This window comes from Numenius arquata, chromosome W (assembly GCF_964106895.1).
Source record: "Numenius arquata chromosome W, bNumArq3.hap1.1, whole genome shotgun sequence".
In the NCBI taxonomy this organism is placed as follows: domain Eukaryota; kingdom Metazoa; phylum Chordata; class Aves; order Charadriiformes; family Scolopacidae; genus Numenius; species Numenius arquata.
This window is the reverse complement of record NC_133615.1, coordinates 5611560-5680925: the sequence shown is the minus strand read 5'-3', so window position 1 is coordinate 5680925 and position 69366 is coordinate 5611560. Positions and strand designations below refer to the sequence as shown.

Below are 69366 nucleotides of genomic sequence, written 5' to 3'. Positions count from 1 at the left end.
TCTTCCATGAACTCATACAGTGACTTTTTAAAACCAAAGCCCACTTTTAGCAGCTTATGGCATCCTGTGGCAAATAAACTTCACAGCTTAAATACAGGTTGTGAGGGGAAAAAATAAAACAGCTTCTGATGTTTGGAGCTACCACCTTTTAGCCTCATTTTATGCCCTGGGCTTGTACTGGGTGAGACCAGTTGCCAGTTGGCTACTGGCAACCCCTGTCCAGCATCTCCATGCCAGTTGTGATTTCATAGATGTCTATCGAGCCTTTTTGGTTGTCTTTTTTTCCAGGTTGAAAAGTTGTAGTCATCCCTCCAGCAGAAGCAGTCCCATAGCTTTGTAGGCTTCGTGTACCTTGCCCTGATCAGCTCTATCCTTTCTGAGCTGGAGAATGAGCTGCGTAGAGTGTTCAGGAGACTATAGTATAGAGTGACATCATATTTTCTGTGATGAATGAACTCAGCTGCTGTGTGGTGGGAAAATGTCTCACCACTGTGGATCAAAAATTTTGCCCAGACATAAAGCAATCCTGTTGCTTGATAAGAAATTACTGCTCTAATGGCTTCTGAGTGTCAGGGCTTCTGGATGTGGTCAGTCATGCGGAGGAACCTGCTGTCCCTTACCATTTGAGAACCAGGCTCAGGAGAAGACGTGAAGGATCTACAGCAGGTTTATTTGTTTTTTACTCCCTGCTCAGCAGCATTTGGACCATTGTGTTCCCCAGTGACTTCCCACAGTAAGTACGTTGTTGAAGTTGTGAAACTGTGTATTAAATGTATAGTTCAGACGAATGGAAATGCAACTAAAATCTTTCAAATTGAACATTCAAACTTGAAATGTCCAATTAGCCCTTGGTTGATTATGCTAAAATTCCCAGTCATGGAAACACCACTCATCTGGTTTGTAACTGTAGACCACAACTGCAAATGTTAAGATGGAACATATGTCTCAGAATTAAGCATGAATGAAGTGTTGTGAATTAAAAAATCATGCTGATAAACCTCAAGAACATGATCCTGGAAAACAAACACAGAGCAGCCACCGCCTGAACAAATCCACTTCAGTAAAACATCCAAGGAAGCTTCTTATCACCGGTGGCTTTTTGTTTGTTTTCCTCTTGTTCCAGAGTTTGCACACGTTAAAGTGATGAGGATCCCATTAAACCCTTGCATTTCACAGGCTCAACCCTCAAATTTTCCACCAGTTGGCATCAAAAAGAAAAGGGGGAAAAAAAAAAGGATACTGGTAGATTTACGCAGTAGTTGATATGGTTATATATGTGATATACATACGCTAAGGCAGTGTCTATACTAACGTTTTCCTATACTTGAACTCACCTATAATAGTTAAATCATTGCAGTGGCCCTGGCAGGTTGTGTTTGAGGCCACCGATGTCCCCAGGAGCAGTTCCCAGCATGGATGGCACGTCAACCCCAACCCACAGCCTTTCCCCATGGCCACCCTGAGCTGAAAGGTAAGGGGGCTTCTGGTGTGGGCGCAGCTCTTTGGTGCCACAGGGGAATGGTCCCAGCCACAGTTAATTTACTGGTAGAGGGCAGCCCATATTGTTGCTGTCCTTAATAGAAAATTAATGTTGTGTTAATGTGGAAAATAAATATTTGGCTTTTCTTATGCGTGACGTGCAGCTTGTCAACACCTTTAATAAACCTGCGTAGTTGCGTAGTTGACCAGATATCACTTCTACAGCTGTTATCACAAAATGGGTAAAAGGTAATAGTGGTATTACAAATCTTCTTTTCAGTCTTTCTTTCATCAAAATCCCCTGAGAATGGCAACACCCCCCCCCCCCCCCGCCCAGAATAGGCTATACACAACTGTGGTGTTTTTGTGGTGCTTGAATGAACAATAAATAGATTATTAAAGTTCATTAGCAATTGACAGTCCTTTTTTTTTCCCCCACAGAGTTGAGTTTCCATGAACGGCCCGCAACATCTCCAAACTGAGCTCTGTCCTTCAGACATGGTGGTGCTTCTCCAGGATTTAGGACCTATATTTTCTTCTGAGATGCTTCAGCACAGTTAGTTATGTTGGCAAAGAAATGCACCAAGCAAAAGCATGGAGGTATATGCTTTCCCTTACTCGAGAGGGTGGGAAGAGACCTTCTCTTGGGACTGTACTTTTAGGTGCCTTCAAACCATCTCCCTCAAAGACCCTTTTTTACCCTTTGTTGACCTTGTTCTGAAATGGCAGGGGAAATCCAGTGAATCGTGAACAAATTATTTGCAGCGAACAGCATGTCTGAGCATTTGCTGCTCTTGAGATCGACCATACTGATGAATAAACACCTTAATTATTATAAAAGTTATCTCCACATGAATAGGGCTAATTAACAAAGATGTTACAGTGAAGATTTGGAAGTTTTGACTGAACTGGGTGTGGCAAACAGGATAAGGCCCTGCTAATGAATAGCAAATAAAATCTCTGCACGTGTTTTGTACTGTTGATCAACTCTCAACTGTTCCTTTGACTTTTGTCTTCTGTGAGGGATTGCAGTTCAGGTTTCCTTAAAATTTATTCTTCCTTTTTCATAAGTTTTATGTAAAACTTCAAGGCAGTTGTACCAAAAGTTTTGTGTAAGTTTTGCAGTATACAAAAAAATAGCACCTTCTCAGCAAACCTGTATTTTTTAGGCTATAACAAGGAATTAACAAAAACAAAGCCTAGTGTTTGCTCTGACCCTCTTGGAGAACCACTTTTACCCCACTGGCTTTCAAAGCAGAATCACTTTGCAAAGCAGAACTGTTGGGAGAGCTCCTGCAGGACATCTCACTATTTTCCTATCATCTCCTGTAGCTTTTCTTTCCTCTAAGGGGTTTGTCCATGGAGTTTATGCCCAGATGATCATGGCAGGGGGGTTGGAACTAGATGATCTTTAAGTTCTCTTCCAACCCAAACCATTCTATGTTTCTATGAATAACATACAGCCTTACTAAGAAGCTCAGGCCCTGCATATCGCTCAGATCCTTGTGCCCTGTGGCATGATGTATCTCTGCGGCCACGTCCACACTTGCCTGGTTGCCCTGGTCTCACTGAGTTTGTTTTAATCTGTGCTGGAAGTTTGCAGTGGTGGACTGCTCCCAATCCGTGGGAGATAAGGTATTCCTGCAGGAAAGAGCTGCCTCCCCCACCGCAGCTCCCCACTCAAGCTTCTCCACAAAACTGAGTTTGGAGTCAAATGGATACTGGGATAAAAAAGAAAAAAATATTAAGACATTCTAGATCCCCTGCAGGAATATTCAAAGCATCCCATTGTTTTTTCCTTAATGTCTATGAAAGTTCAGTGAAAGGGAATAACATAAGAAGGGCATGGACCTGATGGAGCAAGTCCAGAGGAGGCCACAACAATGATCCAAGGGCTGGAGCCCCTCTGCTGGGAGGACAGGCTGAGAGAGTTGGGGGTGTTCAGCCTGGAGAAGAGAAGGCTCCGGGGAGACCTTAGAGCCCCTTCCAGTCCCTAAAGGGGCTCCAGGAAAGCTGGGGAGGGATTCTTTATTAGGGAGTGGAGCCATAGGACAAGGGGAAATGGTTTTAAACTGAAAGAGGGGAGATTTAGATGAGATATTAGGAAGAAATTATTTCCTGTGAGGGTGGTGAGACCCTGGAACAGGTTGCCCAGAGAAGCTGTGGCTGCCCCATCCCTGGAGGTGTTCAAGGCCAGGCTGGATGGGGCTTTGAGCAACCTATTCTAGTGGGAGGTATCCCTGCCCATGGCAGGGGGGTTGAAACTGGATGGTCTTTAAGGTCTCTTCCAACCCAAACCGTTCTATGATTCTATGAATTTCCATTCACAAGAGATGTTTGTGTAGAAGAACGTGTCCCAGACACTTCCATCATGTCTTCATACTGGGCATGATGGAGGGCTTTAAGTACCACTCAGGAGATGTTTAGTGCCTTGCAAGAGTGAGGCCTGTGCTGTATTTAGCATCTTTTCCCCACAAGGCACAGTCTGAGTTCCAGAGAAGTCAGCAAAGAAGCTCCCATTGACTTTGGTCAGCTTTGGATCAGATTCAGAATCACAAATGGGTTAGGTTTTGGTTTGAGCTTTCTGTTTGAAAACACTGGCATCTGCCTGAATATAAAGTCCTCCCTTCTCAGGAAGTCTTTTGTGGCACATACAACATGGAAACGGTTCTTAACACCATGCTTGCTCTGGCTCAGAGCCAAATAAAAGGCCAATGATGCCCTGGAGAAGGGAGAGAAGGTACTTACATACCAAGTGTCCTCCTCCGTGGATGGTACAGAATGGATAATTGGTGTGTGGCTTAACGAAAAACACATCTGCATATATCTGTGGGCTTGCTCTCCACTGTTCACTTCTCCATAAAATCTATTTAATGTAGTTCATTCACTGTTTTCTTACGCCACAGAGGAAAATTTCATAGCCGTGGTCATTATCTAAATGTGCTGGGTGATTTGGACTGTGGACATCTGAAACCCCGCCAGCCAATCTCCAGGGGATTTGGAGAGGTGCTTTGTTCCTGTTTGATAGGAGCAGCGAGGCGAGAGGAGCTGAAACTGTTTTGTGGTTATTTATCTAGGCAAAGCAGAAAACTGCGTCAATCCCTATTGTTGGTTTTGAAATACCAGCCAGTCCGGAGTGTGTTTATGTATTTGGTGTGACCGTGTTAACAGAAAAGGAGTCTCCACCCTAGAGCACCACTCCTTCTCTGACCACAAAGCACAGGTAATCACATTTTTTCCCAAGATAACTCGGTGCAGTTACCAGTTCAGCTCCAGTAGGGACTGGGGGCTCTTGCAGATCAAAACAAGGTCCAGATCTGCGGAGATGAGACTTCCCTAACAGAGACGTGGGAAGAGGTGGGTGCTGCAGAGCAAGATCAATGATACACTCCTGCCCATGGTGCAGTGAAGAACATCTAAGCCAGGCTGCAAGAAGCAGCAAAATGAAACATATCTGAAACCCAATTCTGAACTGCCCATCACCAATTAACTGCTCTTGGGACACGGCGTGTTTCTGCAGTGACTCTTGAAGGCAAACTACAGAGGCAGCTTTGCTGGAGGACTTCATGCCATTGTAGCACGCCAGAAGGGGTCCAGTGCCCAACTGGAAGCCCTGGCAGGCTTCTAGGTGGAGTCCAGCTGTGTCTCCTGCTCCACCAGAAAGCTCGTGAAAGGAATTGCTTAACAAAAGGATGATGAGTAAAGCCTCTCCTTGATCCACCTCCACACTTTATTGATTGGCTATAAACGGAAGAGATTATTCTGCTGTAATAAAAACCACAAAGAGAAGAAAGCAATCAACAGAGGCAAATGAAGTGAGCAATTAGGCTGAAGCCCTTCAGACCAGCTTTATTTTCATGCAAAGTCTTAGCAGCATGATGCTGATGGAAGGATCTCCAGCAGTCACAAGGTAATGCAGAAATTTGTCATCTTATTCTGCTCTAGATTTAAATTACTGTGTCTTATTTTCATAACCTTTTTTTGAAGCTGAAGGGCGAGAGTGAGGTGCTCCTTAGGGCATGTCACTGTATCATGAGGGGCTGGAAGGCTCTCTGATCTTCCATTTTCAGTAACACTCAGCCCAGCTCTCCTTCCACTGGGGAAAATTTCACATGAGATCCTGAAACAGCTTCTGGGCCAACACTTCAGGTTATTCACAGACACGTGCACTAATGGAGAAGAGGCAAAGCCTGGACAGTCGACTTTGCTACGAAATGATGCTGCCTGGTTTTACTGTAGAGGTTGTTGCAGATCACTCTGATTCATGTCGCTAGAAGGGGTGATGGTTGTAGCGATAGGACAAGGGGTAATGGTTTTAAACTAAAAGAGGGGAGATTTAGGCTTGATATAAAGAAGAAATTCTTTCCTGTGAGGGTGGTGAGACCCTGGAACAGGTTGCCCAGAGAAGCTGTGGCTGCCCCATCCCTGGAGGTGTTCAAGGCCAGGCTGGATGGGGCTTTGAGCAACCTGGTCTAGTGAGAGGTGTCCCTGCCCATGGCAGGGGGTTGGACCAGATGGTCTTTAAAAGTCCCTTCCAACCCAAACCATTCTGTGATTCTATGTCATAGCCAGTATTTCAGTTGGAGCAGCATTTTAGAGTTGGTATCATTCCTCATGTAAATGTGAGTATGGGCTTGGCTTTTTTCCTGTAGGGTTTTATTTTCTTCAGTCACTTGCTTTTTTCTTATGCAACCTGTGGCTACACAGATTTTTCACAATAATTCCATTTTAAATTAAGCTTATTGATGCAAAGAGAGTAGAATTTAAAGTGCAACATCTAAGGCTTTGACACCTGAGAACATACTGGCAGACAATTTATTCTTGTGTTTATTAACTGCATGTCATCAGGCTGCATCCTGTGACTTCACATTTCATTTTTGTTCTGGAAAAGGAGCGAGGTTAGAATAAAATAATGATTGGAATTTTTCTGCTAAAGTCTCCATCTGTGTCCTGGGTGAAATTGGCTGGGATTAGATAAAAGCATGTGCTAGATGTTCTAGAGTGTGATGCCAACATGCTTATCCATGCCAAGATTAGATGCTGGAGACAACCATGAAGTCAGACTCAAGGCACCTGGGGAAGCTCATTGCCTTGAGAGAAACATTCAGGTTTTTGATCTCAGATTAAATTCTGCTTTTTGGATCTGTCCCATCTTGCTTTGATTCCCAGTCTGCAAAACGCCGAGAGCAGAATCTATCTCACAAGGAAGTTGTAAAGATAATTCACCTTAGAGATGGTGAAATATTCAGACATCATAAATGGATCTAAAAAAAACCCGTGCTGGTTATGAACACTAAACTGTGATCTGAATGTCTGTTGATTTTCTTTTTCAGGATGCTCCGTGCCAGTGAAGAAGGTTTCCAAAACACAATGGCTTCTAAGGAAGAAGGTGTTTTGCTCTCCTGTTCCTTTTCATTAGCATTTTAAGTCAGTTTTACAGTGTTTATTTGTGTGGTGACACTGCTGAGAGGTGCCAGGCAACAGCAGTGTTATCAAGTATGTCAGATTAGCAGATACAGTGTTGAATGGGCTCAAAAGGAAAGAATGAATCAGCCAGGTTGTTTCTGTTGGGGTTTTAGGGCGGGAAGAATGGTAGAAATAAAAGAAGCTGCTGCAGCAGAAGAGAGGGGTGGGAGACTTGGAGGCAGAGGTAGAGAGGGGATGTAAGCCAGATTTCACTCCTTTAAGTTTGGAATTGAATCCAAGAGCAAAAAAGGATGGAAGCAGATTGAAAAGGGTGGAAGTAGATGGAAAGCACTGGCTAGAGAGGCAGTAAGATTCAGGATCCTGCCATGGCTTTACTGGAATAGGTGGATAACAGGTGCTTGGGTTGGGGCAATCTCCAGCACAAATCCAGGCTGGACAGAGAATGGATGGAAAGCAGCCCTGAGGAGAAGGACTTGGGGGTGTTGGTGGACGAGAAGCTCAACATGGGCTGGCAACATGCACTGTCAGCCCAGAAAGCCCCCTGCATCCTGGGCTGCATCCCCAGCAGCGTGGCCAGCAGGGAGAGGGAGGAGATTCTGCCCCTCTGCTCCGCTCTGGGGACACCCCCCTGCAGTGCCTCCTCCAGCTCTGGGACTACCAACATCAGAAGGACATGGACCTGCTGGAGTGGAGCCAGAGGAGGGCCATGAAGATGATCAGAGGGCTGGAGCCCCTCTCCTATGAAGACAGGCTGAGAGAGTTGGGGGTGTTCAGCCTGGAGAAGAGAAGGCTCCGGGGAGACCTTAGAGACCCTTCCAGTCCCTAAAGGGGCTCCAGGAAAGCTGGGGAGGGAGTCTTGATCAGGGAGTGGAGCCATAGGATGAGGGGGAACAGTTTTAAACTGAAAGAGGGGAGATTTAGATGAGATATTAGGAAGAAATTCTTTCCTGTGAGGGTGGTGAGACCCTGGAACAGGTTGCCCAGAGAAGCTGTGGCTGCCCCATCCCTGGAGGCGTTCAAGGCCAGGCTGGATGGGGCTTTGAGCAACCTGGTCTAGTGGGAGGTGTCCCTGCCCATGGCAGGGGGGGTTGAAACTGGATGGTCTTTAAGGTCCCTTCCAACCCAAACCATTCTATGATTCTATGTGGAATAACTCTGTGGTCTAACAGTGCAGGGCAGACTATTCCACCCGAGATCCATAGGGCTGGGTTTTAGCACTGCAAAGCAGTTTTGCTTTGTACTTTGGTAGATACAGACCCACGAGTTAATTAACTGAGCTGTGAGATTTTTGAAGAAAAAGTAGTTCCCAAGAATCCCCTTCCAACACAGAGCTGGTCACCCCCCTCCATCCATGGTCTGCAGCAGAAGGACCATCAGTATTTGCAGCCTGTGACAACCTGGGGTCATTTCACAAAACATTTCATTTCTTAAAGCCATTTTTTGGCAAAACTCACCTGTGATTTCCATACTCTCTTGAAGGTTCATCACTGTCTACTTATGACATTGTCATGGTGTCTCTCAGTGGAAGCCTCTTACTCTTGGTCGCCATCAGCATAGTGATAAGCATTCTCCAGAGGTGAGTGTTGGGGCAGTAGGAGAGGACACAGGGTTGCCAAGGAAATGTGGGCAGTGATGAATTCCTGCAGGAGCTGAGGGTGATCAGGGAGCCCGTGGGAAGAGCCGGCCAAACCCTAGTGCTTCTTGGGGTCCTCCCAGGCGCCTTCTCCATCAGCCCGCAGCAGGGTGCAATAACGGTGGCTGGAGAATTGCTAGGGCGAGTGCTTGGGTAATATCAATTTAGGGCAATAACATTTGGTTTTGGTTTATATCTGGTCCAAATTCTTCTCCTCATCCCCAGATTTTATATATATATATGTATTGAAATTTTGTTGAGGATTATTGAGACCCAAGCCCCTAATTTCTCACTACTGCCAACATTTTGCTTTTTTTCAAGAACAACCTGAAGTCACCAGAAGAGGGACTTTCCTTGAGATGTTTATTAACAAAAAAGTAAATGATATGTTTTGAGAAATCTCTTCAAAGAAAAATTTTGTTCAGCTTCAATTTGAATGCATCTAGCCAAATGGAGGAGGGCAACAGGGTCATAAGACATGTTTTATGCTAAAGGGCAGAAGATTAGAGAGGGAGAGGAAAAGGTCACCTCCGTAATTAATTAAATCAGCTCTATCCCAGCTCTCAGTTCTGTTCTGCCATTAGTGATATCCTGTTATTAACTGGATTGGGTTCAAAATACAAACAGCTCTTCACGCATATCTGACACCTAACGATTTATTTCACTCCGTTTCTGTTGTGCCAGGCGCTGCGCATCGAATTATTCCTCCAAAGATCTCACTACGCCTGTGGTGGTGGAAAATATTACGGTGACAAACAGTAGCTCTGGTAAGATTTCGATGGTGGATTTGCCTGACATGGCATATATCAGTTACATTTCTGACAAGCTAAATGTATCCCCGGAGTTCGCCGTCGCCCAAGAGACAATTTCCATTTTCGAGTTCCCGTTCTTCTCCTTTGCTGTCTCGATAACACCCCCCGATTCAGCATCAGAGCAGTGATAGCCCAGAGCTTCTTCCACCAGCAGCTTTTTTCTGGAGAGAAGAGCCAGTGAAGGACTTGGGGGTGTAGGCTGGCAAGATGATGGACTTCATTTTCTCCACCATAGCTTTGGACTGTGAACTCCTACCATGCCAGTATTAGAAAATGCAGGAAAATGGCACATTTTTTGTTGTGGAAGTGGAGAAAAAGCGTAGCCGTATGTACCTTATCTCTGTGATGTGTTAAAAATTTACCATAGAGACCTACATCTTTCCATATTATCTCTTTCTGTGGGATGATTCATGGGAAAAAAAAATGCAGGGTGGAAGGATTCTCGTAATTTTTACAAAGATTTCCCAGTCCCTCTGACTCACATCCGAATCCCACACGTTCTGCTTAGACCTAACTGTTTGCACATGGTTTCCTATGAGCTGTATGACTGTGGCTGTGTGAATGTTATCGAACAGATCACAATCTCTGAAGTCACCAGGTTTGTGATTTTTTTCTTAATCTGCCCACTTTTACATCCCAAAAGAAGATACAGTCTATTAATCTTTAAACTGAGCGCTGCAACCGATGACCTCTGCCTCTGGCATGACACCAGCTTGCTAAGGAACAAGCCTGGCTCTTCTCCCTGTTCAGGTGGCAGTTCCAGGGGACAAATTAGTCTGAGATCTGGCACAGAGAAGGATAGGTGGGAGCCTAGTCCAACTTCATGCCCTTTGCCAGCTGCTGCCTGGAACCCTGCAAGAGCTGCACGGTATATAATTTTCCATTTATCTTAGCAACTTTCTTGGCCTACCTCTAGTATGATGGGGTTGTTCAGCCTGGAGAAGAGAAGACTCCAGGGAGAACTTACAGCCCCTTCCAGTCCCTAAAGGGGCTCCAGGAAAGCTGGGGAGGGACTCTTGATCAGGGAGTGGAACTAATAGGATGAGGTGTAATGTTTTTAAACTAAAAGAGGGGAGATTTAGACTTGATGTAAAGAAGAAATTATTTCCTGTGAGGGTGGTGAGACACTGGCCCAGGTTACCCAGAGAAGCTGTGGATGCCCCATCTCTGGAGGTGTTCCTGGAGGTCCCTTCCAACCCAAACCATTCTATGATTTCCATAGAAGTAGATGGAAAATCAAAAGCAGCAGGAGGAAAGCCCTTTGACCAGTGGTTATTCCTCCAAAAGGGATCTGGCATGGTCCGTTCCTCCTTTGTGCTCACACGTCGCAGAGCACTGTAAAGGATCTGCAGGATCATTACAGTCATCGACAGGTTGGAAGGGCAGTTGGTATCAATGACTGTGCCTTAGCTAATGGCTTTAGCTGACCTCGGTGGAAGTAATGCTCTCAGGACTCCTGTTTTCAAACAGGAGACCTAATGTCCACCAAATGTATGAGCAAAAAAGGCTACACCCTATGTATTTCCTCCTCTTCCAGGCTTAGATGGGGCCACCCGTTCACTGGGGAAGCTGTTGATGGAGATTCTGGCCCCAGCGGGACGCACTGTGACACTGACAGGCTCGTGTATGTGATGCTTAGCAAAACAGAGACATAGGGCAGGCACGGAAAGATCCACACAGGCATTAGGTGTTTCAGAAACCTGAGTGAAGATCTGTGTGCTGAGTTGCAGAAGACTTTGGTCACCATTACACCACTTCCATATTTGTCTCAAAAGGGCAGTTTGAGTAATTTTTCTATTAGCAGAGATGGAAACCAGACCTGATTCTGAAGCTGAGGGGACATGTCAGCCACCCCGGCTTGGCCACAGCAGAATCCTTTGACATTAGCCTTATTCCCATTCAAAATATTCCTCCTGACACCATTTTCCATGGTCTGATGGGAACACGTTTGCACATCCATGGTGGCAAACACCAGCTCCTCGCCTGTAAGAGTCTGTGTCACTTTGGTCTCCATCTTTCCTTACTTCAATTTAGTGAGCTGCTCCTGCCTGTCCACTGCCCGTCACACCAGCCTCAGGCACCCATTCTCTTTGCTCTCCTTAATACCCTAGCTCTTTCTTCATGCCACTTGCTCCACAGACATGAAATTCCCCCTCCCTCGAAATTCATGGAACTGTTTCCTCATCCTCCTCTAAATCCCTTAAGACCCGCTGCTGCCTCAGCACCTGTATTTCCTGACTTGTCAGCCGTAAGGCCGGGCTAAGCAAAGACTTCCAATTCTCTGACAAAATATATTTGTTTTTTTGCTGCCCCGTTCCCCGTCTTGGCCTGCTTTGATATCTACTGTCTTCCAGCTGAGACATGGACTGGAAAATCCCCCAAAAATGTCTGAAAAATATCTATATGGTACCAAGCGTAACGGGCTTTGGTTCTAGACTGGTATATTCCAGCAGGAACACAGCACAAGCTGTGACTGGGGTGAAGATGCCAATAATCACAGTACAATATAATGTAGCATAATGTAATCCTGTAACTATTGATAATAACAAGATGAATAGTTATAACAATAGTACGTGTGTGCACACACACTAGACAACAAATGACATTTAAAGGCTGATACGGTGACACAGCCAAGCACAATAAACTTAGGATATGGCATTGATAAATTTAGGTGTAAATTCAGAATTTTGTATTTGTTTTTTTCCTTTGTTCTTCAATCTACTTTTGTGTATGGAGCCGTATTAACATCCTCTCAAGGTACAAATCTTAGGAAAGCTGGGAGGCTGTGGTTTTGGAGGGGACAGTCATTCACTTTCCAAATAAGCAAGGGCAGAGATGCTGCTGTGGAGCACATTTAGAGTCATGGACAAGACAAAGATCTTTTCTGTACGTAGCCGCTAAAGGGTAAAAACCAGATATATGTTCTCTCAGATGTACGAAATCTTATTGCATTCCCAGCTTTGGTGGTTAAGACAAACAACTTTATCACTGTCTACAGCTCCCTGAAAGGAGGGTGTAGCAAGGGGGGGTTGGCCTCTTCTCCCAAGTAACAGATGATAGGACAAGAGGAAATGGCCTCAAGTTGCACCAGGGGAGGTTTAGGATGGATATTAGGAAAAAATTGTACACTGAAAGGGTTGTCAAGCATTGGAACAGGCTACCCAGGGAAGTGCTGGAGTCGCCATCCCTGGAGGTATTTAAAAGACGGGCAGACGTGGTGGTTAGAGATATAGTTTAATGATGGCTTTTGTCAGTGTTAGGTTGACGGTTGGACTCGATCTGAAAGGTCCCTTCCAACCAAGGCAATTCTATGACTCTATGAACTGGACATAAATTCAGCTAAATATTCAATTTGTGCTTACAAGAGATGCGTTACATCTGTAGGATGTGTTGTTAACCTTTGCAGCAGTTTGACAGTGCAATAGGTGTGATGAGTGAAGGATGATAAAGGCTTTAGTTTACCTGCAAATTGTAGCTATGGGATTTATTTACAGCACATAACTGAGCCACAAAACCTACGTTTCACATACACAGAATTTTTCAGTTAATGGAGTGACTCACTGCAGAGGTTGGTAAATGGTAGATGGGTGTAAGGACTCAGCTCCTTGATTCAATACCCAGTTCCACGTAGCACAAAGGTTTGTGTCCGTTCAGAGCCCCGTGAAGGTAGAACCACAAGATAGCAAGCTTTATTCTGGACTCTGACAGCAAATATTTAAAGTTTGCTCATCTTCAGCTCATAAGGTGTTACCAGGCCCATGGGAAAATACCAAAAGGAGGAAATTCTCAAAGGTAGTTCAGAAAATAAACTCAGGAGCTGGTGGGAAGTGAGGACATAGGGACATAGGGACTGAAGTAATGAGAAGACTTCCTTTGACCTGGTGTTTGCTCACCAGGAATAAACTGGTGAGGGCTGGAGCACCTCTCCTATGAAGACAGGCTGAGAGAGTTGGGGGTGTTCAGCCTGGAGAAGAGAAGGCTCCGGGGAGACCTTAGAGACCCTTCCAGTCCCTAAAGGGGCTCCAGGAAAGCTGGGGAGGGACTCTTTATTAGGGAGTGGAGCCATAGGACGAGGGGGAGTGGTTTTAAACTGAAAGAGGGGAGATTTAGATGAGATATTAGGAAGAAATTCTTTGCTGTGAGGGTGGTGAGACCCTGGAACAGGTTGCCCAGAGAAGCTGTGGCTGCCCCATCCCTGGAGGTGTTCAAGGCCAGGCTGGATGGGGCTTTGAGCAACCTATTCTAGTGGGAGGTGTCCCTGCCCATGGCAGGGGTGTTGGAACTGGATGATCTTTAAGGTCCCTTCCAACCCAAGCCATTCTATGATTCTATGAACTAACGGCATCCTGAAAACTTGCATGCAACAAGCTCAAGTCTCGTTAACGGCAGAGGATAGTCAGACCCGCGGAGCTGTGCTCTGTCTGACGATATTGAACAATAAACTGAGACAAAAAAACATTACCAAGGTCTTCACAATACTTCACCGGCCAGAAATTTAATCCTTTGACATCTGTATGGTGGTTTAAAACTCTCCTTTATGGTGATTGCACTCTGCAGATGACACTGCAGAAATTTACTGCTACAAAACGTAACACCTTAATGAAGAAAAAAAAATAATTGCTATCCTTCTAATGCAGGTGACTTTGTCTGGTTTTCCCTTTGACCACATAACATGATGATTCAGAGCTAAGACTTGTGTGGTTGTTCAGTTGCCATGATGGATTTTACAAAGGGGAAAATCACGTCAAGTTTATGTAAGCTCGATAGCAGCTGCTCTTTGGAAATACATCTTAATTATGGGTAAAAATACTAAGCCATAACTTGTATACTTATTTTAAAAACCTCTTTTTTTTTTCAGTGCCATAATTCAAAACATTAGCTCTTCACTGAGGTTAGTATTTATTTATAGGTTGGATACTGTAAGGAGGTAGCCCAGGAAATGCTACTTGATGATGGTGGTTATTAGATGTGCCTGTTAGTGACCCCTCATATTTATCTGTATTTAATTATAGAATTATTGCCATAAGGTGCAGCGATGATTGATCAGGATGCATTTCTATGCAATAAGCAGACGCAGAAGCAGAAGCACCACACAAGCACTAGCACCACACTTTATTCACATACACAAAGCTATATATAGAGAGCTAGTTTCTGAGCTGTTTTGCCAAACAGGGTGAGCACTCTCATTCTCACGGTATGCAACTGTCTTCAGCCACATCTTTCTACACATACTCCTCCAGGCAGTTTTCCAGCCTGACCTTCACAGACACACACAATGTTTTTCTCTCCTGTCTGGCCAGCTTGAAACAATCTTGTTCTTAAAGCAATATAGTCTTATTTCTGATCAAGTTTTGCTTGTTCTGCAACATGCCCAGAAGGGTTCCAAAATCAGTCTTGATCGATCTTCCAGATGTTCTGCATGGCCCCAACAATGCATGGAGTCCCAGGGGCACCAGTGGGTCCCTGCCCGGGTGGGGACAGGCTGGGCTGGCTCTGGGACTGGTTTCTCACTCTCCTCCTGGCCAGGTCGTGTGGCCCCAACAATAAGGCCCTAAGTTATGTCTGAGAACAAAAGGCAATTCCATTTGTGAGACCATTATCTGCCAGCACTAACAACTTCTTAAAAAATAGTAACAACCTTTGGGATGAAGTCTTTTCAGCCCAATATTGACTTTCTCTGTGTGCGTGTGGAGTTTCGTAAAAATCAAGATAGGCCTTTTTTATTATTTATAGACACACGGAAAAAGATGGTTTAAATGATTAAAAAAAGTTTTTGCAAACTATGAAGGCCTCTTGGCAACTAAAAATGGCTCCATTTTAAAATGTTAAACTGATAGTTTTGAGGAGGTTTGTAGTTATACCAGATTTAAAAATCTAGATGAGAAACAAAGAATTATTGTTGGAATTCCTGAGCTTGCAAGTATGTGTTCACATGTGCCAATACCTGCGTAGTGCCACGAACTGCTGACATACATGAAGCCAAGCGTACACGTAAGTGTTTGCAGAATCAAAGCCAACATTTGGAAAAATTTTGAGCTTTCTTACAAAAAAACCCCAAAACTTCAGTGTGTGCTTAAATACTGATTTCACTGGAAGTACAATAGATGTTTTACTTGCTTCCCTGAATTGAGACTATACTCCTTTTTCAAGACTGAAATAAGAAATATTTTTGACCAGATGACAAAACGGATGAATCCTTTTGATTTTTGTTCTCTATTCTATCTCCCTTAATTAATACTAACAATTTGGGGAGGTAAGGTAGTAACAAAATACACTATGGATCTGATGACGACGTGCTTTTCTTCATCATATGGTCTCAGTGCTTGATTTGGCACTGAAGTATCAGATCATCTCGTGCTTGCTGGTGAGTGGATCTTAACCCAGTGCTGAAGCATGGAGATATATATAGAATAATAATAATAATAAATTAAAAAAAATAATAATAGAATCATAGAATTGTCCAGGTTGGAAGGGACCAACTATCTAGTCCAACAATCAATCTAACACTGACAAAAACCATCACTAAACCATGTCCCTCAGCATCACATCTGCCCATCTTTTAAATACCTCCAGGGATGGCGACTTCAGCACTTCCCTGGGCAGCCTGTTCCAATGCTTGACAACCTTTTCAGTGTAAAAATCTTTCCTAATATCCACCCTAAACCTCCCCTGGTGCAACTTGAGGCCATTTCCTCTTGTTCTATCACTTGTTACTTGGGAGAAGAGACTGACAATAGTAATGATAATATAATGATAATATAATATTGATAAACTGTGAGTAATTTACCCAGCTCGTATCAGAAGGCTGTGGCAGGGCAAAGAATCGAGCTCGGGTCCCTCCAGTCCACGTTAAGCCCGAACTTATCATTTCTATCGCGGCGAATGAGTCTAAAAACCACCGAAGCACAGTGATTTCGGGATACGAGCCGGGGGGCGGGGTTTGGGAAGGGGCGGGGCGGAGCCCATTGCCCCGTCCCCTTCTCAAATCCCGCCCCCTTGCCGGTCCCGCCCTGCCCCGCCACGTCCCGCTCGGTCGCTGGTTCCCGCCCTGGCAGCGCATGGCGGCGGGGCCATGGCGTTCACCCTCTATTCCCTGCTGCAGGCTGCGCTCCTCGTCGTTAATGCCGTCGCCGTGCTGCATGAGGAACGATTCCTCCGACACGGTGAGTCGCGACCCACTGACCGACCGGCAGGGGAGGCGGGGAAAACCGGGTCTAGGCCCGGCCGCGGCGCCGCGTCCTCCCCCCGCTTCCCCATACACGGCCCGGCGCGACCTCCTGAGAGGAGAACCGCACCGGGAGGTACTGGCCGGCTCTCGGTGGGCACAGGGGGGGCTGGCAGATGCCTCAGAGGCCGCTCCCGGCCCACCGGGCTCGGCGGTTCTCTCCCGCCGCCTTCCCTTACCGGGTGTTGCCCTGCTAGGAGTCGCTCTGGGGATTCGGGCTTGAGGTTGGACCTTCTGTCGGTGTGGTTCATGTTACTCTTGCCATTGTTTTGTCTCTTTTTTTTTTTTTTTTCCATAATTTCCTTTATTTATTTTTTTTACTGTTTCGTCTCCATTTGTGCATGTTCCTCCCCACCCAAACTATTCCATGATTTATGGTGTAATAGTGTGAGGTGGGTTCTTTCATCTCCTCATGCCTTTTTTTTTTTTTGGGTGGGATGATGGTGCTTCTGGGTCTTTGCACCTTCACACTCGCAATTCCACCGTACCGAAGATCCCCAAAGTTGGACATTCTCATCCTTCAAAAGATGACAAAACCCTGCAAAACACAGAAAAGCCACTGACGCAAAGATCTGCAAAACACAGAAAAAAACCTCGATGATTCAAGGTTTCCCAGTTTACCCATCTGGAGAATCCTGACTTCTCCAAGTCAGGCTGAGCTGGGATTTTTGGCCGGAGCGCAGATAGTGATCACGTTTTCTTGTTCTGCTGTAGGATTCAGCGAGAGGGATCTGCTCAGGGTGGGTTTGGGGTATTTTCTTGCTTTCCTGAGCAGCAGCTTGAGGAGAAGGCGGAGGTGGGGACAGATGGGTCGAGCCACTTGTTGGTCCCAGATGACTTGGGAATAACTCCGAGCTCATCCGAGTGGGAAGAGCAGCCGGTGAGGGAGAGGACTCCCCTACTGCTGGTTTATCTTCTGGGAAAGGACTAAGAACAGATTGTAGCTTGTTTGGTTTTATGTTGGTGCATGTTTTTTTGAAGCCCAAATGAACTCATTTATTTCTCTGGCATGCTGGGAACAGTAGCGTATTTAAAAGTAAAGGGTTTGCTTTACGGAAACATGGATCTATTATTATTGTTGTGTTTGTTAATAAGGTTTAAAAGTCTTCAGTATATTGTTTTAAAACCAGATCTTGAAATAAAGCAAATTGTAGTTTGTTTTTCTAATGTTAGCAATAAACATATTCAAGGTAGATCACTCATTAATATTGCTGAGAGCATTTATGGTATAGTTTTGGGGGTTTTTTTCTCACACATTTGGTTGGTTTTCTGTGACACAGTGGGCTGGGGAAGCGATCAAGGGATTGGAGGATTTGGAGAGGAACCAGGAATTAAAGCACAGCTAACAAACCTCATTCGATCCGTACGAACTGTAATGAGAGGTAAGGTGACCATCTTTTCTTTAAACAATTTGTCTGTAAAGTTTTGTTTCTGTGCTTTAATGAAGTTACATTGGTATTTTGCCTCATTTATTTTACCAAAGAGCTGCTATTTCATAGAACCACAGAATGGTTTGGGTTGGAAGGGACCTTAAAGACCATCCAGTTTCAACCCCCTGCCCTGGGCAGGGACACCTCCCACTAGACCAGGCTGCTCAAAGCCCCATCCAGCCTGGCCTTGAACCCCTCCAGGGATGGGGCAGCCACAGCTTCTCTGGGCAACCTGTTCCAGTGCCTCACCACCCTCACAGGAAATAATTTCTTCCTAATATCTCATCTAAATCTCCCCTCTTTCAGTTTAAAACCATTCCCCCTCGTCTTATGGCTCCACTCCCTGATCAAGAGTCCCTCCCCAGCTTTCCCAGAGACCCTTTAGGGGCATGAAAGGGTCTCTAAGGTCTCCCCGGAGCCTTCTCTTCTCCAGGCTGAACACCCCCAACTCTCTCAGCCTGTCCTCACAGCAGAAGGGCTCCACCCATTGGAGCATCTCCATGGCCTCCTCTAGACCTGCTCCAACAGGTCCGTGTCCTTCTGCTGTTGGTGGCCCCAGAGCTGGAGGCAGCACTGCAGGGGGGTGTCCCCAGAGTGGAGCAGAGGGGCAGAATCCCCCCCCCTTCGCCCTTCTGGCCACGCTGCTGGGGATGCAGCCCAGGATGCAGGGGGCTTTCTGGGCTGCCAGTGCATATTGCCAGCTCATGCTGAGCTTCTCATTCAACAACACCCCCAAGTCCTCCTCAGGGCTGCTCTCCATCCATTCTCTGCCCAGCCTGGATTTGTGCTTGGGATTGCCTTGATCCAGGTGCAGGACCTTGCACTTGGCCTGGTTGAACTTCACGAGGTTCGCACAGGCAAAATTTCTGCTCGTCGTTTCCAATCTCTCCTTCCTTTGGGTTCTTTCCTCCATGTGTGGGCTCTGCAGAGGAGGCCACAGGTCCCAGCTAAGGTGCCCTCAGTTTGATGAGGTGTAAAACATTCTTTGACTCTGGCTTGCGGTGCCGCTGCTGCGTCTTGTCTTTCCTTGGAGCTTGGAGGGAAGTTTGGTGATCAATCAGAGCCTGCAATTATCTAATTGCAATTTTATGTGAAATACCTGGAGAGGGAAATGTAATTCCTGGGATTCCTAAAAGTAAGCCAGGCTTATGTGGCTTAAAGGATGGTGGGGAAAAAAAAAAATAGACTCTTAATTTGTAAGCTATTTACAGGTTGGTTTTTTTTTTTTTTTTACTATAAAGCACACCAAAAATTTCTTTCATAGATGATGACAAACAGGAATTAACAGATCTTACCTGTCTTGCTCACCACAGAGTAAAAACTGATACATTTCTTCTAAATTGCAGCAAAGCCAAGGATAGAAACTGACTCTGAGATGGTTTGGTTTCATTTGGAGGAAGGATTGTTTGGCTCAAAGTTGTAACACAATGAGCCATATACAAATATTTATGCTGTTGCTTCCTAATTTTTAGTATCCTAGACTTTGATCCTGGCTCCTTCCACTAATCCTGATTCATGCGTAAAAAAATTCAGTGTATTTTTAAAATTTTGACTGATTTTACTCCTTAAAAGGTAGTTTCCCAAGATAACAAGTTCTGTCACGTTGTGATGTGCAGAAGAAAACGTTCACAATTGCTCGCTCTTTATTTTTTTTCTTTCTACAGTGCCATTAATAGCGGTGAACTCCATTACAATCGTTCTCCTCCTGTTATTTGGTTGAAGATACCTGGTGAAAATCATTTTGGACACCCAAAGAAGCAAGTTGCTAATCACCACCGCTCTGAGTTTTCTGGGATCCAGCACGATTTAGCTGTCAGTTTGACGTTCGACTTAAAATAATAAAGACACTCTTTCTATTTATCCTATTTCCAGTTTCATTAAACAAGATACGGGGATCAATGTGACGAAGCTGCAAATATATCGGACTCTGACAAGTTCTGTTGCCACCTGTGATTTGTGTTGACTGTTCCGAGCATGCATCGGAACATGTTGCGATGATGGTCGATAGGACGCGGTTTTTAAATGTCTCATTATTCAGGGATGAATTTCCTTCAGTACACTTTGCAATTAATTTTTAAATTAAGAACAACAACAGTGGGGTTTTTTTTTTATGACTACACAGTACTATTTAATATGAATTGGGCTCTGAAAACATGATATAAATTATTGAAGTTCAGTTGTGATACTGAGGGAGACAAAATTTGCTGGGTAAAATCCTGATTCACTTAACTTCAGAAGTCAAACTTTCCCGGTTTGATTTAGAACAGGATTTTTCTCTTGTTGTTCGATAAGACTTTTCAAATCCAAGAATGTTTGGTGCTGATGGTGAAGTAGGTTGAAAATAGGTGCAATTGCTATGCAAAAATCTTTAAAAAGCTGTACCTAAAGCTGGGCAACTCTGTGTTAATTTAGACTAGCAGGTGATAATTAGCAATTAGCATTTGTTACTGTTCTGTCAAAAGTTATTATACTTTTTAAAATGTGTGTTAAACTTCTGCATGGTGGATTAGTGTGTTGGAAGCGGGGGAACCATTTGTATTCTGAGTTTTTTGGGGAAATGTGGGAGGGGAACACCATGCCCTTTTCAAATGCAATTTTTTGTTACAAAAACAGCGAATTTGCAGCCTCTTCTATTACTCCTTCTTCCCCCACCCTCCATCTTCCTTAGTTTCAATTTCAGTAAGTTGTTAATTTAACTATGGGTATGACCTTGCAGTTCTGTTGCAGAGACGATTGCTAATTGCTTTGGTACAGATCTTGCCCCAGTTAAGGCCGCTGGGTTAGGTCCGATGTTGTGTAGCAAGTCTGGATTGAAGAAGGCTGATTCTCATGTACCTTTTTAGAAAAGTTAGAAGTATTTAAGTCTGTTCGTCTGCCAAAGTGTTGTAGCTTAGTTTTAAAGAGGGGGAGGCCAAGGGAAACCTGGCAGTTTCATTATTTTAAAACAGCTTAGTTTATCCTCTCTTCTTCCAATGTCTTGATGACTCAAGCATATGCTGTTGTATACAAAGATAAATCTGTAAAACGTGTAAATGAATTTAATCATCTTCGATTGCAGTGTTTTGCAGAGTAGAGTATATCCAGGAAGAGAGTTATCTCGTTTCCTTTTTTTAAAGTGAAAACTTGTAAATAAATTCTGAATTTCTAAGTTAAGCACTCTCATAACTTGCTCTATATCCGTGTACAGTGGGAGTATCTCAAAACAGCTTCATCCTGCTCCAGATACCAGAGTTACTGTTCTTACATAGAATACTTTTTTCTCTTCCCTGTGGTACTTTTATCATCTTTTTGTGATGAAGCTGTGTTTTTGGTTTATGTACCAAACCTAATGAACCATGGTAACGTTGGCCAGAGGCAGAATACGATCATGCGAGGCTTTAAATTCTAGAGTAGGTGGACCTATTATAAAGTATTTCATTATAATAATCTTTGTGTAATTCAGAGGTGATGAGGGCACAGTCTGGATCAGTTATTTTCATATATCTTTCATGGAAACTGGACAGTATGTACATGGAACAGACAAAACATGGAAGGTGTGCAGACCTTGTATTTTTGCCAAAATTTTACAAAAAAGCAGTGGTCAATGTTTCCATTGCCTCAGAGTACTGAATGGTTTGAAGCACAAAGCATATTATCTGTAATGACTGTTAAAACACTAGTTCTTACTTAAATAAAAGGCAGTACTAAAGATTACAAGCAGCAGCTTTAAAAACAGGCGAAGAGTGATTTTCCCCACCTTCCTGACCTTTCCAAAAGGCTGAAGTTTCGATGCATGGCATGCAGCACGTGGGGAGATCACTTCAAAATCAATTAGGCAAGTGCAGTAAAAAGGAGCAGCGGTTCTGTGCAGCATTTGAGGCAAAACTGGGACGTGTTTTACCTGGCAGATGCAAAATAGCGATTCAAAGTGGGGCAGCAGCTGAAAATTCAGGTCTCCCAGGTAATGAGCAGGGATGAGGGCAAAAGGGTAAATGGCAGACAGGCAGAGAAAGGAGCGCAGAGAAAAAGCCAGGGAAAAAATGCACTATCACTGCCTCCTTGCGTGGCTTTGAGTAGTTCTGCTGTGAATAAGTTCAAACAAGGTGAAAGCACCTCAAACCTGGCAGGGGCTTGGGAATGTGCAGGAAAGTTTCCAACTGGCAGAGAGCTCCGTGTGTGATCCAGCGGTCACTTCAAACCATGAAGAGCATCATCACTCATACCTGGCACAGAAATGACAATAACCAGCACATTTTACAGATCAGCATGAGGACTAAGACTTTCCAGTGTAGAATAATTGGTTCTAGTAAGGATTTGCAAACAGAAGATGCTTTCACGGCAGTGGATTGCAGTGTGGTGGTACCAGTTGTGGCTGGCTGTGTGGGCAAAATGGAGCCTGTGTGGCACTTCACTGAGTCTTTAGTATAAATACAGATAGGAATAAGGGATCAACTCTGTGTACCTGTACTGTTAAAGGTTTTGTTTTGAAGGGCGTAGGGACAGGCGAAGGGAAAAGTAGGAAGGTAATGGGATTGTACGCAAGTAAGTGAATCTCCAACTCACCTTAATTATCCTTGACATCTCACCTTAGGTTGCAATGTTATGAATTTGGAATTGTACTCTCTTATATACCTTGGATTTTTTGACGTACCTTCACACTATAAAACTATGAATGTATGTCATACCAATTTATGTTATGGCTTCAAGCTGGAAGAGGGGAGATTTAGATGAGATATTGGGAAGAAATTCTTTCCTGTGAGGGTGGTGAGACCCTGGAACAGGTTGCCCAGAGAAGCTGTGGCTGCCCCATCCCTGGAGGTGTTCAAGGCCAGGCTGGATGGGGCTTTGGGCAACCTGGTCTAGTGGGAGGTGTCCCTGCCCATGGCAGGGGGGTTGGAACTTGATGTTCTTTAAGGTCCCTTCCAACCCTAACCATTCTATGATTCTATTAATTTATTGATGTGCCCCCGTTTCTTACAAAATCCTAACTGCAATCGCTTAAAATCCAATTGCAGCTACCTATGTTTTCTTTAGGTCGCTTCTCCTGGAGACGAGCAGAGCATGCTCCATTGCCACCACAGCTAGAGAGGGGTCTCTGCTGACTGGGCTTTGCTACCGTCCCGGGCAAAGCACAGTCCTTAACAATTCCATCTGATCTTCAAAATCTCCACATACACCTCGCTGGGCGGCTTCAGACGGGGTGCCCAGGGCGGCTGCGGCGTGAGGCGGCTGTTCCCCGCCATACTTTCCCTCCCTCATCCTGCCGGAGCCGCCTGGGGTTCATGGCGGTTCCCGACCTTCGCGCTGAGGCGCCGCGCGCCCTCCGCCACTCCTTGGCCCCCGCGGGCTGCCCGCCGCAATGCCTGTCGCCCGCAGCCCAGCCCGTCGCACCGGTCCCTGAGGGCCTAGCGCCGCCGCCGTCCCGCCGCTGTGGCTGCCGTGCCGGCGTTGAGGTGGGCCCTGGCGCTCGGCCGGGCAGCTCCGGCTCCGTGAGGGCCCTGGCGGGGCCGACTGGAGGCAGGTCAGTCTCGGGGGTGGGGGGGGCGCCGTCGCGCTGCTCTCCCCTCTCGTCCGAGTGGGCCCGCCCACCGCCCCCGTCGCGAACGGGTGGGCGGAACCATCCGCCTCAAGGGAAAGGGGAGCTTGGCGAGCTCGGGGGCTCCCCCGCCAGGGAATGGACCGGCCCACCTGCCCATTGTAAACTGGCGGAAAGAGGCGGTACCATCTCCTTGGTTGGGGGTGTGTGTAGATGTCTCCTTATGCCCTTCCTATCATGGCGAAGGGAGGGGACTAGCCCCGGGGCTCCCCGACGAGGAGGGAGGTACTTGCTGCTCCTCAGGGGGAAATGGCAGCCCCGCAGGGGAGGCCGTGTGGGCTCTCTGGGCGGCCCTGGAGCCCTGCTCCCCTCAGTACAGGCTGGTGCTGCTCTCTCTTGGGCCTCGCCGGTGGCTCCAGGGGCTCTGGCTTTGCTGCTCGGCTTGTGCCCTTGTCTGAGGGAAAGCCCTCCAAAAGGCCAAGGCCTCTTTCCCCATCGGTTGTGAGCACCTTGTTGTATCCCTGTATGGCACATCGGCCCCTCAGACCACCAAGGGCCAGGTGGGTGTTGAACCAGATGGTCCCTCATGTCCTGAGCTGCCTGAATTATCATGTATGGCTTCATCCCATTGCTGTAGCTGTAATGCCAGCACAAAAGTGAGGTTCCCCTGATGTGTTGGCCTGCCATTGTGAAAACTGAGGGACTGAAGGTTTTTTTTAGGACTTTCTTGTTGGGCCATGAGCTTTATAGTTAAAATTAGGCTGTGCTGAAAGCTGGCTCTGCAAATAACCTCTGTACTGCCCAAATAAATTGACTGTGAATAGGAGAATTAATGGAGATCTAGGGTAAAAGAGGAATAATTAAAAAAAAAAAAATCCCATTTCTGCTAACCTAGGGTATTCTTTCCCCATCCTCAGCTGTGCTATTCATGCTGGCACGATGCAGTTGCTCTGCAGTCATGTGTCTTTAGCTAGCGAATTTATATAATAGCACCTTCTTCAGTCCTCTTTTTTTAATCTCTCTCAGCACTCAAAATTCCTTGTGCAGGAGTTGAAGTGCCTGAGGGAAGAGAGTTTTTTTTTTGTCATGGAGTCATGCAAATTTCATTCTGTTCAGGCACTTTGTCTGCACTAAGTATTTTACTCAGAGAAGATGCCTTAGAAACCTGGTGCCCTCTTTTCCCATGCAATTGATGAAGCTCCCTTAGGAGTCCTGTTATCGGCTTTGTATCATAGACATTTGGCCTGTGTAGCAACAGGCATGCCATAAAATAAGCATTTTTATTTATTTTCCCTTATTGCAGGGAACCAGCAGGAATAACAAAAGTGGAATCTCAAAGTTTTCTGCATGTCTTGTACCTGAGACATCACGTTCACGTGATCTTGATCATTGACAAAACTATCTGCAAAGATAAAACTGTCCTGATAGAAAATTAAATTTATTAAGGCAAGTTCTAATCATGGTGTTGACTACTCTACGTGTTTTTTAAAAAGTACATACATGTTACATATTCTGTCTGTAACCAAAAGGGCTCCACATAAAATCGTGATGACAGATCAGATAGTCGTTATTGTCTAGGAAACAGGAGAGAAGCTTCTGTGTTGGACATTTGCTAAGAAATAGCTCAGCAAACTTGCTTGTGGAGCAAAATACAGTGCTTGCCGCACCCATAAGGAGAAGTACTAGTTTCTGAACAGCTTTTTAGCCAGATGACTTGCGTGTAACCTCGCTGTTTTCTTCCCTGGTGCCTTTGAATGCTGGCTTCTGTTTTGGGCTGAGTGTCCTGTACCTGCTTGTGTGACACACAAGCTCACTGTAGAAAAACTGCTTGACTGTCCCCTTTGCAAGAGGAGGGACTAACCCTTTGGGGAGCTGAACATCCTTGAGCCCTGAGAGCTTCCAGGTTAAATCCATGCTGGCACACAGGCAATCAACCACTGAATATCCTGAGAGTTAGGGCCCCTGAATTGTGGGCTGGATCACCGTAGATCTCACTTACAAAAATAAAATTAATAATATCCACTTCTGCAGAGCATTTTGAGCTTTATAGTCAGAGCACTGTATCATCGCTTAGTAGTATTGTATTTATTTTTTACTTGAACAGTGCCATTGGTGTCTATGGGACTTGCCAAAATGTGCTGGCTGAGGCCTTGAACCAGCAATACCAGACCCAATGATCCTCTTCCCAACAGTCTTAGTTGTTTAGAGAATTTTTTGATGTGCACAAATAAAGGCACTTAAAAACAAATAGCACCTGATTTCCATATATAGAGTCTGGGAAAATACCACCTCATCAATTATGTATTTTTTTTAAACACTGCCTTTTATTTCTCTGTCTAAAGGGGCCCATTTAATACTGCGAGTAATGTTCTGAGTAATACTGGGCTTGGCACAAATGAGGCGCTTAACTGAGTTCTTTATTTTTATTATCCATTGTCTGCTAACCAGTTTTTTGTCGTTTCATTTATTTGCCTTTTCCCTGGGGAAGGAAGGATGGCAGCTCGGCATGCGCTGAAAGCTGTCTTGGTGAATCTCAGCGGCACACTTCACATTGAAGACTCAACTGTGCCAGGCATGCAGGAAGCTCTTAAAAGGCAAGCTACCTTTTTTCAATTTCCTCTGATAGGTTACGTCAGCGCTGTTTGCACAAAGACCTTTTTTTAAGTAAACGGGCCTGAAGCTTCTGACTTTTTACGCTGTCGTAGATAAGCAAATACACGGCCAAATTCTGCTTTTATTTATGGCTGTATTAATACCAAGAGAAATCACCAAATATTGAAAAGTTGCCATGTATCACCTGAGCCCCCACAGCTTTCCTAAGTTGCTCTCCAGGTCTTTTTTAGGTAGAAAAAGACAATATTCAGAGTGTTTCTGCTAATTCATATGGGACTACAGCCTTAGCTAAAGTGGAAAGTAGTTAAATTAACCTGAATTACCCCATCTACACCACAGTCACTTCAGCTGAGCTGTTCCTCAGTGCTTCGTTTAACTACAAGAACCTGATTGTCTGAGCCCTTAGTTATTAGTGGAATAACAGAGAGAATAACTTGGCCTAGTGAGCAAAGCATCCTTTGCAGAGTTCTCATTTCATTTGGTCTTTCAGCCAAGGCTTTGCTTTATTATTTTTAAAGTTTATTTCTGCTAGGTAAAAAACCTTGGTCATTTTTCAGTTTGAGAAACACTTGATAATACAGCCCATCCTTTGTAGGAATTTCAACACGTTAATAAACAGGACATTTAAGTATCTCTTTCTCTTCTGATGAAAGGGTGCCTAAGGAAACCAAGGCATAGTAAAATGACTTAATCTGGCCGAGTTAGTGGCAAAATAGGATATGCAACCCCAGGGATCTTTGTGCTGTGTTATGGCACTGTTTTCCTGGAGAAGACATCTTGCAATGGATGGAGAAAAACACAAAGTGATATATACTGCCACGGTGAGTGAGGGAGGACACCTTAAGATGCTGGGACAGTAAGAATTAATCAGGGGAGAGGAATAGGGTTGAATTAAGGATGAGAAGTTTTTACTGGAGTTGTATTGGCTGCTTAGATTTTTATAAAGCTAGACTGTTGCTCAGAGGAAAAGTTCACAGAGGGATTAGGAAACTCTGCATTTCACAAATAATTCTGTGGAAATAATTATCTCCTAAAGATGTAAAATTGCAAGGAAGTAAAAACTGCTAAAGTGTTGGGTACTCGTTCATTACCCTTTCATTCACTGGACCTTGTCTGCTTGGTGTTTCGTGCTGTGGGGAGAACTTGTGCCAGGTGAGAGTCAGCGTTCTTGAAAATCCATATATATATAAAAAAGTGGTGATATTGTTGAGAAGTGCTTGGTATCTGTCCCATCTGTTTCTCACCTCCAAGCCTCCAGGCTGTAGACTGGACAGAAGAAATGGCTTCTGTAGAATCAGAAGACAAACTGTTTTCTAAAGCCACCGATTCACGTTTGTCTTCTCCTTCGTCTTCTGTACTGGCTTTGGCAAGGGAGAGGGTTAGAGAAGAGATAAGGTGCAGAGAGAGCCTGGTGCTGTTTGTCAGCTTCAACCCTGCTGTCACAGATACGGAGAGGAGGTGTCATTTTACTGCAAAGGACAGCCAGATCTTAAAGGTTTGAAAAAAAGTATTTTCTCATGCTCTTTTCTGCTAATCCATGTCAGTGTCCTTCCTACAGAGAAGCTGAAATGATTGGCTTACAGCTTGCTTAGGGAACAAACTGATAGATTCCATTTTTAGTGTTACTTCTCAGTATTGAGGTCCATAGGAAAATAAAAATTTATTTTATTAGCAACCAGGGGACTTTTTTACCAGCTCATACTTGTGAAGGGTCAGTGTATCTGACAAAATTAAAGAAAGAAGTGGCAGGTGCAAGCAAGTCTCCAGTGTTGACCAACTTTATTCTGATGTTCTCCATGCAGTCGTGATACCAGTGTTTGTTTCTATAGCAACAAAGAGAGAAAGTGATGGTGGGGGAATAATTAAAGGGAATGCTGTTGAAATTGTCACTTTAAATTATTTGATTGTTTGGTAGCATGTACTGTCAGTGTAGGGCAATAATGTGGGTTTATGTGATATTTGTGTTCCTCAGTAAAGGGAGAAGTGGCTGCAAAAGCTGACATAAAATCACCACACAGGTGACACAGGCTCCTTGAGCATCCTGCATCTCTGAACAAACCACAGCTGCTGTGAATATCACTCGGCATGTGGAGTTAAATGTATTAATTTAGCAACAAGGTTCTTGTGTTTATTTATTTTGGTTCAGGATGCTCTAGACAAACAGTCTTTTTTCAGTCCCAAAGAGATGTGCAAATGTGTAAGTAGAGGGATGCTGTGGCCGATTTGCCTTTGCTCTTCATCCATCAGGCTGCGCCGCGCTCTGGTTACCATTCGATTTGTGATGAACACAACGAAGGAGTGCAAGAGGGACCTGCTGGAGAGACTGATGAAGCTGGGATTTGACATAACAGAAAACGAGATCTTCACGTCACTGACGGCAACCAGAAATCTTCTGGAACAAAAGCAGGTGTGGCCTCTCCTCCTGGTGGACGATAAGGCCCTGCCTGATTTCACGGGTGAGGTGGAAGTTACCAAACAACTAAGGAAACGTAATGCTCTCCATTTTGTGGAATGACAATCATATATGTCACTAGCCATGGTGAAGCCTGAAATGTGGAACTCTCCAGAGTCATAAGGGTCCTTTCTTCTTTTTAAATTAACATTAAACAGTCTGAAGTCATAGCTTCTTGAGGAGTAGTGGAAATGGCAGCCAAAGCCTTCAAATGGTCAGGAATTCGGGTAAAACTTGATACTTTTTGCTAATTTCCAGTGTAAAAATAAAAAAAAAGTAATACTTACCACTAGATCACTGGACATTTATTGCACCTACCAGTGCTGATTTGTCTTACAGCAAGGATGTGTCAATTTGTTGGAAATCAGGTTTCCCCCAGCTATTGCACAGAGGTTTCACTTGTAAAGAGCTGAAAAGCCAGTGTGTAGGCACATGCAGGAGACTATTTCTCTCTTAATAGATTACTATCAAATGTAAAATTTCCAGGTAATTATTGTCACTTATTTTGTATTGAACATCTAGGTCTCACCCCATGTATTTCGATACCTTAATTGATGACAGAAGGTTCATCACCCTGACTTCTCTGGATTGACATCTCTAAAGACCTGGTTAAAACTTGCTTTACTTTCAGATGTTCCCATTTCCCTCCCTCAATGAGAGGAGGAGGAGATGCTCTGAGAGCAGCCCTGAGGAAAAGGACTTGGGGGTGTTGGTGGACGAGAAGCTCAACATGGGCTGGCAACATGCGCTGGCAGCCCAGAAAGCCCCCTGCATCCTGGGCTGCACCCCCAGCAGCGTGGCCAGCAGGGAGAGGGAGGAGATTCTGCCCCTCTGCTCCGCTCTGGGGACACCCCCCTGCAGTGCCTCCTCCAGCTCTGGGGCCACCAACATCAGAAGGACATGGACCTGCTGGAGTGGAGCCAGAGGAGGGCCATGAAGATGCTCCGAGGGCTGGAGCCCCTCTGCTGTGAAGACAGACTGAGAGAGTTGGGGGTGTTCAGCCTGGAGAAGAGAAGGCTCCGGGGAGACCTTAGAGACCCTTCCAGTCCCTAAAGGGGCTCCAGGAAAGCTGGGGAGGGACTCTTGATCAGGGAGTAGAGCCATAAGACGAGGGGGAACGGTTTTAAGTTGAAAGAGGGGAGATTTAGATGAGATATTAGGAAGAAATTCTTTCCTGTGAGGGTGGTGAGACACTGGCCCAGGTTGCCCAGAGAAGCTGTGGCTGCCCCATCCCTGGAGGTGTTCAAGGCCAGGCTGGATGGGGCTTTGAGCAACCTATTCTAGTGGGAGGTATCCCTGCCCATGGCAGGTGGTTGGAACTGGATGATCTTTAAGGTCCCTTCCAACCCAAACCATTCTATGATTCTATTATATATTCTGACTTGGATATATCTGGTAGGTGCCTGAAGCTGGGACAGTTAGTCCTTGACTTAACCACTTTGAGTATTTTAAAAACGTGGGTATCTCCACTACTCTTGAAACAACAGAGTTGAAAACCGTGTCTTGTATATTCAGTCTTTTGTTTAAAGTCAAGGCAGCAAAAAATGTGGATGGCTTCCCACAGCTCCCTGCCTTACGAACTGAAATCCTTATGGCTGCGTAATTTAAATAGGTTCTGATCTTGGTGGGAGCTAGAAATTTCCTGTTAAATTTTAGTGCCATAGTCTAGTCAGTAATCTTCTGAAAGATAAGCGCTTGGGAGAAAAGCCTCTGTGGGCTCCGAGAGCAATGAAACCTGATGATCTGTTCTACCTAACATCGTATCCAGAGAAATACGTCCCTAGCAATACTCTGTATTTGTGTTCTCTGGGAGGCTTTCTTGGGTCAGAAACAGCAGAGAGGGCAGCTATTTCACTGAAGGTATTTAAATCAGTTTAATCTCCATGTATTTGGGATCTTTCCATCAGTTTTACAGTAGCTGATGCTAATTTTATAAAAGATGGCAAAAATAGAGATATTGGTGGAGTACATCGGTGGCATTATCTGGATTGCTTGGGTCTGGAACGGATTGTTTAGTTTCTTTTTGCTACAAGTGGTTTGGCTCATATTCTCTCGGTGCTGCTCTTGAAACATTTAAGTACAATGGAGAATGCTTTAAATTCCTGTTAATGGCCACTGTTGAACTATTCTTGGCTGATTTCTCCATAAAGTTGGTCACAGATGGATGAACGTAATCCATTCTTGGTTAAAGGTCCCAGATGCTTTTGGGTGGTGTCACAAATCCATGTGGCATCTCTGAGTGTACATTTTGCTGTCTGAGCTAATTGAAGGACACACAGCAGGAGACATCAGCCAGCAGGCTGTGATGACACTCTCTGGAGACCCAGGAGCTCTAGTTGTCCCAGTAAAGGCGTGGAGGCAGAACAAAAACCCCAGCAAGTGCAGGATGCAGCTGATAATTTAACCTGTCATAAATAAAACTCTCTGTTACTCACGTTTCTCCTGTAGATGCTACTCCACTTCCATCACTGGTTCTGTTCAGAGATGACACTGCCATGTAAAAACAGTCGTGCTCCTCCAGAGCAGTGCAGGACAAAGGGGGTCCAAGCTGTTCTCAAGGGGACTAATCCACATTAAAAAAAAGACCTTCCAGAAGAACCCAAACTAATCTAGTGTAACACCGTCTAGGTCACACTGCGATACCATCTTTGCCATCATAACCAGGCTGATAGAGAGACTGAGAGACCTGGGTCTGTTCAGCCTGGAGAAGAGAAGACTGAGAGGGGACCTCATCAATGCTTATCAATACCTAAAGGGTGGGTGGCAAGAGGATGGGGCCAGACTCTTCTCACTGGTGCCTGGTGACAGGACAAGGGGCAATGGGCACAAGGTGGAACACAGGAAGTTCCATCTCAACATGAGGAAAAACTTCTTTCCTTTGAGGGTGCCAGAGCAAGGGAAGAGGCTGCCCAGAGAGGGTGTGGAGTCTTCTTCTCTGGAGATATTCAAACCCTGCCTGGATGTGTTCCTGTCCAACCTGCTCTGGGTGACCCTGCTCTGGCAGGGGGTTGGACTAGATCATCTCCAGAGGTCCCTTCCAACCCCTACCATTCTGTGATTCTGTGATATGTAGAACTACAGTCAGGCTTTATACCCTAAGTGGAGTTTTCTGTGAGTAGAGGAAATAGAAAAACTGGATGGAATTCACTAGTCTTCCTGCTTTACTGTCTTACAAAGCAGATGAATATATGTAGAATGAGATTCTCAGTTAACAAAAAGTTAAAGAAGTGATTTGTGCATTTCAGCGAGAGAATCACTGTTCAACACTTGCTGTTAAGACTATCCAGCTGCAGAGTTGTGTTCATTGCGAAGGACAGCAGATAGATCAACACCTTTTCCACAGATGTTTTCCTCATTTCTAAAAGGCATAAAGCTAGTCTATGTGATGTGTCTGTGTCAGAAAATGCTCATTTTTTGCTGTAAAGTGATTCATTGCACTCATTGACTGGGTACTGCTAAGTATGAATAAAATTCTGTTCGCTCAGAGTCATGTTTTGCTTTTCCAGGGATAGTCACCAATGACCCCAATGCAGTGGTGGTAGGACTGGCTCCTGAGCACTTTCACTATGAGATGATGAACACAGCGTTTCAGTTAGTGGCTTGCTTTCTCCTCGTGGCTTTCGGAGTGGTGGCTGTCTTTGTGCTGGGCTCTGTACCTCTACACAGGTGAGGAAATCCTTCTCGTGCAGTGAAAAGAAGGTGGTAGCAATGTCACAGTTATATAGCGTGTCTTCTTGTGGATGCCCCATCCCTGGAAGTGTTTAAGGCCAGGCTGGACGGGGCTTTGAGCAACCTGGTCTAGTGGAGGTGTCCCTGCCCATGGCAGGGGGGTTGGAACTCGATGATCTTTAAGGTCCCTTCCAACTCTAACCATTCTATGATTCTATGATTCTTCCGTGTCTGAGAGAGAGCCACCAACCTTGGTGTATTTGGGGCCTTAACCATGAACTTCAGGCAGTCCAGCCCTGATTTTCCTGGCTTTCAGTCTGTAGATTAACTATAAAAGTACAGTCACTGTTGACATTGAGGTGAAAAAGTTATCACAGAATATCACAGAATATTTTTGGTTGGATGGGACCTTTGAGATCAAGTCCAACCAACAAAAAAAAAAAAAACACACAAAAAACCCCACACCAAAACAAAAAAAAAAACCCCAAAAAATCCCAGAACACCAAACACCAAAACCAAACCACAACAAACGCCCACAACCACACACCACCCCACCCACAAACAGACACAAACCAACAATCTCAGCCACTAGAGCATGCAATGCTTCAAGAGGAAGTACACAAACCCAAGGATTTTGAGAAGTAGTCGGGAGATGGCTTCTATGTTCAAACCTCAGCCTTCAGAGCCAAAATATTATTGGGAAGGAAATCCAGTATTTACAGAATCACAGAATCACAGAATCTTCTAGGTTGGAAGGGACCTTCAAGATCATCTTGTCCAACCATCAACCTGACAAAAATAAACACCCACAAAACAACAAAATGCAACACCATCACTAAACCATGTCTCCCAGCACCACGTCAACCTGTCTTTTGAACACTTCCAGGGATGGTGCCTCAACCACCTCCCTGGGCAGCCCATTCCAATGTCTGATAACCCTTTCAGTGAAAAAATTTTTCCTAATATCCAGCCTGAACCTCCCCTGGCGCAACTTGAGGCCGTTTCCTCTAGTCCTGTCGCCCGTGACTTGGGAGAAGAGACTGACCCCCGCCTCTCTACACCCTCCTTTCAGGTAGTTGTATAGAACAATAAGGTCTCCCCTCAGCCTCCTTTTCTCCAGGCTGAATAACCCTAGTTCCCTCAGCCTCTCCTCATAAGACTTGTGCTCCAGACCCCTCACCAGCCTTGTTGCTCTTCTCTGGACCCGCTCTAGCACCTCAATGTCTTTTTTGTGGTAGGGGGCCCAAAACTGGATGCAGTACTCGAGGTGAGGCCTCACCAGTGCCGAGTACAGGGGGACGATCACCTCCCGAGTCCTACTCACCACGCTGTTCCTGATACAGGCCAGGATGCTGTTGGCCTTCTTGGCCACCTGGGCATGCTGCTGGCTCATGTTCAACCAGCTGTCCACCAACACCCCCAGGTCCTTTTCTGCCAGGCAGCTCTCCAGCCACTTTGCCCCAAGCCTGTAGCGCTGCCTGGGGTTGTTGTGACCCAAGTGGAGGACCCGGCACTTCGCCTTGTTGAACCTCATCCCATTGCTCTCAGCCCATCGATCCAACCTGTAATTTAGGGCAGATTATTCCTTATCCACCTAATGCTGGATATCTAGCAATATCTTCTGAAGCATCTTGCATTCAGGAGTGGGCAGCACAATATGCTGGGCTGCGTGAACTATGGATCAGATTTGGTCTTGTCTGTTGCAACCCCATGAATGCTACAGGCTTGGGGAGGAGTGGCTGGAGCTGCCTGGCAGAAATGGACCTGGGGGTGCTGGTCGACAGCTGGCTGAATATGAGCCAGCAGTGTGACCAGGTGGCCAAGGCGGCCAACAGCATCCTGAACTGTATCAGCAATGGTGTGGCCAGCAGGACTGGGGCAGTGATTGTCTCCCTGTACTTGGCACTGGTGAGGCTTCACCTTGAGTACTGTGTCCAGTTTTGGGCCCCCCACTACAAGAAAGACATTGAGGGGCTGGAGCATGTCCAGAGAAGGGCAACGGAGCTGGTGAGGGGTCTGGAGCACAAGTCTTGTGAGGAGCAGCTGAGGGAACTAAGGTTATTCAGCCTGGAGAAAAGGAGGCTGAGGGGAGACCTTATTGCTCTCTACAACTCCCTGAAAGGAGGTTGTAGCGAGGGGGGTGTCCATCTCTTCTCCCAAGTCACAGGTGATAGGACAAGAGGAAACGGCCTCAGGTTGTGCCAGGGGAGGTTTAGGATGAATATTAGGAAAAATTACTTCGCCAAAAGGGTTATTAAGCATTGGAATGGGCTGCCCAGGGAAGTGGTGGATTCACCATCCCTAGAGGTATTTAAAAGATGGGCAGACGTGGTGCTGAGGGACATGGTTTAGTGGTGGCTTTTGTCAGTGTTAGGTTGATGGTTGGACTTGATGATCTGAAAGGTCCCTTCCAACCTAAGCAATTCTATGATTCTATGATTTCTAAACCTCTTTGTTTTGTGTATTGATTAAGGAGTAAATAAGATAAAATTTATCTGTGACTGTACATGAGCGAGGATGCAATGGTATGTGCAGAAGTGCACAGCCATGTGTAGCGTATGAAGGCACGGACCCCGGTCGGTGGTGCAACCAGAATCATTTATTACAACAAACATGCAGCTTATATAGTACCAAATATCTCCTTTCCCAGACAACACGCCCCTGCAACCCCCAACTGCCAGGCAACACACGCCCCAACTGCCAGACAGGCGGAATTCCCCTCAATCAGTAGGGTCGTTAGGCGCTGTTGGTGGGTCGTCCCCTGCCAGTGTTTCTGCTGCTTCTATTCCTTTCTCTGGCCTTGCTTCTTCCACAATCCTGTTCACCCACATCTCCCCCTTTTTTTGTTTAATATACAGAATAATGCTTGTGTTAATATATCAGATAATGATTACACGTTACATCCTAATGATTACATTGACCCTATACTACCAAAGCTGCTATAAACTATAAAACTACTGTTATAGTTGAATTTTAAGACAAATCGAGTCCGAAATAGATTTATTAAATATTTATTAAGGTAGGAAAGCAAAAGCAGCGCTGGGCGGCCGGGGAGTCGCAGCTCCACCAAAGACTCGCAAATTCAGGCAAGCTAAACGACTCCTTTTATCTTCACAGAGGTCGATTGCAACATCTTCGGTACGCCCCTCAGCTTCTTCCGAGGGGCTTCTTGCTTGGGGCAATTTCAATAAGATATCGTCACAGAATCAGCTTATACAATCTATTCTTTTCAGGGTTGATTGGTACAATGGCACACGTTAGCAAGACATTAACGGTTTAACATTCGCTCAAGGTAACACATTCTGATGACATTGTGGTTAAGCCTTTCTTGTCAAACAGGGTGTTCCCATGTTTGGTGTTGCCAGATAACATTGTGGACGTGTATCTTCTGGTTAAATAGGAAGTTCTCAAGACTGCTACAATGGGTTCGTTCCTCTTGCTTAACCTGTTTGATCAGCAAATTACCCTTAGTTACTTATTACAATCCCCCCTTCTTTTATTTATAAGTGATTTGCTGATCAAACCTAGACAATACCTCACAAGCGGCATCTAATTCAGGATTTTCGTTCGGTATAATTTTCATTTCCAGTTCTGATTGCTTCATCACCATTAGCTGCACTTTTTCTAACCTGCCTTTTAAAAAAGGTTACAAGTTTATTAATGACACAGGGTCCAAAAGTCAGAGCCAATAGTAACATTATGAGGGGTCCCGCCAAAGTAGAAATTAAGGTAGTCAGCCATGGTGACGGATTAAACCAAGATTCATACCAGGAGGACTGAGCCTCTCGTTCCCGTTTTCTTTTCTCTAATCCTTCTCTCAGCTTAGCTAACGAATCTCTTACTACCCCTGTATGGTCAGCATAAAAGCAACATTCTTCACCTAGGGCAGCGCATAATCCTCCGTTTTGCATGAACACAAGGTCCAATCCTCTTCGATTCTGTAAAACTACTTCTGACAATGAGGTCAATGATTTCTCTAAATAGGAAACAGATTTTTCTATTCGGGCCAAATCTTCGTCTACTGCAGCTCTTAGAGATGTTAGACTCTGTTGTTGTTGTACCAAGGAGGTTATGCCAGTGGCGGTCCCGGCGACCCCTAAACCAAGTAGAGTAGCTATAGTAATTGCAGATATTGGCTCTCTTTTGTTGATTTTATGTCCTGAATTGCTCCAATGTAAATACATAGTTTCTTCCCCATGTAAGAGGATTCTAGGTACCACAGTAACTTGTACACAAAATTCTGAGGCATTTTTCTTGAGAACAGCAGTGGACAAACAAGGTGTTAATCCGGTTATGGAACAAACCCACCATGCCCCAGGACTAGGCAGAATCCATTTAATATCAGATGTAAAGTTTTGAGTTTGGTTAGTACATAGAGCTCTTTCCCCATTCGTCACCTTTCCTATACACCAACCGCTCCCTCTGACCTGTTGGAGAGTAATCCCTGCTTTCCGTTCTTTCCAATTACATCTGGAGGGATTCTCCTCGGCAGAGGTATTAAAGGGAGATGGCACAGCTATCCCTTCATAAAAAGGGGGTTTTGCATCATAACATAACCAACAGGAAGTGGTAAAATTTGGATTTGTTGCATTTAGAGCTTGATAGGCTGCCTTCATTACAGCCCATAAGGGTTCATCATCTTTGGGTATTTTCTCCACTTTATTTGTAGAGGTTAGGTATGTCCCTGGGGTGACCGAGGCTGTGGAGTTTCCTCCCTTTGGCTTTGTGATGACTCGATTGGGCCCTACTGCTTGTGGTATTTTAACTTCCCGTTTTTGAATGAATATTAGTCCTCCTCTATCAGTTCCAGATTCCCAATATCGCATTCCCCAGGTTCGTCCAAATAACCATCCATGGTCATTAGGCTGCAGGATTTCTAATATAACATGCTTACAGTTGCCAAGATGGGAGCCCTCTATGTGTCCATCCCAGCTAGAAGCTGGCGGGTTGCATCCTCTGGGCCCCCATATTATATTTAAAAATCTATCTTTACTGGCTACATCCCAGTTTGAAGCTATGGTTTCACATCCCCAATATGCACAGTAATAGTGATTAGGGAAATTGCAATAGCTTTTCCCTGGATTCGAACTGGGGCAGAGATAAAAAGGTTTTATTGCTCTTTCTTGTCGACCGGGTGGGTCTAGTTCATAAAAGACTAATTCTTCCAATTTAACTTGGAATTCTGGGGGTCCGGCTGTCACATTATACCGAACTTCTATTGAATCTTCCCATCGACCTAAGGTCCAATTGAAGGGTTGATGTTCATTTTCTAAAGTCGTGGTAATTAATACCATTAATAGAATACCAGCTTTCATTTCCCCCACTGTTCAGTACCTCTCTGCCTTCCTCGTCTACTCTTTTGCGGAGAGCAATGGGATATTAATATCTTCTCGGCAGCAGCAGGTAGTCTTCAGGGGGATTTTGCTGTTATCCTGTCAATAATTTCCAAGGTCTAAAGAGTTAGTTACCTCTCAAATATATTTCCACCTGTTTGGTTGTTGTGCCCGTTTCCAGGCAAATCTTATAACACACTGTCTTAAAACTCTATACCAGTCTGTTTCATATATTTCCCAAAGCTCGGGTATTGACAATTCCCACCCACAAAATAATTTACGAATCTCTGCTTGAGCCCGTTGTTCCCTGGTATGTGTCAAATTATTGTGACATTTCATACAATAAGGTTGTCTCTTAAATGAAACACAGGACCATTCTTTATCGCAATTTAAACATCGGCAAACAACCCAACATAAATGTCCGGAAGTGGGGTGTTTCACGCAGGGTATTCTACGGAGATCTCCTATACTGGGCGATTCAGGTATTTCTGTCTCCATCTCACAGCAAAAAGGAAAAACCTGAGGAGTTCCTGTCAGTTTGTATAATCCAGCCCCCCCCGTTTGGTCAGGTATTCTCTCCTCACTCCAAGGTGCAAAATATACTTTTCGTAGGGTATTTCCAGGTGGTATTTGGAACCATTGATGTAAACTATTTCTTGCTTCCCTTCTGGAGTGGTTCATTTACCGGTCTCGTTTTTCCTTATCTTCATTCGGAGGTCTCCTGGTTCTGACGTTACGGTCCACCTTTCTGGGAAGATAGGTCCCGTAGTTCTGCTGGCATGAGTCCATCCTTTTTCTGCTGTCCGTACAGCCGTATCTGTGGTAAGTAAAACAACAAAGGGTCCTTCCCAACGGGGTGTTAGGGAGGTTTCTTTCCAGGTTTTGATTAATATCTGGTCTCCAGGCTGGATTTGGTGTATGGAAATGTCCAAGGGAGGTCTTTGTACTACCAAACCCTTCTTTCTTAGTTCCTGTCTCCTTCTTGTAAGTTCTAAAATATATTCTGTTAAAATTTTATCCTCGACCTTTGGGTGCTCTACTAATAATCCAAAGTCATAAGGCATCCCATACAACATTTCAAAGGGGGATATACCAGTATCTGTCCTAGGTTGAGTTCTAATGTAAAGCAAGGCCAGCGGTAGACATTTAGTCCAATTCATTTTTGTCTCATAAGTTTGGTTAGGTGTTTCTTTATTTCCCCATTCATTCTTTCTACTTTCCCGGAACTTTGTGGGTGCCAGGGAGTATGGTATTCCCATTTTGTACCGAACAATTCAGTTGTTTCTTTAATTATTTTGGATGTAAAATGTGGGCCTCGGTCTGAGTCAATTACCACAATAGTTCCATACCTCGGAATAATTTCTTCCAAGAGGATTTTAATAACTGTCTTTGCAGTAGCCCTTATCACTGGGAAGGCTTCTACAAAGTGCGTAAGGTGATCAACCAAGACTAATAAATACTGATATCTCCCAACCTTCGGTAATTCAGTAAAATCCACTTGTATTTTCTCAAAGGGCCTTTTAGCCAGTTCACGACCCCCTTGAACCTTCTCCCTAAGTTGTCGTTTATTCACTTTGTGACAGGTTAAACATCCCTCTAAGATCCTTTTGGTTAATCCGTATATTCCGATGCAGGCATATTTTGTTTCAAACTGATCCACTAAAGCCTGAATTCCCCAATGGGTTTTATGGTGTAATTTATTTAGTATTCCTCTGGCTAATCCCTTTGGAAGAATTTCCCTACCATCTGGTAGCAGCCATTTATCACCATCTCTTTTTGCTCCAATTTGTTTTAGCTTATCCAATTCTTGGAGAGTGAAAGTCTTCTCTATTTTTAGCCTTTCAGGTTCCTCTCCCAAGGTCTGAACCATTAACAAGGCAGCCCGTTTTGCCTCTGCGTCGGCTAGATTGTTTCCTCTTACTGTATGGGTTAGTCCCTTCTGATGTCCTTTTACATGGACTATGGCTATCTTTAGTGGACCTCTTAAGGCCTTTAAAACTTCTTGGATTAGTTTTTCATGGACTAATCCCTTTCCCTGGGTGTTAATTAAGCCCCTCTCTTCCCAAATTTTTCCAAAGGTATGCACCACCCCAAAGGCATACTTTGAATCTGTATAAATGGTTCCAATTTTATTTTCTAAAAGTTTTAATGCTCTCATCATAGCATATAACTCACACGCTTGTGCGGACCAAGCTTTATTTAATGGTCCTGACTCTTTTATCTGAAAGGTATACCCGTCCACAATAGCATATCCCGATTTCCGTTGTCCTTCAACCACTCGTGAGGAACCATCCACAAATAATTTCTCCCCTTCGCCTAATTCATCTTCCTCTAAATCCTCCCTTATCTTAGTTTGCAAATTTATTAGTTGGAGACAGTCATGTGTCAAATCTTCCCTAGGTTCCCCATATAAAAATTGGGCAGGATTCTGAACAGAGGTGGTTTCCATTTCTAACCATGGGGAGTTAATCAAAATTCCCTCATATTTTAGTAATCGACTGTCTGTAAGCCACTTATCAGCTCGTTGTTGCAATACTCCTCGAATGTTATGGGGGGTGTATACCTTTAGTTCACCTCCTAAGGTGACCTTTCCAACTTCTTCTACCAATAATGCAGTGGCCACTATTTAACTATTTAAATTTATTTATTATTTTACTATTGTAAACAAGTGGGCCACCCGCGGCTTACAGGATCTAGTATTTTAGAATAATATCCTACAGGCTTTCTCTGCCCTGCCCACCCTTGGGTCAGAACCCCATAAGCTGTCCCGTTATCCACATTGATAAAAAGTTGAAAGGGTTTACGGATATCGGGTAAACTGAGGACAGGTGCTTCCACCAGGTTTCTTTTCACGTTCTCCCAGCGCTTCTCATCTTCAGGGGTCCATTTTACTAACCCATTTTTAGTTAGTTTTTCGTACAAGAATTTTACTTTACTGCTGTAATTTTCTATCCACTGTCGACAATACCCTAACAATCCCAACAGCTGTCTTATCTGTCTTTTATTAGTGGGCGCTGTTAGGGATAAAATTCCTTTCACTCTTTCGGGATCTAATTTCTTGTGTCCCTTTGTGAGCCAATGTCCCAAATATTTTACCTCTTCTTCAGTGAACTGCAATTTGGACTTAGAAACCTTTAACCCCTTGAGGCCCAAAAAGTTTAATAATTTGATGCTCTCATTTCTGACTACTTCTTGAGTTTTTCCTGCAATCAATAAATTGTCTACGTATTGTATCAGGATTAATCCCTGACTTAATTCGTAGGATTCCAATAATTGTTCCAGAGCTTGTCCAAACAAATTTGGGGATTCTGTGAATCCCTGGGGCAAAACAGTCCACCGTAATTGTTGTTTTCTATGGGTTTTGGGGTCCTCCCACTCGAAAGCAAAATAGTCTCTACATTCTTCTTCTAAGGGACAGGCCCAAAAAGCATCTTTTAAATCTATAACACTATACCATTTATATTCTGGACTTAACCGATTAAGTATAGTGTGTGGGTTAGCCACCACAGGGAACCGGGTAATGGTTCGTTCGTTTATGGCTCTCAGATCTTGTACTAAGCGATAGGACCCATCCGGCTTCTTTACGGGCAATATGGGAGTGTTGTGAGGAGACATACAGGGTTCTAAAAGTCCTTGGACCAAAAGTCTCTCAATTACTGGCTGCAACCCTTCTCTCCCTTCTCTGGAGATGGGATACTGTTTTATCCTAATTGGCTGGTCTGGGTCTTTTATAGAGACTGTGATCGGTTTGATATTTAATTTTCCCACCGATCCAGGGCTATACCAAGTTTCTGGATTAATCTTGGCTTCATCTTCAGCGGTTAATAAGCATAACTTTACTTTTAACATCTCTTGGTCTACTTCCAAATTAATTCCTAATTCCACCATCAGGTCTCGTCCCAAAAGGTTATATTCAGCTTCTGGGACCAATAAAAATGTTCCCACCCCATCTTTATTTGGGGCTTCTATTGCTACATTCCTTATCAGGGGCACCTTGAAAGGTTCCCCTTTTGCACCAATTACTTGGAGTTTATCCTTTGATTCAACACATCCAGATGGTAACTTTTGGACGGTTGATCTTTCGGCACCCGAGTCCACGAGGAACTCGAACACTTCATGCTGAGGACCCAATTTCAATTTTATCAAGGGCTCGGTAACCTTAGGGGTCCCCAGCAAATAGAGCCCCTGACCCCCCTAATCTTCCTTAAAAATCTCCTCATCCTGCATTCTTTTCCGACAATTTCTCTGCAGATGTCCCTTCCTGTGACAATAAAAACATTCTATGTCCTGCGAACCAAATCTCCTTCTTCTCGGTTCTACTGGGCCCTTCCAGGGACTTTCTCTTCTCTTTCCCTGATTTTGCCCTTCCCTTACAGCAGCCATCAGGATTCTGGCTTGTTTCTTCTGACTTTCTTCTTCCCTTCTCACATACACCTTCTGAGCTTCTCGTAGTAACTCATCTAACCCCCTCTCCTGCCAGTCTTCTACTTTCTCTAACTTTCTTCTTATATCTGTCCAAGATTTAGCTACAAATTGAGTTTTCAGCAGGGCTTGACCCACTTGGCTATCGGGGTCTAACCCAGAATATAGCTGTAAACTCTTTCTCAATCTTTCCAGCCATTCGGTGGGGGTTTCATCTTTCTTCTGTTGTTCATTAAAGGCCTTATTGATATTTTGCCCTCTAGGTACAGAATCCCTAATCCCCTGAATTATCATATCACGGAGATCAACCATGTTATTTCTATGTGCGGGGTCTTGATTGTCCCCATTGGGCCTCTGTAAGGGCCATTTTACATCCCCGGCGGGACCATGCTGATGCCTCTGATCCCAGTGTCTCATGCCTGCCATTCTGATCATTCCTCGTTCTTCGTTTGTGAACAAGATCTTTAAAATAGACTCCATCTCGTCCCAAGTATAAATGTTAGGCCCGAGGAATTGATCAAAACGTTCTGCTACCCCTAATGGGTCCTCTAACAAGTGTCCCATTTCTTTCTTAAATTCCCTCACATCCCCGGAGCTGAGGGGTACAGATACAAATCCAACTCCGGGTTGTGGTCCCCCCATAGCAGTCTCCCTTAAGGGATACAATAAATTTTCCTCCCTTCTTTCTCTGATTTGACTTCTAGTTATTCTTCGATTAGAAGGAGGAGTCTCTTCCTCAGGTTCTGTAGGTGCTGTTGGAGGGAGATCTTGCTCAGGACCTTGTGGTGGCGGAGGAGGGGGGACATAGGGTGGGGGGGACACTGGAGGTTCGTCTATGTCCCACCTTTTCTTTTTATCATTTTTCTTTTCCTTTAATGGAAACAAATTAGCGGCCTGAGCCGTGCTCAGGATCCATAAAAAGGCATATTCACTCTCCTCCTTACTAAATGGTCGTTTGTTGTTAACGTATATGTTTAATTGTTGGCATATCCAATCCTCTAAGGATCCATGAATTGGCCAATATATATCTTTTCTTATCTGTTTTCCTCCCCATATTTCCATACAATAATAGACCAATTTCTCCTTGGATTTCCCTTTTAGGGAAGGGGAACTATCCCAATATCGAATCATTAGGCCTAATGGGCTATCTTGGGGTATATCAGGGAGCCCACCCCCACCCCGTATCTTCTGTATGGAACCAGAAGCCTTACTTTTCTTCTGTCCCATCTTCCGGGAGTGCCTTCTCTCACTCAAGTTTCACTCGCTTCCCTCCGTTCGTGGCCCACGCCCTCGCGGACAATGGGAACCGCACTATTAGGAGGTCCACACTCACTTCGTCCGGTGGGCTACTAAGCCCAGTGGACGTCTCAGTCACTCGCACCCCAGGTACCCAATCCCCGACCGAACGGAACCGCAATATACTTACTCACTCCCGAGTCTTCGTCCGGCTCTTTGTGCACAAAAATTACGGGGAACTGCAGTTTCTCCTTTCTCTTTCTTTTTGCTTTCCTATCTCAGTTCGGAAAATCCAGGTGAGCTAAGTCGGAATCTCCTCCAGGACCATCCGAAGATGGGGGCGCCTTCCCAGAGTTGAATTCTGAGTTGGCTGTCTGGATCCGAGTCACGGCACCAAATTTGTTATAGTTGAATTTTAAGACAAATCGAGTCCGAAATAGATTTATTAAATATTTATTAAGGTAGGAAAGCAAAAGCATCGCTGGGCGGCCGGGGAGTCGCAGCTCCACCAAAGACTCGCAAATTCAGGCAAGCTAAATGACTCCTTTTGTCTTCACAGAGGTCGATTGCAACATCTTCGGTACGCCCCTCGGCTTCTTCCGAGGGGCTTCTTGCTTGGGGCAATTTCAATAAGATATCGTCACAGAATCAGCTTATACAATCTATTCTTTTCAGGGTTGATTGGTACAATGGCACACGTTAGCAAGACATTAACGGTTTAACATTCGCTCAAGGTAACACATTCTGATGACATTGTGGTTAAGCCTTTCTTGTCAAACAGGGTGTTCCCATGTTTGGTGTTGCCAGATAACATTGTGGACGTGTATCTTCTGGTTAAATAGGAAGTTCTCAAGACTGCTACAATGGGTTCGTTCCTCTTGCTTAACCTGTTTGATCAGCAAATTACCCTTAGTTACTTATTACACTACTATTAACTATACCGTTTAACTTATTAATTTCTATAACTCTCTCATAGAATGTGATTAGCTTACTTCCACGCAAATTCTATGCTATGGCTGGATTCTACATCCACTTCTTTTTCTAACATCATGCTTTGCAAGGCAAGTACAGTGTGCATTTGAGCATACATGACTTGATTTATAACACAGAAAAACAAACATGGCAAACAACAATTATCAACAGAACTACCAGGCCAGTTAACATCAAAACCAACAATACTTATGTAAACAGAAAAGATTCATTGCTCTGTCGTTTCTGATGGTTGTTTGTGATGCTCGGCTTCTAGATACAGTCGAACGTATCGTGCTGGGATCCACTTGGGACCATTTCCTGTGGAAACACAAGCGTATCCTCACCCCCAGGTTATCAATGGCACAGGGCCTTCCCATTGTCCAGTGGCCATATCACGAATATGGACCATTGGCCGTATTTTGAACATTGGGGAAGCTCCAAAGTGTTGATTTACTTGTGTCATATCACTGTTGTCTCTGTTTAGAAAATTTAAAACAAAAGTGGCTTTCCATAGTCGTTCCTGTGGTGGATCTCCCAGATTCCCCCTTTTTTGTTTAATTAGCAATTGCTTTAGCGTTTGATGGGCACGCTCAACAAACGCCTGCCCTGTAGGGGAGTGTGGAATTCCAGTGATGTGGCAAATGCCCCATTCCTGTAAGAAAAGTTGTGTGGTTTTAGATACATACGCAGGGCCATTGTCTGTCTTGATGGTTTCTGGTATACCCATAGCAGCGATGGCTCCTAGCCAGTGTCGTCGGACATCTCGACTCTTTTCTCCTGTATGTGCAGTGGCAAAGATATAATTAGAAAAAGTATCAACAGTGACATGTACATACTTTAGGCGGCCAAATTCTCCAAAATGTGTAACATCTGTTTGCCAAATTTGCAGTGGTGATGTGCCACGTGGGTTAACTCCCAATTGTGGCAATGGGGCTATAGATTGGCATTCAGGGCATGTCAAGATAACATTACCTGCTTGGTCAGTGGTTAGCTGAAATAGCTTTTGCAGTGCCTTCCTGTTTTGGTGAAAAAACTATGTGAGAGCTGTGCTTGTTGAAATAATTGCGGTGTGGTGAGGGCGACTGTGGCTTTATCAGCAGCACGGTTGCCCTCGGCTAGGGGTCCTGGCAGAGAGGTGTGTGACCGAATATGTGTGATATAATAGGGTAATTTACGATAGGAAACATAATGCCATAATTTTTTTAAGTTGTGCAAATAATGCCGGGTTGTTGACTTCCTTTAGGAAAGCGCCTTCTATACGCTGGACAATTCCTGTAACATATAAAGAATCAGTTATGATATTGAGATTTACATCAGAAAAAAGCTGAAAAGCACGCGCAACAGCTGCAAGCTCAACAACTTGGGGTGATCCATCGACACATTTTATATCTTGGTTCCAGAGATTGTCGGTGGATCACCAAAGGACTACTGCCCTGTGTGTTTTCCCAGAACCGTCTGTGAATGCTGTAACTGCATTAGAAAGTGGGGTATGAGAAAGTAAGGTTTGATTAATCGGGGGTAATTCTTCCAAGGAATTTAACAGAGAATGTTTAGGTAAATGGATCAAAATTTGACCAGTGCAGTCTGCAAGTGCAGTCTGCACACTGAGAGATTCTGCTAACATCCAGTCCAAGTCTTTTTTGTTGGTGGGAATATAAATGAATTCTGGATCACTAGCTTTTAGAGTCTGAAGTCGGTGACGACCTTTCTGGATCAAGCTGGCAAACATTTCTAATCGTGAAGTTACAGTCTTTGTAAATGCATGAGGCAAAAAGAGCCACTCTAATATCACAAGTGGGTCTTTGATGTGCGGAAAGCAGACTCCACAACCTGTGGGGTTGTAAAGTAGGTATGTTTATTCAGCGCCGGGCAGCACGGGGGGTCGCCCCACCAAAATTGTGCGCACCCACCGCGGCAGTTAGCTTAGGATTTATACAATCAGATCTTACATATTCAAGGGGCGCCTATACATATCCATAACCTTTCCCCAAAAAGGCGGTCTTTATTACAATGAGTTATGAGAAATCATTTCCATGGTCTCCGCCTTTAACTCCTCCCTGTTGCACATGCGCAGTGTCTCCTGGTGGTCGTGGGCCAGGGTCTCGGGGATGAAGGCCATGTCTTCCTCGCTGTGTACCTCTCGCTTTTAATGTTAATGTGTTGCTCCAGGCCACGGGGTTGGGAAACCAGATGATCGCTCTGTCAGGACAAATGGATACCAATTGTTCCCTTATCTCCCATCGAGGCCACTCACGCCATAAATGACATGACCACTTTATGGTTTCAACACATCCTTTCTTTGCCTAAACACCTTGGCAATGGCTTTAGGCTATAGATACACAGTTTAAGCCAAGCAATGGCCCTGCTATTAACCCTTGAGTGTTATTTCCCCTTATCTTTTTTTGTTGAATCCCATTGGCTTAGAAGGGCATATGGGTGAAACGTATTTTGAATGATGACTAAGTACACTGGAAGCGTTAAACAAAGACGGTGACTGACGGGTCTGTAAAGCCTCCATTACTTGCTGTAGACATCGCAGTCCAGTAGGTGTCAGCTGCCTTTTAGAGTTCAGGTCAGGGTCACCCTTTAATAATTGAAACAGGGGGTGTAGATCTTGTGTGGTGATACCTAGAAAAGGTCTGAGCCAGTTGATGGTTCCTAACAATTTTTGCAGGTCATTCAGAGTCTTTATTTGTAACACCAGCTTCAGTGCTTGTGGCTGGATGGTGTGAGTTCTAATTTTCCATCCTAGGTATTTCCAGGGTGGTTCACGTTGGACCTTTTCCTCGGCTATCTGCAAGCCTGCTCCTTGGACAGCAAGGCAGACTTGGCAGATGACTGTCTGCAAGTCTTTGTCTTTTTCAGCAGCTAAAAGTATGTCATCCATGTAATGATAAAATATAACATGAGGGTTTGCATTTCGGACAGGTTGCAAAGCATTTGCTACAGTTAGCTGGCAAATAGTCAGGCTATTTAGCATACCTTGCGGCAACACAGTCCAATGATATCGTCGTGTGGGCTGTTGCTGATTGATAGATGGTACAGAGAACGCAAACCGGGGTGCATCCCTTGGGTGTAGAGGAATAGCAAAAAAACAGTCCTTGAGATCAATTATAGCTATTGGCCAATTTTGAGGCAGCATAGAAGGTGAAGGAAGACCAGGCTGCAGCGCACCCATAGGCTCAATGACTGCATTTATAGCTCGAAGGTCTTGTAACAATCACCACTTGACGTTTTTCTTTGGTATTACAAATACAGGAGTGTTCCACGGGCTGGTGGTGGGTACAATGGGGCCAGCAGCCAGTTGTTCTTGTACTAAGTCATGCAAATGCAGCAGTTTGTCCTTTTTCAGGGGCCATTGATCTACCCAAACAGGTTTTTCTGATTTCCATGTCAATGAAAGGGCCTGCTGCTTGTCAATAGCCCCTATTAAAAATTTGTTTTCAGGAGGATTCCCCACTGGCTTAACAAGTCTCGGCCCCATAAAGTACAGGGCACGGGGACAATCTTTTTTAAGATGCCCAGGCTTTCCCCAATTATAGCAGTCTGCCTTTTGAGCAGCCCCCACAGTGAGCTGTGTTGATAATGCATCAGCTAAGAGACTCATTTTATGAGATTCTGTGCCGATATCTTGGCACGCTTTTATCATATCAGTGATAGAAGGATTAGCATTCTTAATTGTTCGCAATACTTTATGACAATCAGCATCAGCATTTTCGAATGCTAATTGTTTCATAAGAATATCACGAGCTGCTCGGTTATCTACTTGTCTCTCTACTGCATTTTGGAGCCGAACAAGGAATTTTATATAGGGTTCTCCAGGCGCTTGTGTGATAGCAGAAAAGGAAGCTTCTGGAGCGGCTGTGTCAGGTACCCGTCTTATCGCGCGCAGTACAATTTCTGTTACTTGCTCAAAACACCATCTGTCCATTTGGGCTTGCACATCGGGAGTAGCCCGAGGCCCCTCACTGACGAGCTCATTCACACCAATATGATTTAAATTGCCAGTTAAGTTATCCAATGCTTTAGCAGTCGCGAGATCACGGTACTCGGTCATGAATACAGCATATTGCACAGCCGACAAAATCATATGCAACAACAATTTCTGTGGAGGAATGGCTGAGTGAAAAAGGGCACGACTTGATTACAATGAGCAACCCAGTCTTTGATAGGGATGAAAGCCCGGAGGAGGCTGTGAACTCTCCTTGAGAAACAGAAGTATGAAGAAGTAGCTACATGATAAGTAAGTGATAAGCGGTACTGCCTCCGGGAGATAGAGAAACATCTGCTGCGCGTGGACAAGAGGTCTGCACTAATTGTGTGAGCGCTCTAGGCGCGTGAACAGAGACTGTAAGCCAATCGTATAATTGTTGCTAGCGCGTGCTCTGCTTGTCTGTCTTTATATACTCTGTGTGAACTTGAATAAAGGGAGAACGACTATACTCATATTGAGACTCATCGTTACTCCTGGTCCGTCTCCCACTCCGACATCTGGTAGCAGAGGATGCACAGAGATCCATAGCTCAGCGGGACTGAGTTCTCCGAGTCTGCGGTACGCAGCTAGAGGAGGGGAGTGGGAAACCACGGCTGGGAGAAGTGCTGCTCGGGCGCAAAGGCGGGAGCAGACAACGGTGCGAGGTGGCCTCTCGCCTCCCAGGCGCAGTGATGCAAGCAGAAGCTGCGGCCACGCTACTCGCTGGAATCCTCTCTAAGAGAGGGAGTGAAGTACCAGCGAAACTGTTGATAAGTTCCATGCTACTCGCTGGAATCCTCTCTAAGAGAGGGAATGAAGTACCGGCGAAACTGTTGATAAAGTTAATTAAATTAGGACAGCGATGGGGTCATTTTTCTGACACACCTATGCTGTTTTCTGTTTCGGAATGGCGAGATTTTGGAGGGACGATGTGGCAAAAAACAATCGAGGGGGATGAAAAAGAGGAGAAAGAGATAAAAGCCGTCCGTGGGTTGTGGCATACTGTGCTAGAGACTTTAGAAGTGATGAAAGCGGAGCGGGAAGTAGCCTGTGCAGCTGCTCAAACGTTAGGTCCAGGAGCGGCCGCCTTAAAACCTGAAAGTAAGCCTGGACCTATTGCGCGGTTCTTTGGGCTGCCCGCGGTAAAGGGAATGACCGGGACTGTGTGTAAAACTGTTGCTGAAATTCGAGCTAATGAGGACTCTGACCCTCCTGAGAAAAGTAAAGACTTGCCGCTGAACCCCTTGCAAAACTCGGGAAAAGCGGAAGCGACCGATGCGAAACCAAAACAGAAAAGTAATGCAAATGCGGAAGCGCCTCCTCAGAAAACTCCAGCAGGGGAGGGGCCTGAAACGTCTACTGATCTCATCGATTTGGGAGGAGCAGCGTGTCGGCCTCCGCCCACAGCACCGCCTCCAGCAACTCCGCCTCTCTTGTATCCACCGCTACCCCCCTCCAGTGACTCGTCTGGTCCGCCAACTCCACCTCCCGACAAGAGTCGTAAACTGTCCACAGACAAAGTGCTACAGACAGTTTTAAGGCGGCTCGACGACTTAGATTTACGTGTGGCGAGGAAGGATGATAACATGCCTCCATGACTAGTGAATCCCTCAACACCTCCGAGAACTGCACGCTGGAATGGCATTATTAGAGACGCTATATTAGAAGGACAGTGGGGAGCAGCCGCTAGTCTGGGTGGAACTCCACCTCTCGCGTGTCCCGTCGTACATGTAAACAATACTGGCAAATGGGAACCACATGATTGGAAAATTTTACAAGCTCGCACCACCATCTCAACTTATGGATTAAAATCTGAGGCTACCCGACAAATTGTCAGCTGGATTTTTTCTGCTGATCTGATGTGTCCATATGATTGTCGTAACCTAATGAAACTGTTGCTTACTCCAACACAATATTTGTTGTGGGAATCCTCCTGGCAACAACGAGCTATGAATGAAGCATCTCAAAGACAAGGGGAGGGAGACCCCCTCCGTGGAGTCACGGCAGAGATGTTCGCAGGGCACGGAAAATTTAGTGACTTGCAAGTACAATTGACGTTTCCAGCAAACCTATTACAGCAATCAGCACAACTTGCCCTAGAGGCGTTTCTCGGCCTCCCAGGATCTACTATTCCGTCATTTGGTACCATGATGCAAGGAACTACAGAAAAATATAGTAACTTTGTTGACCGACTGTGGGAAGCAATCATGAATCACCCTGATTTAGATGACAGCGGTAAACAACAGATGTTCAAAGTATTGGCTTTTGATAATGCCAATAAGACCACCAAGCAAATTCTAGCCAGTCTACCAAAAGGAGCAGGCGTTGAAGAAATGTTATTGAGAGTAGAAAGGACTGAAGCTCAAAAACAAAGCACCACGGTCTATCATAGACTCCAAAATTCGACCACAAAAAACCGAGCTTGCAACTCAATTCCACACACTGACGTCCAAACCCTGCTTGGAGACATTCAATGGGTGCGGAACTGTGTTGGCATTTCCAATACCGACATTGCACCCTTAACAGAATTATTGAGAAGCAATCATCCAGCCAACGGCGTTACTCTGACGGCAACGCAGCAAGCAGCACTACAACAAATTGCACAAAAATTCACCATATGCAGTCATTTGTCAATGGCAAAACAAAAAGGGGGAACTTGCTACTCCCTTCTCCTTCTTTGGTGATGCCACTGACAAATGCGAAGGGAAGGTAACAAAAGAGAATGTGTTCAATGTCTTAGAATGGGTGTTCTTAAGTGTACAACCAAAAACGAGCATTCAAACGCGAACTGAAGCAGTAGGTGAATTGATACGAAAAGGGAGATCAGGAATCATAGAAATCAGTGGTAAAGAACCAGAGGATATTAGCATACCTGTTAACGCTGTAGATTTAGAATGGTGGCTGCGCAATGACGCTGCCATGCAAAAGGCCTTGTTAGGCTACAGTGGGAGAGTGCATTCACAACAGCCACAAGGGAAATTGTGGCAAGTTCTAAAAAGAAATCAGTGGCTAGAAAGACCCAAGGTACAGAAAGACCCATTGTCAGATGGTATCACTGTGTATACAGATGCAGGCAAATGCTTGGGGCGTGCAGCCTGTGTTTGGCAGGAAAAAGGTCAATGGTGTCAGCATATCATAGAGGGACAACCTCGAGATTCCCTTCAAACATTGGAACTAACCGCAGTAGTTTGGGCCTTGAACAATTGGCTAAGCACTCCCTTGAATGTAGTAACAGACTCATTATATGTGGCTGGAATAGTGCCACGCCTGGAAGGCGCTCTACTTAGAGAGACAGCTAATCCTAGGCTGGGGAGTTTATTTATTCGGTTGCGATCTGTACTTGACCAAAGAACAGCTGCCTGTTGTGTTATCCATATTCGTAGTCATCAGCTAGACCTTGGATTAGGCCAGGGCAATCAACTTGCTGACAGCCTGGTTAGTCCAGTGTGTCATGTGCCCCCTATGGATAAATTTCAACAAGCTAGGCAGAGTCATGAGAATTTTCACCAAAATGCAAAAGGGCTAAAAAGACAATTTAATTTAACAGAAAATGAGGCTCGAGGCATTATCCAAGCCTGCCCGAAATGTGGGAGCCATGGCCCAGGAATAGGGTTAGGAGCGAACCCAAAAGGACTAAAGGCGTTAGAGTTATGGCAGATGGATGTCACACATATCCCAGAGTTTGGTCGCTTGAAGTATGTACATGTGACCATTGATACATTTTCAAAAATGATCTGGGCAACCGCATTGCCCGGAGAAAAGGCACATCATGTATGTAAACGCTTGCTTGCTTTGCTGTATTAGGAGTGCCTGAATGCATTAAAACTGATAATGGGCCTGCTTATGTTAGTCAAAAGGTTAGAAAGTTCTTGCTAAGATGGGGGGTCGATCACACGACAGGGATCCCACATTCGCCTACGGGACAAGGATTAGTGGAACGCACTCATCAAGTATTGAAGGACTATCTAGGTAAACAAAAGGGAGTAGAGACAGATGCTCAGCAAAGGCTACATCGTGCGCTCTTTACGTTGAACTTTCTCTGTCTCATGGGTGATCGAGAGGAACCGCCAGTGATGATTCCCCATCAAAACCTTAAGTTCAATAGTACAACAATACTCCCGCAACTCAAAGTGATGTATAGAGATCCAGTCTCTGGAATTTGGATGGGGCCTGTTCCTGTTATATTTAATGGTCGAGGTTATATGTGTGTCTCCACAGATTGCGGTCCAGTGTGGGTGCCCAGTCGAGCTGTAAAACCTGCTCTGACTCGACATGATCCGCCTGACAACCAAGATGTTCAAGATCCTGACCCTGGGGATATTGATCCCGGCGGTAATGACCCTCCACAAGATTGAACCTAGGGAAAACATGTGGGTCACCTGGGCGAATAAGACAGGACAACAAGCCTTTTGTCTATCGCTTGCCTCTGCTACAGAGCCTTTTCGGACATGTTTGATAGGAGTGCCTGGTTTTAAGGTAGAAGACTTTAGCAAGTATAGTAAGCAGAACTGCACTAATTCCCAGAGCGTTAGTAATTGTAGTGCCACGCTCCTTAATAGCCTGAATGTTACGCTGCCTTGGGACCCTCAAGAATTAGAACTGTTAGGATCAATGAGAATTGGAAATGTCTCCCAGAACTGGACTCAAACCTGCATATTTTTTGGAGGACCTGCCTTTACTGGCATAAATTATTATCGATCATTTAATTGGACAGGGTGGACAAACGTCACTTCGAAAGCAAACTACTATGACTATAGATATAAAGGCGCATTTTGTGGCACAAATGACACATCAAAACAAGGACTGGGAGCCCTTGGGGTTGGAACGAAAGGGGAACAGCAAATTTGGAACAATGGCACCCCAAAAGCCTTGCCGCCAGACGTGTTTTTGATATGTGGTGACAGGGCATGGCAGGGAATACTGAAAAATGCGATAGGTGGTCCATGTTATCTTGGCAAATTAACGTTGTTGGCCCCAAATCAAAACTGGTGGAAAAATGTGACCAAGGGAGAAAACACCGCACATACGAAACGGGCGGTCACGGGTCTCCCACCAAATTGCAATGATGAAGTTACCTTGCTCAATCCCACTGAGAGAGTGTTTTTATCCCTGTTTGTACCTGGGGCAGCAGCAGGCAGAGCTTTGAAGGAGATAGGACGGTTAGCTTGTTGGGCTGAAAAACAAGCTAAAGTCACCACTGAGGTAATAGAAACTCTGTTAGGAGATCAAAATAGCTTATGCCACGCAATTTTGCAGAATAGAGCCACAATTGACCTTTTGCTATTAGCTCAAGGTCATGGTTGCGAGGATTTTGAAGGTATGTGCTGTATGAATTTGTCCGATCACAGCGAATCAATTCATAAACAGTTGCAGTGGTTAAAAGAGCATGCAAACAAAATTCGTCAAAACCATGGGTTTTTAGATGGGTGGCTGACTAACTTGTTTGGGAATATGCCACAATGGTTAGTAGGCTTCCTTGTTGAAGGCTTGCGCATTATAATAACTCTTGTGATTATTGGTCTATGCTTATGTTTAGTGCTTAGTTGTATTAAGAGAGCTATGTTAAAAGTAGTAAAGCAAGCCTGGATTGCTCAAAAACAAGAAGGGGGAATTGTGGAGGAATGGCTGAGTGAAAAAGGGCACGACTTGATTACAATGAGCAACCCAGTCTTTGATAGGGATGAGAGCCTGGAGGAGGCTGTGAACTGTCCTTGAGAAACAGAAGTATGAAGAAGTAGCTACATGATAAGTAAGTGATAAGCGGTACTGCCTCCGGGAGATAGAGAAACATCTGCTGCGCGTGGACAAGAGGTCTGCACTAATTGTGTGAGCGCTCTAGGCGCGTGAACAGAGACTGTAAGCCAATCGTATAATTCTTGCTAGCGCGTGCTCTGCTTGTCTGTCTTTATATACTCTGTGTGAACTTGAATAAAGTGAGAACGACCATACTCATATTGAGACTCATCGTTACTCCGGGTCCGTCTCCCACTCCGACAGGGAGAACCAGGAACGGTCTCTATGTCCAAGTCCCATGGTCCATGCTGGTCGTCCCACTATAAGATTACTGATTTGTGCGATTTTCCAGACCCGTCCATAAATACAGTAAGGGCTTGTAATGGCTCATTGCTCCTTTTCGGCCTGGGTATCAAGCGAAAGTCAACATTAAGCAGCTTATGCGAAGGTGGGTGGGATGTGAGTTGACTCGTATAGTCTGCCAATGCCATAATAAAGGCGTCTGACTGCTGATAAAGCCATTGTAAATACATGTTCGTCACAGGTAAGCAAATACAAGCAAAGTCTACTCCTGATAATGTTAACAAGCGTTGCCTGGCTTTAATTATCAAAGAAGCAAACATCTCATGCTGCGTTGAAATGGTTTTTGTAGATTGATTCGGCAGGAAAACCCATTCGATAATCAGCAGTGGGTCTGATTTCTGAGGGTCCCATTGAAATATTAGTGCATGAGGCTGTCGAGCGGGGTTTAAAATAATTAGATAAAAAGGTAATTCGGGAGCCCACCGGTGTACTTGTCTGAGAGTGATTGCTGTAGCAACCTTTTGCAAAGAGTCAATGGCCTGAGGGCCAAGACTGCGGGGGGGAATGCAAGTCAGTATCTCCTTTAAGCAGTTCGAATAAAGGACCTAAGTCCGCATTAGAAATTCCCAACAGCGGTCGGACCCAATTGATTGTTCCCAACAATTTCTGTACATCATGCAAGTTTTTTATGTCTACCTGTAGCTGTAAAGGTTGAGGAACTATAGTCTGGGCCCTGATGCGCCAACCTAAGTATTTCCATGGGGGTATCTTTTGAACCTTCTCTGGCGCAATACAGAGGCCTGCTGAGTTGACAGCAGTTGTGACAAGGGCTACAGCTTCCTCCATGACCTCGTGATGTTGTGCGGCCACTAGGATGTCATCCATGTAATGGTACAATAAGACACCGGACATTGCGGTCCTAACAGGACTAAGTACTTTAGCTACATACCACTGACAGATTGTAGGGCTGTTCTTCATTCCTTGTGGCAGCACAACCCACTGGTATCTTTGCAACGGGGCTTGCATGTTGACATTTGGAACTGAAAAAGCAAACTTAGGAGCATCATTTGAGTGCAATGGGATATTAAAAAAGCAGTCCTTGAGGTCAATAACAGTCAAATGCCAATGTCGAGGAATCATAGTGGGGGACGGGACTCCTGGTTGGAGGGCTCCCATGTCTTCCATAGCGTCATTAATTTTCCTGAGGTCGTGGAGCAAGCGCCACTTGCCAGTTTGTTTCTTAATAACAAAAACAGGTGAATTCCAGGGACTAGTGGAAGGCACAATATGCCCCTTTGTTAACTGCTCCATAACTAACTCTTGGAGGGCGCAAAGCTTTTGCAGTGGTAGGGGCCATTGATCTACCCAAATAGGGGTATCGGTTTTCCATGTCAACTTTAGGGTGTCGCGCATTTCAATGGCCCCATCTAAAAATGGGTCCGAATGGACATTCCCCACTGTGATAGCACATCACGCCCCCACAGAATCATAGGAACGGGTAACACAAAAGGTTTAACAGAGGCTATATGCCCCTCCAGACCTTGGATTTGGATTAATTCCAAACTTTGGTGGCTGCTACCAGTTCCCCCAATTCCAGCCAATGCTTGGGAAACGTTAGCCAGAGGCCATTGTGGGGGCCACTTAGCCTGAGAGATTGCTGTAACATCAGCTCCAGTATCAATAATTCCATTTAGCACTACTTGCTGTCTTCCGCGGATAAGGGTACATTGACATACGGGTCGCTTTTGAGAAATAGATTGCACCCATAGAATTTGTGGGTTCCCCGTAGATCCAAACCCTCCCCTCCTTTGGTGAGGTTGACTAGGAACGGGGGAGTTCGTCCCCGCTGGAATCAATATTAATTGTGCTATACGGCTACCTTTAGGTATTGTGCAGGGAGGAAATGGGGTCCATGCCATAATCTTAATTTCATCGATACTGTTGGAGTCAATGACCCCTGGTAATACAAAAAGGCCTGACAATGTTGTAGATGATCTTCCTAATAATAGCGCTTGTGTTCCAGGGGGTAAGGGCCCCGAGATATTTGTTGACAATAGGTGAACTGAGGGATTGAGTAACGTTACTATGTGTGAGGTTGCCAGGTCCAATCTGGCGCTACCGGCTGTTGCTGGACAAAGACTTGAGGCACTGCTGCTTCCCTCCGGGGGGTTTGGAACATCGGCTGCGGTACTTGTGTCTGCACGCGTTGCTGCCCCGCGCTCCGTGATCGGTTTCCCTGTATCAGTTGACCCTGGAAATCATACTTAGACCGGCATTGATTAGCATAATGATGTCCTTTTCGGCATCTAGGGCAAATCCCAGGGGCTTGAGACTTAGCCCCTCCTTTTGTGACCAGGCAGTTCTTTTTCAAATGGCCTGGCTTACCACAATCATAACAATTCCCCATGCCTGATGGACCTTTCATGGCTGCAAAGGCGGCAGCCATAGCCTCGAATTTATGATCTACAGTGCCGATTCTATTACAAGCTTCCACCATTTCAATCAATGTGGGATTCGGATTAGGAAGAGATTTCAATAGCTTTTTACAATCAGCATTAGTATTTTCAACAGCCAGCTTCAACAACAGTATTTCCCGAGCTTCCGTGTTGTCTATTTGACGTTCCAAAGCCTGTTTCAGTCTATCAATAAACTGCATGTAAGGCTCCCAGGGTCCCTGAGTGATAGTGGTAAAGGCTTTCTGCGGTTTCTGTGAGTCGGGGACCTCAAGAAAAGCCTTTTTCGCTTCTTCGCGGACCGCCGCGAGAGCCTCTCGGGGGCAATCTCGAGCTTGAGCTGCCGGATCTGAGTGCTGACCTGTACAGGTAAGGTGCTCCATGGTCAGCGCAGCCAATGCAGCGTTATTATGACCCGCATATGTAAGGAGAAGTGCCTGAAGTCCCCTTCTCCAGTGTGATTCCCATAGTGAGTATTGAGTCGGAGTCAATAACAACTGCGCTAGAGACTTTAGATCATGAGGAGTCATAACATATGTGTCGAACACGGAAGACAACAGACTCGCAAAATAGGGGGAAGAAAGCCCATGCTCGGTGATGGTACAGCACAGTTCCTTAATAACTGGAAAAGATAGGGCTTCCCATTGCACCCCCCGGCCCTGATAAATCACCGGAGCCACTATTGTTCTAGCAACCTCCAGCTCCCCCTCTTTCAGGGCTTGTCGTCTTATGTTAGCCCACACATCGTGTGGGTCGGGGGGGTATAAGTCCAGTTCCTTGTCCGGATCGACCGGACCTGAATCGAAAGGGTCTTCTTCCGGGGGGTAACCGGCAGCGTGTGCGCCTAAAGGTCTGGGACGCGGTGGCTCAGAAGGTGGTGCCTCTCCCCCTTCTTTGGCTTCTATTCCCCCTTCCTTGGCTTTTAGAGTCTCAAAAATGCCTCTCCACCACGGGAGCATCCGCTGAGCCTCGGCATCTCCCGTTGTTGCCGCGTCCCATAATTTCACCCCCACGTCATCCCAGAGTTCCCATGTAAAAATACTCGATGCAGTTACAGTGGGTATTTTCACCTGCACCCATTTAATCATTGCCTTGAGGTCATGCCCGGAAATATTTTTCCCATGCTTTTTAAGGAGACCTTTCATAAGTTAATATACGTCTCTTTCTGGGGAAGATGCTTGATTCCCCATGTTTCCCACAGCTCACCTCTCTACTCCGGAGGGATTTCAGGCCAGCCGGCTCCCGCTTCCTTTCAGCAGCACATTCAACATTCTGTGGGACTCACAGCAGGCCGCTGTTTTCGAGCCAGTGTGTAAGTTAAGAGGAGAAATCCCCCTTGCACCCAGTGCCGCAATAAACATACCTGCTTTATAATTCTATTCGAGTTGTAGGGTTTGTTTCTGCGCGTCAGAAGGATGGAAGGAAGGAAAGAAGGAAGGAAAGAAAGAAGGGAAGAAGGAAGGAAGGAAGGAAGGGAGGGAGGGAGGGAGGGAAGAAGGGAAAGAGGAAGGAAGGAAGGAAGGAAGGAAGGAGAGAAGGAGGGAAGGGGGAAGGAGGGAAAGAAATAGGGAAGGAAGGAAGGAAGGAAGGAAAGAAAGAAGGAAGGAAGGAAGGAGAGAAGGAGGGAAGGAAGGAAGGGGGAAGGAGGGAAAGAAATAGGGAAGGAAGGAAGGAAGGAAGGAAGGAAGGAAGGAAGGAAGGAAGGAAGGAAAGAGAGAAAGCGGGAAGGAGAGAGGGAAGGAGAGATGGAGGGAAGGAAGGAAGGAAGGAAGGAAGGAAAGAGGGAGGGAAAGAGAGAAGGAGGGCAGGAGGGAAGGAGGGAAGAAAGTAAGGAAGGAAGGAAAAAAGGAAGGAATGAAGGAAGGAAGGAAGGAGGAAATAAAGGAAGGCAGGAGGGCAGGAAGGAAGGAAGGAAGGAAGGAAGGAAGGAAGGAAAAAAGGAAGGAAAGAGGGAGGGAAAGAGAGAAGGAGGGAAGGAGGGAAGAAAGTAATGAAGGAAAAACGGAAGGAATGAAGGAAGGAAAGAAGGAGGAAATAAAGGAAGGAAGGAAGGAAGGAAGGAGGGAGGGAAAGAAGGAAGGGAGGAGGAAGGAGAGAAATAGGGAAGGAAGGAAGGGGGAAGGAGGGACAGAAATAGGGAAGGAAGGAAGGAAGGAAGGAAGGAAGGAAGGAAGGAAGGAACGGAAGGAAGGAAGGAAGGAAGGAAGGAAGGAAGGAAGGAGGAAATAAAGGAAGGAAGGAAGGAAGGAAGGAAGGAAGGAAGGAAGGAAGGAAGGAAGGAAAGAGAGAAAGTGGGAAGGAGAGAGGGAAGGAGAGATGGAGTGAAGGAAGGAAGGAAGGAAGGAAGGAAGGAGCCCAGGAGGGAAAGAGGGAGGGAAAGAAGGAAGGAAGGAAGGAAGGAAGGAAGGAAGGAAGGCAGGCAGGAAGGCGTGCAGGAGGGAAGGATGGGGGAAAGGAAGGAGGAAGGAAGGAAGGAAGGAAGGAGGGAAAGAAGAAATAAGGGAAGAAGGGAAGGTAGGAAGGAAGGAAGGGGGGAAGGAGGGAGGGAAAGAAGGAAGGGAGGAGGAAGGAGAGAAGGAGGGAAGGAAGGAAGGGGGAAGGAAGGAATGAAGGAAGGAAGGAAGGAAGGAAGGAAGGAGGAAATAAAGGAAGGCAGGAGGGAGGGAGGGAGGGAAGGAAGGAAGGTAGGAAGGAAGGAAGGAAGGAAGGAAGGAAGGAAGAAGGGAGGGAAGGAAGGAAGGAGGGAAGGAGTTTGGGAAGGAAAGAAGGCAGGAAAGAGGGATGGAGGGAAGGAAGGAAGGAAGGAAGGAAGGAAGGAAGGAAGGAAGGAAGGAAGGAAGGAAGGAAGGAGGGAAAGAGCATCCCTCCCTTATGAGGAAAGGCTGAGAGAGCTGGGGCTCTTTAGCCTGGATAAGAGAAGGCTGAGGGGAGACCTTATTAATGCTTACAAGCATCTAAAGGGTGGGTTGAAGGAGGAGGGAGCCAGACTCTTTTCAGTGGTTCCCAGTGACAGGACGAGGGGCAACGGGCACAAGCTGGAACATAGGAAGTTCCATTCAAATATGAGGAAGAACTTCTTTACGGTGACGGTGACAGAGCACTGGAACAGGCTGCCCAGGGAGGTCGTGGAGTCCCCTTCTCTGGAGATTTTCAAGACCCACCTGGATGCAGTCCTGAGTAATGTGCTCTGGGCAATCCTGCTTTAGCAGGGGAGTTGGACTAGATGATCTCTAGAGGTCCCTTCCAACTCCGACAATTCCGTGACTTCCATGACTTATTTAACTCTCCAAACAAATAGTAGCTTGCATTATAATTTGGGGCTTCATGAAAGTCAGTGTCATCATCTTAAACTAAAGGCAGTTCAGGCCTTCAACTGTAAATATAATTTCTTTAATATAATTTTTGTACTTTCTTTAGGTTGATTTTGGATGGTGCTCCTCTCATAGCTATTCATAAAGCCAGGTATTTAAAGAAAAAAGATGGCTTGGCTCTGGGACCCGGACCTTTTGTAGCCAGGCTGGAATATGCGACCAAGGCCAAAGCGACAGTGGTGGGGAAGCCCTAGAAAACCTTCTTCCTAGAAGCTTTGCAGGGGACTGAATGTGCCCCAGAGGCCGTCATGATTGGCGATGTACATGGGGACCAAATACCTTGTCACCTGCCTGCTCACGTGGTGCTCATCTCCACTGTGTGCCATTGTCTCCCAAATGCCATGAAATGGTCTTTCTAAAAGCACCGGGATTAAACGAAGGGTGAGAATTGAACCGTCAAAACTTGCAGGATTTAATGTGTAGTCCGTGGGGTGGATTCTCTTAATTCAGTCATTAAAAGCACATTAAAAGTAAATCATTCCTGTGACAGTTTCTCTAATAGGTAGCTAAAAGATTTGACCCTGTGTAGCTGCTTTTGAGTGGGTGGTTAGTGATGTGCGAAGCAGAGAATGTTCTGAAAAACTTCAGAAATAGCACCTGTGACCACTAATCAGCAATCTCCTCTTCTTTCCCAGGACTGCAGGGATGATGTTGGTGGCGCCCAGAATGCAGGCATGCATGGGATTTTGGTAAGGACTGGTAAGTACTCGGTGGAGCGGTCATTTCGGGAGACAGCTGATCTTGTAATGTGAATTTTTATCTCTAATGACTCTAAAATCCCGAGTACTGGTCAAAGAACAGAGAGAACTGTTACTGTGACATCTTAGATCACCAAAATTGGCCTTAGCAATGTAACCGCTGATCATTCATGAGGTCTGGTGACATTCTGTAGTAATTACACTAGTAATTATAAAAGTAATTTTCCTTCAGACAAAAGTGGAACCCAAAGGGACTGACAGGTATTATTGATGTTATGGATAGTACCATGGACTGGGGAAGGTCTTTCTGAGGTGGCGGTTGCTTGTGCAACACAGTCCATTGTGTTGAAAATGAAGGTGATAACATTATTATTTCAAGAACCTACAGCACAAATATCTGAATATTCAGTGAGCGAATAACACCAGTGAAACCAGTGCATAAGTTACACTAATTTTGACCCAAAGCTGCCCCTGGAGGAATCTTCAGTCATGGACAACAAGTTGCCCAGGAACCAGCAATGTGCCCTTGTGGCCAAGATGGCCAATGATCTCCTGGGGGGCATTGAAAAGACCGTGGCCAGCAGGTCGAAGGAGGTCATCCTCCCCCTCTACTCTGCCCTGGGGAGGCCGCATCTGGAGTTCTCTGTCCAGTTCTGGGCTCCCCAGTTCAAGAAGGACAGGAAAGTACTGGAGAGAGTCCAGCAGAGGCTACAGAGGTGATCAAGGGACTGGAGCACCTCTCTGATGAGGAAAGGCTGAGAGACCTGGGTCTGTTCAGCCTGGAGAAGAGAAGACTGAGAGGGGACCTCATCAATGCTTATCTATATATAAAGGGCGGGTGGCAAGAGGATGGGCACCACTCTTCTCAGTGGTGCCCTGTTGCATGAAGGTGGGGGGGAAATAGTTTGGCACTATTAGTCCAGCCGTGTTCAATTTTAACTATCAAGATTTGGATGCACTAAATAGTGTACCGCACTTTCAGCTTAGTCGCACTCCATGGACTCACATGGCCATAATTTAGAGAGTTTGGCGGCACCCAATGAGAAACTTTTACGACTAACTTGATGAATGGTGCAGTTTATTAAAGCAACAGAAGTACAGGTTCTTTTGGTTTGCTGGTGATAAATTTACTGCCTACAAAAGCATGTGCAAATAACAAGATTACAAATAATATAGCCTGGCTATAACATACACTAAATTAAAAGCAATTCTATAAAGATTTCTAAGTTTCCCTGGGGAAAAAAGTCCAAATTCTTACCCAAAGGCATCCCAATAAGGGAGAAGAGAGGCTCAGCCTGTCGGCTAATCCCAGAAGTTGGAGGAAATTTATGATGGTATCTTTCCTGGCTTGTTTACGATGATATCTTCCCTGATGATATCTTCCCTAACATTCCCCCTTTTTTTAGCCATTTTTATATTATTTTTTAGCTTCAAGGTGGAGCTTGAGTGACTCTAGTCATAAATACCTTTATTATGATTGGTGTAAAATTCTCTCGCCTCGCATTTAAAGGTATAGTTTACAAAAAATTCATGGCGCAGACTCATGAAGGAGTGGTTGCACCTTGGAGGCGGGTAGCCTTTGGGCTGGAGGTGTGTTTTGGTATTATAATGACATTATAATGAGCAAAGTTCACACAAAGGATAGCATTTTGTCAAAACCTGTCAGACTCTTGGCCCAGGGTGGTAATTGTGCAGGTTATCAGCTCCATAGTACCATCCAGCTCCTATCTTCTGCAGTGATATCACAGAGGCTGGCCATGGAGTCTTCATTCTGTTCTACCCTCCACGTGGCTTCACAAGCAATTATCCAGGGAACACTGTGGCCTTGCATACCAGCTGCAGCTGTACTCTATCCTGGAAGCTCCTTCGATGTTATACCATTCCTTAATGTGTGAACAACACTAAAGTTTAGATTTTAAGTCACCCCTGGTCATTATTCCACATGCCCGGTGACAGGACAAGGGGCAATGGACACAAACTGGAACACGGGAAATTCCATCTGAACATGCAAAAAAAACTTCTTTACTTTGAGGGTGCCAGAGCAGGGGAAGAGGCTGCCCAGAGAGGGCGTGGAGTCTCCTTCTCTGGAGACATTCAAACCCCGCCTGGATGCTTTCTTGTCCAACCTGCTCTGAGTGACCCTGCTCCAGCAGGGGGTTGGACTAGATGATCTCCAGAGGTCCCTTCCAACCCCTACCATTCCGTGATTCTGTGATTCAGTCAGGCTCATTTTTTGTTCAGGGAAGATTGTGAGATGTTTGTTGCAGAAGAACCTCAGATGGGCATTTCTCCTACTGTGTTTGGTTGTTACTGATGCGAAGAGGCTGTAATTTTCAGGGAAAAAACAATTACCCAAAGGAGCTGGGTAAATGCATCTTTTTGTTAATCTGTTACAGGTAAATATTGACCGGCAGATGAAGACAAGCCAGCTCCTTACTTAACCTGTGAGAATTTCCCAGTGGCATTGGAACATATCCTAGAGCATCTGCTGTGAGAAATGGAATAGTTAGTTTGAAGAAACGTCCATGTCACATAATTTCCTTTACTCTGGCTTCAAAAATTAAGGTCACAGGATCAATGCATGCATCAGAAACCCAACCATGAGCTCCTCCCACCCAGCAGATTTGGGACGCTCATTTCCTGTAGTAGTTTCAGGAGGATGTGATGAGGGACCGTGAATGCTGAGCAGGTGAGACGGGCGGGCTACAAACTGCTGAATAAGCTAAATTGAAAAAAACACCACACTGGAAATACTCAAATAAATAAACCTCAAAGACTAACAGAGCCTTAGTCAGCTTGTAGTGATTTCACTGAGCACGCCTCTGCTCTGCTCTAATTTAAAGGTAGAGATTATGCACGTTTAGAAGTGACTTTTAAATTGAAATATCACCATTGTTTAATAATAACTACTGTTGATATCTTTCCTCTCATTGGGGTTTTTTGTTTTTCAGATTTTACATCAAATTAAAACTGTCAGCATTTTACAGATGTTTTAATTAGATGCTGTTATTAAAAAGAATGGTACAGAAACAAAAACCTGGTGTTAAATGCCTTAGAGACTGTGAATTTTTGAAATTAGACTTCAGCAGAGTCCTATTAATGCTACAGTTGCAAAATTTCACTATTGTTGGCGGGGTTTTTTGTTTCTTTTTAATGTTATGGAAAAAAAATCCTTCACAAGCCATGGGGACAGATTCCAATTTTTCCACAGTTGGTTAGTAGAGCCATAAAATGAAATTTAATTTTGTAGTAGGCAGTGCTTTTCCTATGTGCTAAATCCCCCAATATGAACCAACTTTGTAATGACAGTAAATAGCTTTTCTGGTCCATTTGCGAACTGTAATAATCAAAGTCCTTTACAGTTTGTTTTACAGTGCTCCTGAGTGTTAAATTATTAGATTGTAATTATACATTGCTGGAGTACTAACCTTATTGAAAATAGAGTTTTGTGTAACAAGCCGTGCTTGTTATTGTTAAGAAAAATCATTGTGATGAATGAAAGGGAAGCTCTTCTGACATGAAAGATTGTCTGCAGGTTCAGATTTAATCTCTGTCTGAGACAGAACATGTGGACAGAGTAGACCTTGCAGTAGAAATGCAAGAAACAGTAACACCTCCCAGGAACAAAAAACGTCTTTAGATACCGTTTTTGTGCCCTCATGAATTGTAACCTGCAGTTTTGAATAAATTCACACATCTAATGTTAATGCCAACAGTTCTTAATCGGTGTTGGTTTCGGCTTGGAGGTTTTTGGCCCTTAGACAGAGTCAGGTTCAGGAGGAGAGAGATCTACAAACAAAATCCTGTGCAGGCCTTTCCCATAAAGATCTGTGACAATGTGAGTGACACTGGAACAAAAAAATAGAGACTGTCAGTGCTTCAGAAGTTCCCGGAGCTGGAAATCATGCAAAACTGTGGTACTTAGAAAAGCAGCTTCTCACAAGTCCGTGCAAAGAAAACACTGGGAGAACTGCAAAGACGGTAACTCTCTTGGCCAAGCAAGAGAGGGGCAGCAATGAGACCCGAGAGCCTGAAAAAATGACTGATTAGAATTTCTAATTAAAATATTAAAGGACATGTGGCAGTCCTGAGTGCTTATAAGCAGAAAAGTCTCCAACTTGGCTAGTATTTATCACTGTGCTGCAAAGACTCGCTGTTTGTGAACAGCAGGTAACCACCAATCTGGTTTCTAGTTAGATTAGCCTAAATCTGCTGGTTTTCTACAGTGTCTCCAAGTTCTTCTAATTCCTTGCCTTGGAAATATCCCAAACCAACTGGAAAGTAACACATTTGGCACATCAAGGTTTTGATCTAAGCTAAAAACAACAAATTAAACAAATTTACAAGGCACTGCTACGGTCCCAAATTTCACCAAAAGCGGTCACATTTCATTAAAAAGGGTGCAGGTCTCTGCTGACTGTGATGCTCTAGAGAGTCTTAGAAAGGGAGAATTACACTAATTATCTAACTGTTTTTAACAAGCTTTCTGCTCCGGTTCTTCTACCCCAAACCTGGAAAGAACTGTCATGAATAAAGACCAAGAAGCAATCGATCTTTTAAGTCTTTATCCATAAAATTAAGGCTGGAGCCTTAGATAGCAACTGCCATTACGTTATTTCCAGGAAGAATGTTTTTTTGAATGATCATTGAAAATGGCTAATAAAAAAATAACCAAACACCCCTCCAATTAAATTTGAAAGCAAAGATTTCCCCTGACATTTGTCACTGCGTTCTCTTCCCTGGAAACATTTCCCTGCTGCATTTCCTTCCCATTCACCATTCCATCCTTTGGAGGCAAAAATTTTGGAAGTTTTCAGTCTTTTGGGGTTTTTTCTTTCTAAACTGACTCAAATTCTCTCTGCCAAGCTGTGTATTTCTGGCTTAGATTCTTTGCCGATGGCTTGGTGTGGGCGATCACATCCAGGAAATCTGCTGTTGTGATTGTGTCTAATCGGATCACAGGGAAGTTACTGTTACCTAAAGAGAAAAAAAATTATTAAATACTGTTATTATTACCAAAAGACATTCTTTTATGTCCCTGCCTAATTCAACACTTAATATACAAAACCAATAAGCCTAGGGAGATAAAGAAAAATCTATATTTCTGCACAGAGCAAGATGCAGCTTTAAAAAAGGGCCTAATTTTCCAAAACGTTAGCTTAGGCGGATGTTTTAGAAATGTACAGTTTAAAACTTTTCTAAGGAGATAACAGAGATCCACCTGCTGGGGCTAAAATTATAATTCCCAGAGTTAAGGCAGGAGATCGGCGTTTCCCAGATGGGATTCTCTACTTGGAGCTGCGCTTACCTGGCTGGTGATTTTCAAGAGCGTCAAAAATTTTCCTCACTGGTCTCATGGCTGCTTCCTTGCACACAAGTTTTATGTCTGAGCCGGAGTAACCCTCTGTTTCCTGTGATCAGAAGGACACATTACAGCTTACAGGCTTACAAATTGCACAGGAATGGCATTTACAAGCATATATATTTTATATAGATTTATATAAAATATGTGTAAAGTCTATTCCTGTCTGAAATATATATATATACAGATATACACACACGTATATTTTTATGTGTACCCATTATGATGCTTGTTTTTGTTTTGATTGCCCACAGTGGGAGCAAGGAAAATACTGGACATTTCCTTTCTAAAGGGCAATTTTCTGTAGGTCAAATAAACTCCACCTTTCTGTGTCTGTTCCCGGCTTCCCTGTTAATAAATGACTATATTTCCTTATTAACATTTATGAAACAGAAACTGATCAGCATTGTCTCTGTGAACAGGTATAAAAAGGGCCAACTGGGCCCTTTATAAATATAAGATATTTAGAAATAATTATTTATAAGATATTTTCAAAGAATTTAGGATGTGACAAAGGGCGAAATGAAGAAAGCCTGGGTTTCTAGTGAATCTCTTCGCTATCTAAATGCTCTTTTCTCCCGCAGCAGTGCAGCTGTGACAAACCTTCCCCACACAATTAACTGTTCATTACCCTGATGAATTGGAAGCGCTCCCAGCTTGGCGAGAAGAATGATAAAATATCCTGTTGCTGGAAGTCTCCCTGTATTTAAGGCTGCAAAGTTGGTCCAGCAGAGAGGATGAGAACACACCAGTTTGCCAGCAGAGCTGTGTGAAACCAGTGATTTCCACAGCCGGGTGAAACGCTCAGCCCCATGTCTTGATGGTCTGCCTTTGGCTGGAGGCTCAGACCGAGCTGAGGTCCTTCCTCCAGCTCTGTATCTTGCCATTGCTGTACACAGAGGTGTTGTCCCAACCCTCTGGACCTCTTCTGCCATGACAATGCCACCACTGTGGTTGATATATCACAGAATGGTAGGGGTTGGAAGGGACCTCTGGAGATGATCTAGTCCAACCCCCTGCCAGAGCAGGGTCACCCAGAGCAGGTTGGACAGGAACGCATCCAGGTGGGGTTTGAATATCTACAGAGAAGGAGACTCCACGCCCTCTCTGGGCAGCCTCTTCCCCTGTTCTGGCACCCTCAAAAGAAAGAAGTTTTTCCTCATGTTCAAATGGAACTTCCCATGTTCCAGTTTGTGCCCGTTGCCCCTTGTCCTGTCACCAGGCACCACTAAGAAGAGTTTGGCCCCATCCTCTTGACACCCGCCCTTTAGATATTGCTCAGCATTGATGAGGTCCCCTCTCAGTCTTCTCTTCTCCAGGCTGAACAGACCCAGGTCTCTCAGCCTTTCCTCGTCAGAGAGGTGCTCCATTCCCTTGATCACCTCTGTAGCCTCTGCTGGACTCTCTCCAGTAGTTCCCTGTTCTTGAATTGTCACTCTTGCTTACCATTCCCCCAGAAAGACCTCAAGCACTGAGTGGGCATTGTCCCATCGCTTTTCTGCCTCACCTGGCCCAGCAAGCTGTAGTCCAGGTCTGTTCTCATCTCCACTCCTCCGCCGTTGCTCAGATGGGGCAGCCAGTGCTGGATCATGGCCCGCTGCACCTCTTTACTGGGGAGGTCCACCAAAATCCTCTTCTCCAACCACCACAGCATGGCAGAGTCTAACTCCCTGCAGGCAAAGGAGGAGAGGAGTCATCTCAGCACATCTTGTTGCGGAGACGTGGCATTGACAGTGAGCTCCTCGCTTGGGGACTGGTGTTTTTCAACCCCACCCATAACTGTGTCAACCTAATTTAAAAAAAAGAAAAAAGGAATAATTACCTAGTGTATTCCTGTTCAGTGACAATGAGGCTTAATAATAACAATCAGAAGTTGTAGTTATCTTCCCTGGCTCTGGTACCCCTCTCCCTTTCTCCCCTTGCTATTTAGGAGACACTACAAATTGTCTGTCTGGAGCACTATTGGGACTAATTAATTGCTACTTTGTAAGGGACGCTTAGTAGGTATAAAATACAATCTGAAGGTCTAGGATGCGAGGGCCACGTTTATGGCAGGCTGAGACTGCTCCTGCAATGCAAATTATAAATTATACAGTCACAAAGGAAAATATCCTTATGAAAAGGATCATGTGAAGTTGGACAGGCTGGATAAATATGTCAGTGAGCCAAAAAAGCACGATGCTGTCAACGTCAACCCTGATAAAGGTGCTTTACCTAAAAAAAAAGGAAAAGAAAAAAGTAAAATACAAAAGATGATTACAAATACACTTAATTTTTACTTGCTTGTGATGCACAAAAGAAGCTTGAAAGAAAAATGAATGTTTCTTTCTGTTCCTTTCTCAATGCTTTTCATCACCATTGTCCTGGGTTGAGAGACACAGGACTAACTTTTCTTCTAATTCTGGGGAAAATTGCACTTTTAGAAGACTCTAGTGTCTGAATTTGTGAAAATATTTACTTTATAGCCAGCCAGGCTCTGTGGGATTCAAGGTTAGTGTTTTCGAGCCTTGCCAGGTGCAGGGACAAGGAGGAGCAAGGCCTGGGCATTTGACCATGAACGTCACATTCAATATAAATTAGAAAAGTTTGCTGCGTAGCTCTCTCTCTCCCTTGATGGCGGTGGTCCAGACAACTCCTTGCCCCGGTGCCGGAACCCTGAGGCCTTCCCTTCCTCCTGAAGCCATTGCACTCGCAGTGTCCGATACTTGCTGTCCACTGCTGGGAGTGCACAGCTTCCCAGTGATATAATTGGCTGAGTATAATTCCTGTATATCTTATATCAGTATCGGGATTAATACTGGTTCTTTAGTATTATTGTTAATTATTTAGTCTTAGTCTATTAAATCTATTTATATTTCAACCCTTGTGTTTCTTTGTGTTCCCCGATTCCCCTTTCCGGGTGGGGAGGGGTCATCGGATGACAGAATAATTGTCTAATGACAACAGATTGTTATGGGTTTTCTCAAACCATAACAAATTTGGTGCCCATCGTGATATCTTAACAAATTTGGCACCTAATGTGGTTTTTTTAATGAATTTGGTGTATAGCATGGTATTTTAACAAAGTTTGGCATGCAGTGTGGTATTTTAGCAACCTTGATACTTAACGTGATAGTTTGCACGTAATTTAAATAGTGCTAGGAGAATCAGAGGCCTTAATTTGAGAGTTCTGAAGGGTTGAAGTTGTAAACAGATTTGATCGGCTTTGTAAAACAGTCATTATGGATCTGTTGGAGTTGTTTCAATGTACTGTAA

The 69366-nt window shown here is 44.9% G+C and overlaps 1 protein-coding gene and 1 pseudogene across 1 annotated transcript; both read left to right on the top strand.

Annotated features, from left to right (window-relative positions):
- The first annotated feature begins 16355 nt into the window (after positions 1-16355).
- Positions 16356-21157, top strand: LOC141476633 (immediate early response 3-interacting protein 1). The gene is made up of 3 exons (XM_074165414.1): positions 16356-16514; positions 17857-17958; positions 19671-21157. Exons 1-3 carry the CDS (start codon positions 16424-16426, stop codon positions 19724-19726), a joined length of 249 nt encoding a protein of 82 aa, XP_074021515.1. The 5' UTR covers positions 16356-16423; the 3' UTR covers positions 19727-21157.
- Positions 21158-23589: 2432 nt separating this feature from the next.
- On the top strand, positions 23590-63243 carry LOC141476632 (haloacid dehalogenase-like hydrolase domain-containing protein 2; annotated as a pseudogene).
- Positions 63244-69366: the final 6123 nt, after the last annotated feature.

Coding starts and splice junctions, on each gene's coding strand:
- LOC141476633 (XM_074165414.1), top strand. CDS start 16,424: ATGGCGTTCACCCTCTATTCCCTGCTGCAGGCTGCGCTCCTCGTCGTT. Junction 16,515..17,856: donor GGAACGATTCCTCCGACACG/GTGAGTCGCGAC, acceptor TCTGTGACACAG/TGGGCTGGGGAAGCGATCAA. Junction 17,959..19,670: donor CGTACGAACTGTAATGAGAG/GTAAGGTGACCA, acceptor TTCTTTCTACAG/TGCCATTAATAGCGGTGAAC.